The sequence below is a fragment of the Lottia gigantea genome (assembly GCF_000327385.1).
Source record: "Lottia gigantea unplaced genomic scaffold LOTGIsca_66, whole genome shotgun sequence".
Lineage (NCBI taxonomy): Eukaryota > Metazoa > Mollusca > Gastropoda > Lottiidae > Lottia > Lottia gigantea.
This window is the reverse complement of record NW_008710245.1, coordinates 1,565,282-1,637,370: the sequence shown is the minus strand read 5'-3', so window position 1 is coordinate 1,637,370 and position 72,089 is coordinate 1,565,282. Positions and strand designations below refer to the sequence as shown.

At 33.1% G+C, this 72,089-nt stretch overlaps 5 protein-coding genes across 5 annotated transcripts; 3 read left to right on the top strand and 2 right to left on the bottom strand.

The window, feature by feature from the left end:
* Positions 1-3,989: 3,989 nt before the first annotated feature.
* LOTGIDRAFT_220887 (hypothetical protein) lies at positions 3,990-7,890 on the top strand (the record flags this gene model as incomplete). Its single annotated transcript, XM_009064919.1, has 8 exons — positions 3,990-4,265; positions 4,771-4,871; positions 5,223-5,353; positions 5,897-5,998; positions 6,310-6,425; positions 6,863-6,997; positions 7,347-7,444; positions 7,683-7,890. Exons 1-8 carry the CDS (start codon positions 4,092-4,094, stop codon positions 7,888-7,890), a joined length of 1,065 nt encoding a protein of 354 aa, XP_009063167.1. The 5' UTR covers positions 3,990-4,091.
* A 10,223-nt stretch (positions 7,891-18,113) lies between these two features.
* LOTGIDRAFT_129607 (hypothetical protein) lies at positions 18,114-20,755 on the bottom strand (the record flags this gene model as incomplete). Its single annotated transcript, XM_009064918.1, has 6 exons — positions 18,114-18,286; positions 18,573-18,641; positions 19,168-19,207; positions 19,847-19,929; positions 20,244-20,335; positions 20,604-20,755. Coding segments are annotated over 6 exons (609 nt in total), but the record flags the coding sequence as incomplete, so codon positions are not given.
* A 7,052-nt stretch (positions 20,756-27,807) lies between these two features.
* Positions 27,808-46,959, top strand: LOTGIDRAFT_129611 (hypothetical protein; the record flags this gene model as incomplete). The annotated part of the gene is made up of 5 exons (XM_009064917.1): positions 27,808-27,911; positions 29,801-29,959; positions 43,624-43,646; positions 44,189-44,338; positions 46,781-46,959. Coding segments are annotated over 5 exons (615 nt in total), but the record flags the coding sequence as incomplete, so codon positions are not given.
* Positions 46,960-51,736: 4,777 nt separating this feature from the next.
* Positions 51,737-59,731, bottom strand: LOTGIDRAFT_235557 (hypothetical protein; the record flags this gene model as incomplete). Its single annotated transcript, XM_009064916.1, has 11 exons — positions 51,737-52,259; positions 52,311-52,501; positions 53,262-53,364; positions 53,734-53,873; positions 54,852-54,902; positions 55,670-55,753; positions 57,240-57,388; positions 58,215-58,353; positions 58,962-59,050; positions 59,196-59,261; positions 59,563-59,731. The coding sequence occupies 10 exons, from the start codon at positions 59,729-59,731 to the stop codon at positions 52,430-52,432; spliced, it is 1,062 nt and encodes a 353-aa protein (XP_009063164.1). The 3' UTR covers positions 51,737-52,259; positions 52,311-52,429.
* Positions 59,732-61,313: 1,582 nt separating this feature from the next.
* Positions 61,314-70,766, top strand: LOTGIDRAFT_167437 (hypothetical protein; the record flags this gene model as incomplete). Its single annotated transcript, XM_009064915.1, has 15 exons — positions 61,314-61,833; positions 62,029-62,085; positions 62,518-62,630; positions 63,209-63,236; positions 63,666-64,095; positions 64,748-64,907; positions 65,143-66,107; positions 66,933-66,984; positions 67,161-67,247; positions 67,533-67,735; positions 68,083-68,236; positions 68,729-68,833; positions 69,164-69,270; positions 69,541-69,646; positions 70,473-70,766. The coding sequence occupies 15 exons, from the start codon at positions 61,314-61,316 to the stop codon at positions 70,764-70,766; spliced, it is 3,381 nt and encodes a 1,126-aa protein (XP_009063163.1).
* Between the last annotated feature and the right edge of the window lie 1,323 nt (positions 70,767-72,089).

Genomic DNA, 72,089 nt, shown 5'->3' with positions numbered 1-72,089 from the left:
GTTTTTCGACAGAAATTATTTAACAAGGAAATAACTTTTAAAGAGCATACAGTGTTATGTTTTACCAGAAATTATCAAAGATATTCTAGTGTATAGTATATCATTACATACACTGGATATTTCTCAATCCAAATGTCATGTTTACAAATAGAATTCTAATCATTTATGAAGCCGATATATATATGACATATTTATGAAGAGAACTCGACATATTTGAAAACATATCTCTTATTACCATTACTTAATCAAATCATTTATCAAAATGGCATGTTTACAAATACAATTCTTAGAGAATGTTAGAAATATATTTGCCAAGGCACTGCAATTAATGCAAGAGATTTCCAGTAATGTCTGATCAAGAGAAGAGAGTTCTCGAGCAGGGAACCAGGGCACAAATCGATTAACCACAATTTACACTGATACACATGAAAAAAGAGATCAACTACTTCTGTGAATGATTACTATAAAGCCCTTGAACAAATGCTATGAATTTCGTGAACAAAAACTATGATTTCTTGAACAGAAATCCACAATTTAGATGTGAGGGACAGCACTTTACGATCCTCATGAACTGAAATACATGAACCTTATGAACTGAAACCTATGAACCTTATGAACAGCACCCAGTGAATTTCTTGAATGGAAATCCATGAATTTAAAATGCAAATGACAATTTTGTCATGACCGATCCATAGGTTGATAGGGGCGTCTATATATTTAGATAGATAGATGTTGGTAGATATAGATTTTACTTACCTAACCCAGGAATAAAGATATTGAAAATACAGAAAATAACAGCAACAGGAACTGGCATACAAGGTATAGCATTATATAATGGTCCATGTTTTTCACTGATTTCAATAATTTCAGCTTTTTCCTCGCTGATATGAACACTCTTTCTTTGTGGTCCTGTCAACGATTTCTTCACATCGTCTTGAGGTGTTGCCATTTTTATATATATTCCAAACACTTCTCAAGCTGTTATACTCCTAGATTTCCAATATTTATCATTTGGTGATTTGGTTTCAAAACTCCTCTTGAGCACAATCTTCAAGAATGGCGTGAAGAAGTATGTGGTATTTACTATTGGAGCATAAATTCCATTGATAATCTTGTTTGAAAATTCCAAAATTTAGTTCAAGATAAACAAGTTTAAAATGATTTGAAAGCCAAGTAAAAAATTATATTTACTCAAAATACGATTATTGACACTGGATATGTTCAACTGCTAATCAGCCACGCAGCAATGATACATCGAAATCCAATTTATTAAATAAAATCCAGTTAATATATGGTCAGAAAGCTACAGTGATATTATATTCCACAAAGCACAAAGAACGTTGTTACTAACGCACTCGTATCTTAAAATGAAGCTTTATGGTTAATCGAGAACTTATTCCACCATGTGTACGTGTTTAATGATAATCATACGAAGGAATTCTGATAAAAACACGAAGAAATTATGTCCAAGCTTTAAGACTGATAACAGCCGACAAGTCAACGAGCTATTCGCCTATTAATTCCAACGTACGTCTGAACTGTTTGATTCAGATTTATTCCACTGTGAGATACTAATGAGAACACTTCAGATAGAGTCGGTTTTATCTTGAAAAAACAGATCAGGTGAAATTTGAGATTGGAAAGGGATTAAAATCGCCAATTAGACGGAATCGACCAAAGAATAAATCACGATAACACGACAGAAGAATTCTATTTCAACTCAAAAAAACTTCTGGAAGTTTCGTTCATTTGATGGTCAGATCTAGACTATTAATGCACACCTAATGCCAAATAAACTATTTCTAAGAGTTCGGACACTTAAAATTCTCGAGTAATAATTAAAAATCTCATATACATATGCATGCAATATCACAAAATGCATAGGAAAGTACTAAAAAGATTCAAAAGTAGAAATCTCTGTCAACTTTTTGAGAGTTCACAATTTCATATCCCATTCGCGGAATTCTAAGTATTTTCACACCTTTGCACTCAAGTGGGCCAATATAAAACCGTTCGCTGTTATCTACCTATAACATATTGCTACGAGTAAAACATAGGTACTTCCACTGACTTTATATACAGCAACGTAATAACATAAACAAGCACGCGGTAGTGGAATTATAGCAGAACTCTGCTATAGAATGAATGCTAATATTTTGGAATGCTAGAATCTTATTTATGATAAAGGCCTTGAGATGATATGTTAGGATGTACGCGCCAACGATTGCATGAAATATATATCTTTATGATTGAATTTAAAGAACTATCGTTGGCAATTCTTCAAAACACTCCTGATGTGTGTCGTTTTGTCAAATGTTTAATTGTTGACAAATCAATATCTATAATAAGATTGCATTCCAAAACTCAAATGATGTCTTTAAGTAGCTATGAACACAAAATGATGTCTGTAAGCAGCTATGAACACAAAACGATATATCTGAAAGCAGCTATGAACACAAAATGATATGTCTGTAAGCAGCTATGAACACAAAATGATATATCTGAATTGTATTCTACCTCAACATAAAGTTTAAAACTCAATTCAGTTCTTTCATTTCAAAATAAATAAAGAAGACAACTTGTGTTTATGTTTGGAATTGAAGCGGCGTGTTAATAAATATCTCTGTTCTACTATAATAATGTTATATGTCATTCTAAATCTCTCGACAGTTTCCATAAAGCAGAGTGCCAGTGAAACAATTATTTTGGGAACATTTTAAAAATTCTGCCCTGGAAAAAAGATTGTTGAGCTCAATTACGTAAAACCATTGATATCACGCATACTAGTTGTTTGTTTTGCACCCCCCCCCCCCCTTTCTATGCAAATGCCACCGCCCCCTTGACATATTGGGTTGGTTATGGACCTGCGCCGTGGATTTCGCTCAGTAATATATCTAAATTTTACCCTCGACAATGTACACTGGATCCAGGACTAATCAGCAAATGATTATGTAAATGATATTATCAATTAAAAATGGTGGCATTCATCAATGAAATTATTCTACAAGTTATTTACAACTAGAGTTTATTATTGTTTATAAATATTCATTATGTATACTTATCTGGCATCTGGCTTTATTTAAACTCATTCTATGTCAGATTAAATGAGATATTAAAAGGGGCCAATTATTTGTAAAGCGACTGAATTCAGCTATCAGTATCTACTTTTAGAATAAGAATTTGAGTTGCGATTCCCCTTAATGTGATTACGATAATCATAACGACCTGAATATTTAATAACGCGCTCTTCCATTTGCACGTCTTTGATTTAATTGCAAACGAAGTTACGAGTTAAGACTAAGAACTATAGACTTTGGTCCTAATTTAAAAAGTGTTACAGGCCTACTCGTTTTTTTTTTATTATTTATTCAGTGCATTTTATTTCGTACAAAGAATCTTGACGATTTACTCATATTTAGTTGGACATGAAGGTGCTTTAATCCGCCTAATCATTTACTGAGAGAAACTCTTAAATGTTGCGTTCAAATTAGATTGTAGTACTAACTCTATCTATGACGTCATTAATGAACTTAATAATGATGAATTTGATAATAATGTAAATATTATATTTCTTGAGATTTTAGAAAATGTTTGGAAGAGTGGGTTTCCTTTTGCGAATAAAGCTCTAGTCTAAACATAATAACGGTAGAGTAAAATAAAAAGATAAAAAGCTGGGCCCCTATGTGTCTGTGTTATAACTTAGGTGGAAGTCGGAGAATGGGCTGCTTGTAGAATCTCCTCTGAGGTGGTTTATAAGAAGAATACGTCATTTAGATTTGATTATAATTTTCTAAAAATTGAAAAAATTTATATGCCACTCTTCTAAGTGAAAGAAATGAAAGTCCTTACTCTTGTCAATTCCTAATAAAGCTGTTAATTAAGTAATCCCAATGAACCACATACTATAGACGTAGTCTGTAGTCGCAAAACTAGCTTAGAGTTATCTACCTTTAGCAATATTCTCCTGTCAACAGAAAACAAAATTGTAAACAAAACAACAACAAATAAATCTTGTTTCGACATGTGAGATTAAATTTTACGGTTAAAAGCGGAAAAACTAATTTGCTGAATATTTACTTGAGGAAGCAGATATGGACAAGCCACAGATCATCGCCCATATTCAGAAATCACTGAATTATACGTTATTTGATGGGAAATGGGTACCTTGTAGTGCTAAATTTGTTGTTTTAGGAAGTCATGCTCGTGGAACCGGTGCTCTCCAAGTTTATGAAGTAGCTCATGGCGATGTTAAATTAGTTCATGATGTAAGTTTTAATTTACTTGAGCATAGCTAATATAATTTATTTTTATGTGCTATCTTCATGAACTCCAAGCAAGTGTTCTGCAGAAAAGTAGGATGTAAAACTCATTCATTTCATTTTCCTAGCAAGTAGCAAGTGTTCGTGTCTTGTTTGTAGGCTTTCAACTATGCTGGTGAAGCATTACCAAGTAGAACCGGTCTGCCATTCAATCTGAACTTTTGCCGTAAAGGAATGAACTGGAGCTATTGTCACTTTGGTATTGTTTGGATGAAATCAAGTCTTACATCATGATGGGGTTTCACAGTTGTCAACACTAAATTCACAAAGTCTCGTAAAAACAAGGGTCATAAGCTTTAAGACACATTACTCAAAGTTCAGGATATATGATGTTTTATTTTATTAACAATCAATGTTCAAATGGTTAACATGTTCATTTTAATACATTTACTTTATAAAATAATTTTGTATGTAATATTTTGCTATAGTGATAGTCCTTTTTCTTTTCTAGATAGAGAAATCGAAGGCATTTAAATGTGGAACCTTTGGAGCCTCAAGTTTACAACAAAGATATTTAGCTACAGGAGGTTTTGATGGCAAAGTACAAATATGGTAGGTGCATCCTTAACTTTTGTTTTTTTATTTTTGTGATTATCACTTTTTAAGACATATTCAATGCACAATTTTTCTGGCTAGGAACTCTGTCAGATTCTATAGAATTGCAATATTTTATTTCCTTGGATCCATTCATGCCTGTGGCTCCTGCAATGCAAGTAAAACTTGACTTTATTATGATGTCAAAGTCGAAAGCCTGTTTGATTTGAATGTCATTTGTTTGGTGACCAAACATGATGGGAATTCTGAACGTACAATGGCCCTTGCTCATTATTTTTTTGTAAGTCAAATATGTAAATTGGGTGTGTGATATACAAACGCTACATTAACATGAAATTTTAATTATAGGAATCTAGAATCTAGTGATGTACCAATATATTCTGTGACAGGTCATACAGAGATTATTAATGCTATAGATGGTGTTGGAGGAATGGGAATAGGAGAAGGGGCTCCAGAGTTAGTCACTGGCAGTAGAGATGGTAATTGTTATAAGGGTTTTTCCCTATCTATTTATAGTAGAAAAAGATATGCCTATCTGTCAAGGAGTCAAACATAATCATGAGCAGTTTGCTTGATTAATCTGTAATGACTGCAATATTACAAATCTTCTTTGTTAGTTTCCATAACTATTTATTCTGCCTCCAGATACACTGAACTGATTGTGTATATGTTTGGAATTGTTAGCTGTTGTGCTGGACGTAATTCGATCTAATTCACTGGTCACACTCTTGTTTAAAATTAATGTTGCTTCTTGCTCGAAATTTATTATTTGCTTTTGGACAAGTCATAGTCATGAAGGTCATGATCACCATATCATAATTATTACTGGTGAATTTCATTATGAGCATACTAGATAATAATCAACAGTACAGTGATCTTGTATCAGTTACAATAGATGATTCTCTGAAATATTGAATAAAAGCAGCTCCAGACTTTCATATGGCAAGAACTAATATATGTCACATAAAAAAGAAAATATGAAGATATTGAATATTAAAAAACAATTTCCTCTGTACTACCAGGTGCTGTAAAAGTTTGGGATCCCAGACAAAAATCTGATCCTGTAGCTACTATGGAACCTGGTGAAGGTGAAACTAAGAGAGATTGTTGGTCTGTAGCATTTGGTAAGTCAAATTGTTAAATTGTCTCCCTTACTTCATGAATTGAAATACTTTGTCTTACCGCGATGAGATTTTGTATAGGGCCAGGGGCAGTGACTGTAGCTCAGTTGATGCGTACTTCAAACAAATAGCAGTCGAGGGTTCAAATCTCGATCGTCATGGATCCAGAAAAAATCAATACCATGAGGTTGGGACTTGCTTAAGGAAAGAATCCTGTAAAATACAAGTTGTGATCCTTATAGAATATGTTTGTTTCTTTGAACGATTTTAGAAATCAAATGGAATTCTTGAATTAACTTTTTTTTTGATTCCAGGTCATGCATACAATGCTCATGATAGATGTGTTTGTGCTGGCTATGATAATGGTGATCTGAAATTGTTTGATTTAAGAGCAATGGCTTTAAGATGGGAAACTAATGTCAAGAATGGGGTATGTAGATATTTTTATTCAGATTACCCAAATCCTTAGCACTTTTTAACATGAAAAACTAATGTTAAGTCCATCTACAATAATTGAAATTGTGAAACACAATTAGGCTGTTCAAAACATTCTCCACTTATAAGTACTAATGATGTCATTATATTGGAACCTTTTGTACCTACAAAATGTGGTAAGGATATTAGAACTGAGACTAACTTCACTTAATATTTGATCGAAGACTAACAAAATTTTCATTCTGAAAAATTAAAGTGACACAGATAGCTCCCATTGAGCTCTGTCTGGTGTTAAAATAAATACATGCCTTTAACTCAAGTGAAGATGACCAAAAAGTGAAGCCATCAAAGTTAAGTATTCAAATAGTCAATTCTGTCATGCAATTGTGCATGAATTGCCGTCTAATGCTTGTCGTTTTGTCTGTTTTCTAGGTTTGCTGTGTAGAATTTGATAGAAAAGACATTAGTATGAATAAGCTGGTAGCAGCAACATTAGAAGCTAAATTCCATGTTTTTGATATGAGAACACAACACCCTAAATCTGGTTTTGCTGGACTAACAGAAAAGGTATTGACCATTATTATCAGATTTTACTTTTTGATTAAAAGTAGTACCTCATTCTCGGTTCAAAAACCAAACTTAATCTATGACAAATCAAAATCCATTATGGCTTCATTTGTAAATGAAGAATGGAAATTGTATTCCCTACAACTGACTCCAAAAGTCATGTTGCCTGGTCAGAAACTCAGGTATGGCCAGAGCAACTGAAAAACAATAATAATATAACTACATGGCATCTGAAATGCATGCGATCTACTAATATGAGAATTATGAATTAACAGGACTTGTGTCCTTATTGAATTTCAAAGTTGTATGCATCTTGGATTTGAAAATGGTTTTCTTGTTTTTATTTTAGGCTCACAAGTCAACAGTATGGTTAGGGCGTCATTTACCACAAAACAGAGATATTTTTATGACCTGTGGTGGAAATGGTTCACTTAATCTATGGAAATAGTAAGTAAATTGCTGAAGTAAATAGCATTAATTTTGATAGAATTTTCTTTTCTTGAGACTCTTGGGACAACTAGAAAGTGAAATTCCTAATTTGAGGTATTTTTGAAGGAATTATGCGATTTTAAGTACCTCTGAAGTCTATTTACATATATTAAAGACTCAAATCAACCCCCTAACAAAGTGAACCTTTCTTTTCTTTATCAAACAAAGCCTGATGATTTTATGATTTTTTTTTTAGTTCTTACCCAGCCAAACGTGTTGAAAAGGATGCTGAAGACCTAGAAAGGGGTGTGGCTGGAACTGTCAATCTTCTTCAAAATGTGACATTATCAACGCAACCCATTAGTAGTTTTGATTGGAGCCCTGATAAGGAAGGTTTATGTGTGTGTACATCATTTGATCAAACATTACGTGTTTTAATTGTGACCAAACTCAATCGAGTTTGATAAAAATGACAGTGACACATATCATGTCAAATTTCATGAGCATTATCTTGTATGATTTATTAAAACGCAATTTCATTGTCATTCATGGATATTATTTTGAAAAAAATTTGTTAATGTAAATTGATTCTCAAAAACTAGTTCAACTTCCATAAAAACAAAGTTTTGAGCTCCAATAGAAGATGAGAGGCAAACTCTCATCTAATGTCCTTTAATTTACTTCTAGAAAGGGCTCAGATCTCCTCTGTGATTAGTAGATTCTGACAGCAACTGAATTTTCAACAACTTCTAGCAACTGAGAGAAGCTGATATTGCTGAAATTAGTTGAACTGAGTGCTCATTTTCTACTTTCTAATTCGTCAGTGGTCAGTGCTCTTAAGATTCATTAACTTAACCAGAGTAGTCGGTCAATTTTCAGAGAGTTTCGCTCATGTCTGCTGCAACACATTCAATGATATGCATGGAATAGACAGTTGATCCGAGCCATGCCGTATTAAACAATGTAAGCTGCATGGTCCTAGCTTTTGACACTTGATTTGAATTTTAGGTCTATGGTAGTTGATTTGCTGATTTACCACCAAATCAATGGAATTAATACATGTAATTTAGTCAGAATTAACTGTATATTCAAGTTTTATCAGCATTAATAGCATTGTCATTCCAGTTTCAATTCCTTCCATTTGTATTGTTATTTATTTTGTTGCAATGAATTAAAGATATTCCTGAACTTATTTAGTTTTATTTGTCCACATTTATCATGACATATATTTAAGCTATCGTGACATCTAATAAACCTATCATGACATCTATTAAAGCTATCTTGAAATATATTAAAGCTATCATGACATATATTTAAGCTATCGTGACATTTATTAAATCTATCATGAGATATATTAAAGCCATCATAACATAAAACTTTCATTATCAAAAACGCAGTAAATTATACCTGAAAATATTTCTAAAGTATGCTATTTATATCTATGTATCTTCTTGATCAAACTGGATTTGTTTTAAAGGGTTAATTAAAAACGGAGAGTACTAATTGTTAATTATGCAGTTTGACCAAGTTTTGGTATTTGGCTTTAAAAATAGTCGATATTATTAGTTGAAATCTTTAGAATATATCGTAGACATATTTCTCTATAATTTCTCGTTTATTTTACTCAAATCGGTACAGTACTTTTCTAACAGCTTCCAAAAAAGCATAGCAAACTTTAAAGCCTTACGTAATGTTTTCTAAAAATTAACGGCTCAATTTTTTTCAGTTAAAACTTTCAGTTACGTTAAAAGTACATCATGACCAATGATAGCTACTTATATCAGAAGGAAGGCACAATCAAAGAAAACAATTTCTAATTATAGCAACTTAGTCAATACTTAGGGAATACCTAAACCTGTATGTCAACTAATCGGTCAATTGAAGTCATGGAATTAGGATATATTAATCACGATTAAATAATATGACAAACATTTCTTTAGAAAAGTCGGTTACCCAGTTTTTATTTTAACAATTCACGTCAAGTTTTGTTGAATTAGGTTTGTGGTAAGCATATAATTGGGGCATTGATATTTATATACATATGTATCATTTGGTAAATACATGTTATTTTTAAAAGCCGAATTCACACGTAGGCCTAACAACATTGTGTCTTTGGAAAGAAAAATTGAAATATGACTCTCTTTCTCGAAATTTTCTACCTGACTTATATGCACTCCAGTTCCATCAATGATAGTCGAAATTGTGATGCAACATTATGTTCTAGGTCATCAATAAACTGGACCAATCAGATGCTAAAGATTTACTAACACGGCGTGAGAAATAGTGGCCGGGTTATTGATTGCGAACTTAAAATATGTTTGTTCTTGATTGTTTCCACTTTCAACCTCAACCTGGGTCCTATCGTAACGACCATGCTAGCCTCTCCGAGCTGCATGATTGACAGGTGCGGTCAGGTTGAAAAAACTTAAGTCTTAAGAGGACATGTGAGCCATTTTGTGGGGTTGATTTGAGTCTTGAATATAAGTGAATAGTCTTCAAAAGTACTAGAAATGTACGCAAATCGCATAATTCCTTCAAAATTAACTATAGGAATTTATCCTCCTATTTCTATATGCCTTTATGAGTCTCAATAAAAATTCCCGTTTATGAGACTAAACCCAAACGGTTGGAGAACGTATCCCGTTAAAGGCTTGTTGCCAAAATCGGGGATTCTGTTGTAATAGTTATGATAGCAGATAAGTCCGCCGATTAATAAAAATTCGTATTACCCATATTTGAGAATTTTATTAAATTTTTATTTTACTGTCATTATAAGACTAAGAGGTAGTATCACTTTAAGTCATTAAGAAAGGTGCTATATAAAATGAAGGCAAGAAGTAGACCTAGTTTCAATGGGAAAGTGAAACTAGGCCAGTAGGGTGTAATATTGTGGGCTGATAAGATATTTCAACTATTTACACCGAAAAAGTCTGATAGGCCTATTACATTCAACCTAATTTTTATACGCCCACATTATAATGTGGTCGTATATTGTCGTCGCCCATAGCTGTCCGTCCATCAGTCGGTCCACAATTTGTTTGTGAACACAATATATGCTACAGTTTTTTATCTGATTTTAATGAAATTTGGTGTGATCATTTATATTCATGAGATCTTGGTCAAGTTCAAATTTGAAATTGAACAGTTTTTGAGTTATTGCCCTTGACTTAGGAAAAACGCGTCAAAATTTGTTTGTGAGCACTATAGAGACTACAGTTTTCATTCGATTTAAATATAATTTGGTGTGAATATTTATAATGATGAGATCTTGAATTAGATTTTTTGTTCGACCTGACGCAGATTGGTGACCGCCCTTGATATACTGAAAATGTATCAGGAAAGTGGCCGTATCTTGCTAGGCAAACACTTGTTATAATATGTTAAACCCGGTTACGCTGACCCGTTTACCACATCACGATTATATTCTTTATACCTTATTCAGTTAATCATTATAAACCAATAATTTGTGCACTCCCAAAGAGTCAAAGTTCATTAAAATCACGATTATTTTCTAAATTATTCAACTGAAATAGTAGGCTAACAATAATATGTGTAACTTTAAGAGGAAGTTGTTAGGTAAATCACGCGATAATTCAAGGCCATTTCATTTTTTTGAACTTGTGTATTTGGCTATACATCTGATCTAATTTCTAGGCCTTGGGAACATGAATAAATACAGAAATCACAAGGAAACATATATTCACTGTAGAAAAAAGTTAAGTGTCACATATTTTGGAGAATAGATTTGGTTAAAAGAAAAGGTCTTTGAGATTGTAATTGATAAGTGCTCAATGTTGTTTTTCAAGGAAGTAGGCCTTTAAGGAAGTATGTTAAAAGAGAAGATATTTAAAACTTGGACAGTCAGATATTGTGGGCTGATGTATGAAAGGGCATTTTCACTGATAAAAAGATGACTTTCAACCTAGTAAGAGCCAGGTAATACCATTTGCTATGTGAGTCAGTTTATGAATCATCAATTTATCTTAAGGGATTGTAAAGTAGGTTTCCAAATTTTTTGTGGGTGGGGACACTGATAGCATCAATTTGCACCGTTGCAATTTCAGTCAGATGTCTGTGCTTCCTGCAATTCCATTAAAACTTAGTGTTTGATGACATCACTAATTGTGAATGACTTTATGTGATAATGCATTTTTCATGAATAGTGACGTAATCAAACACTTAGTTTTAGTGGAATTGCAAGAGCCACAGACGTCCAATTGAAAATTGGAATGGTGCAAATTGATGCTATTAGTGTCCTCAATACACATATAAAATTATAAAAATCTCTTTACAATCCCTTTATTGTAGATGGTACTATTCAATGAAAAAATCAAACCATTGACTAATATTATTACTCAGCTTATAACATATATCTGTCTTTAGATTTGTAGTAAAACTGGGGCCTTGGATACATTAAATATTTTCTTGTACTGATCATTGTTATCTGATTCATACTGATAGTTCAAACCAATTAAAACTAAGGTGAACAGTTTTTTATTTTCCTTTATACAGATCTTACAGGTACAATTTCAATTCAAAAGTAGGATATCACTTCAAAATCTTCAAATATCATTAGTTCTAGAATGTACCACTAGAGATGCCTGACGCCAATTTTCCAACTAATCATTCCACAACAGGAACTTCTGACGGTATCTTCTCTCCCCTCTCATTCAACCCATAATCCAAAATATTTAGTTGGGCTGAGACTATCCGCCCCCCAAAAATCCAATCTTACATGTCCTGTGACCATGACCTTGCACTCCACATGATCCCAAATATGAAGCCTTTGCACTTAATTAGTGTATTTCAAATAGTAACATATCCATCATCTGATCATCTTCTGTTTTTTCTCTGGTGGAGGCTTCATACTGCTGTTACTATTATTAGATTTTTGATCTTCTGCTCTTTCAGATTTGATTTCTGTTTTCACTTCAGTTTTTATGGATTCATCTGAAATAAAAAAGATACATCATTAAATACATCAGCTTTACAGGTCCTGAGGGAATGCCATTTTCTTTTTATGGACATTATCTCTTTTCTATCAAAAACTCTATCAAGCAAAAATTTTCTAAAAAAAAAGTATGCTTTTTCTATGGCTATATAAAATATATTATATATTTTCTATAAACAAATGTTGATATATATTACAACAATGCCTTATTTTATAACAAAATTGTTCTTTCCTAAACAAATGTGTTCTTTTTATAAACAATTATGTTCTTTCTATAAACAACTATATCGTGGGTGACCGCTTGAAACCTCGTATATGCCATATTTGGTCATTTTGACTTTTTGGTACCGTTCCAAAGCTCGTAAAAGCGCAGATCTTGTGAACAAAGCCTTGTATTCTTAGCTTGATTCTAAATAACTCAAAAAGCACTAATTAAATAACACGTATATGAACAGTCAGATTTAAAACCTCGTAAAATATATTATTATACGAGGTTGAATGTTCCTTTTCTGCGTATGAAGATGAAAAACCTCGTAAACTGTATTATTATACAAGTTTTTGGTTCAATAGGCCGGTGATCTCGAATTGTTATACGAGGTTTATATTTTCCAAGAATGAAAACCATGTATAGCGGTAAAAAATATAATCAAAAAGATTTTAACAAAATACGCGTACAAATAGTTTTTTGCGTTTTTCTCGAAAAGTAATTCCGCGTCAAATATCGTTAGATGAGGTTTCAAGCGGTCACCCACGATATCTTATTTTATTACAAATGTGTTCTTTTCCTAAACAAATGTGCTCTTTTTATAAACAATTATGTTCTTTTTATAAACAACTAGTTTTCTCTTTAAACAAACTTATACACTTCTTAAAACAAACATAACCGAGAAGATTACTCAAGGAAAATATTTTTGGATTAAATTCACTGCTTTTCCACATGTAAAAAAAACCAAAACAAAAAACCAGGACATTAAAATTACTAATAAAACCAGAGTCATAGTTGCAAATAATTTACCTTGATAAAGTCCTAGTTTGATAAAGTAGGTCAGTATGTCAGTAGGCTAAATCACCCACATGATTGACTAAGCATTAAAAAATTTATACACTATAATCATTTCATTCATAATTTCATTCATTTTCTTTTCAAAAGGATCTTTGGAAATTCCCAGAAAGTCAAAGAGCCACTCCTAACTTGCAAAAATTTCCATGAATTTATTTAGGAATTGGGACTGATATTATAGAGATAGCAAAGAGGATTTCTAAACTTTTATATGTATTGGGGACAATGATAGCATTGATTTGCTCCACTCAAATTCATAAATTAAAACACATCTCTGGTTGTGTCAATTCCGCTTAAACAAAACAATATTTAATTCCATTGTTTGACGTAGCTATCGCTATCATTAGCAGTTTTTGCAATAGTGATGTCATTTATGGTTAAGGGGTCATTCTGCTTTTTTTGTCGAACAAAAATTTTTTTTGCTCTAATTTGTCAAAACTTTACACCAAAATCTAGAGAAATGTGCCATTGAACATATCTGAAAGTTTCTACTAAAATAAATCCAGCTGTTATTTTATAAACGCCAAAAATATTTAAAATCATAATGAAAGGTTATTAAAGCAAAACTAGGTCAACTGCTTCATTAACAATTAATACTCTCTATTTTTAATTACCTGTAACCCTTTTAAAATACATTCAGTTTGATCAAGAAGATATATCGATATAAATAACATACTTTAGAAATATTTTCAGGTATAATTTACGATGTTTTTTATAATGAAATCTTTTTACAAAAAAGTGGAATACCCGTTTAAGCTTTCCAGAAGACACACACATCTTAAAAAAATTTCCAGAAACTAAGGCCCTACAACTCTTCACTTTTGGAGGTATGTTTGTGAAATCGCTGCTGATTGGATATTAACAATTGATGGTCCAACCAAAATTCATTTCTCAAAATCAAATATCGGCTATTATGATTCCCGGGGGATTCAAAATATTTTCATAACAGGTTAAGAATTTTGCAGCTGTTCGGGACTTCAAGCTTGGATATTAAAGGTAAAGGGCATTTTCCTGTATATGTTGGCATGCAGTTTGATGTTTCAAACCACAAAAACAGATTGAAAAAAATAGAATGCCCCTTTAACCTAAAGAAAGTTGTTGTTGAAAGCCACAAATAAGCTTTAAAAATAAACTGGACTTTCCAAGTGAAAGGTGCAGGTGGAATTCCCTTTCTTATAACCTGTTGTCTATTGATGGTTTATCATCATTTGTAAAATCTATGTCACATATATTCATTGACTGAAGTTTGACCCAGTTTAGTTAAAAGAATACTACTTCTTAGAATGAACATAAAATTTAAGAATTTTAAACTTGGCCAATGAGAGCATATATTCATCAGTAGATATACCTGGTGTCATAAATAACATAACAGGATCCTTATATAATCTGATAAATCTAAAAAAACTCAGTAATTATCCATAAATATGCAATTAACTATTGAAAAACGCTTAAAATTAAGATTAAGCGTTTTTCAATAATTACTTAGTTTAATGAATTTTCAAATTTTCTAGATTTTACAGGGATTCTGTTGTAACTTTATGACACCAGGTCATATACTGATGAATACTTACTCATATTGACCATTCTTGAGAACTTGAATTTTATGTTCATTCTAAGATGTAGTATCACTTTAAAGTAAAGACAAAAAAATTGAAAGCCTGGAAAATTATGACACACTGACATATTAAATAAATTCAAATATTCTTCATCAAATTTAGTTTTTGTTATCAGCATCATGAGTAATATGAACTTATTGACACAGATCTGTATCATTTCATGGTGATAGCAAACAAATAGTCTTTGTGGCTGATATTTGTCGCCGATTTGAGTAAAATTTCAAAAGTGCCTGCGTTTCCACTGTTCCTCGTCAAGAGACACTTGACACATACTGGAAAACGACCAATTGCAGATTTTCTGTCTCCTTGTGCTCGCAGTCGGTCAGTGAAACTCTTGACTCTTGAGTTTGTGACAAAAATCAGTGAAAAAAAACATGTGTCCTCAGCATAACATGAATTTGGAGAGTTGACAAACACAGTGGCAGAGTGGTATGTTGTGTTCTCAGTACAGTCATAATGCCCTTCCCCACCAAAACAAAACTTTGTAGTAGAGCTAAAAACTGATACAGTTTTTGAACTTTAGTCAGTTGACAAACCCATAGGAAGAGTGGTATATGGTGTTCTCAAAAGAGTGATCATGCCCTACCCAACCTTAGTAAACTTAATAGTCGAAATGGATACAGATTATTTACTAGACTAGAGTCAGATGATAAGCCCAGTGGCATAGTGGTAAGCTGTGATCTCAAGAGTAATCATGGCAGAGTGGTGTCATGTGTTTCCAGAAAGGTCATCATGCCCTGTGCCAATCATAACAAACTAAACTGGGTTTTTTCAAAATTCAATTAAGAAATACTTATAAGCAAGCTGAAAAGCTTACATCTAATTTACAGTTTACACAATACAAGCTTACAATTATTCAGGCTAATGTTTCTTTCAATTCAAATTATTCTAACTATGAACGATTGAACATCAATAGGGCATTATGACTTAGCTTACAAATAGAGTCAATATCTCTTATCACAATTTAAAATATTTCTTATTCACTTTTTTTCGGGAAGTTGATTTGAGTTTTGAATATATAGATAAATAGTCTTCTGTAGTACTAGAAATGTACCAAAATCACATAATTCCTTTAAAACTAGGAATTTCTATTTCTATATATCCTTTCTATTTATGGCAGTCTAATTATAATAACACACATGGATTTGAAGGCGAAAATTTCAACAGTGATTTCTACTGATTAGCTAAGATAAAAAATACCCCTTTCTGAAACTAAAGTACAATTGGCCAAGCAGATGGCGTATCTGTCTCTTTAAAAAATTTGGTTGTTATCAAATGAATGAGACATTATTTGCACCAGTAGTTTAACAAATTTTTTTTTCAAATAAACCAGTTAACACATATACAAATTTAGAAATGTTATTTTTGTTCAAGTTATAAAAATAAAAACAAAACTTGGGATTTAAATGACTAAACATAAACCTTTGTGATTTTAAAATAAGTAGGGTCAGGTAATTTCTATGAGAAATATTATAACTAAGATTAATGTATATTGTATATTGTATTATGTATTATGTTGAGTTGTGAACATTATCGTCATATGAATATGAATAGACAATTTGATAAAAACTGCCCTTGCTTGGAAATGTGTGAAGGTAAAATTCATCTGAAAATACCATTAAATGACTTAATCAATTACAAATTTAATGATGTAAAAAATGATTAGTTTCAAGTTAGTGGGATTGGAGAAGGGGTTTTAAAGATGTCAATATATTCAAGACTCAACTCTCTCAAAATAGGGCATCTGTCCCTTTAAGATGATGCTGTTTTTTTAAATCTTCAGTTTCAACAAAATAGCAAAATTATCTTAACCCATTGAACACTGAGTCTCATTACTTAAAGTTTGGTTCCCTTATTTTCATTTATTTATATATATACATGAATTCCATTATTGGACGGCTAATACTTATATAAATCGAAAGGTGTTCTAATGATTGGGAAAAATACCAGTTTGTCTCAGAAGTCAATGATTAACTCGTAATTAACTAATTACAAGGGGATTCCAATGATCAGGCGGTCACTTAATAAATATTATCAGGTCTCACAATTTCCATAAGGGAGGTAACTCTATGTTGCCTTTTCACAGCCGAACATTGCCAAAACAGCCAGAATTTTTTTAAATTTCAATGGTTATGTCTCCTAAATAGGGAAAAAGAAGATGTTTTTTTTTTATTATCTAAATACATAGTGTTTTTTTAATCACATTATTTCTAACTTACAAATATGTCTTTTAAACATGGTTTGGCTAATATCTAATATGGCTAGATTATCACAATCTATTTCAGTCAGTGAGTAAACGAGGAATCTATTTTTAGCTTTTTCAATCGGATTTCAGTAAATTTGATCCCTCAGTTTTTCTACATCCTCACACAATCTTAGCGCTCAAGAGTACTTGATTTATTCATTAGAAACATTAATTAATCAAACAATAAGCATGATTTGACCCAGAAAAATAAGCAAGGGCAACTTTAGGCCTTCAACATCAACATAATGTGACATTAGATGGGAGCGGTCACTTTAACTGCTGCTTGGATTTATATCACAAAATAATGAGTCAGCTGCTAGGATTGATTGCATTAGGGAAATATATCTGAATACATTTTCTGCCAAAGAACAGAAATTTTACAACCAACAACAAACAATTAACTTCGTTCCAATTTTAATTAAAATATCAACTCTTACAGGGAATTGACAGTCTTCAGTCTCCAGAAGGGAATTTTCAGGTGAATTATTGTTTCAAATTTTCAAACTGTAAGCTCACAAAGACAATCCCAGAAATAAATGTGGTTGGACAGTTACTTTCATTTCAAAGTGTCCTTATTTTGTAATAAGTTTTGTTACTTATAATATAGTTCAATGGCATATAAATAGCCCTTTTAAAATCCCATGTGAGTCACAAGGTAGTAAGCTACTCTGTTGAACAAGTTTTGTTATCTAATTCATGTTTCAAAATTTCCCATTGCTTCACTAGGCAATGGATTACTCTGAGAAGTAACATAAGAAAAAGAAATTAAAATATTTTAATATTTCATTGTTGTTGTTTCCTGTACATTATATTATTTAGTGTTCATTCAGAATAAAAGTCATACCTTTGTTGACTGCGACAGGGTCAGATTGTGCCAGTGCTATTGTGGGTGGTGGGAATTTTTTACCCAATTCACCAAGTAATAAATCTACTCGAGATCTTTGAAATGAGGAGCTGGGCAATTCCTTTTTCTTCTTTTCCTTTTGGTCTGGTTTTTCTGAAAAAATTTATGTTTAGTAATGTGTGAAAGATGGTAGCCTCTATCTTTTTTCACTCTCCACCCAATGTGCTTTCGCAATCATAAATTGAGAATTTTTATAATTTGAAGAAACAATTCCATTTTGAACTACTAAAAAACTATAATTCGGAAATTTGACATAAAAGATAATTTTTGTAAGGACTTTTTTATACGTTAATTTTTAAAGGGAATTTCCAAATTTAGGGGAATTATTTGACAGCCCTTTTCAAGAGACAGAATTTAAATATTTTCTCACCTTTTTCTTCTTTGTCTTTAAACTGCCAAATATAACCTTTAGATGGTGTGTATTTAGAGTAGCTGGATGCTGAAAAAGGGCAAAATTTTTATAACTGATTTTCCTTAGCTAATCATCATATCAATGACTGTGTAAGGTCTAAAAGAGATACAGTCAAGTAGATATTTGCTTTACCAGCTTATAGAGTTATGTTTCAGTTATCTGTATCACTTTCAGGATTTAATTTAGACGAAAGATTCTCCTATAGTTAAACAAAACAATTTCTTATTCTTTAAATAGTTCCTTCAGTTAAGGTCTAACGACAGACCTCTTGAACATTCGCCAAATTAACCTTTTGACCTTACTCGATGAAGACTGCTTTAAGCAACCAAATTTCGACCCCCTCCAGTGCTGGCATTTTGTGTTTATCAGACTGGGTCAAAAGTTATATTTAACAAACACTCCACGGGCTGTATTGAGACCTTAACTGAAGTGGCTATATTAAAAATAAAAGCTAATATCATTGATTGATTAAGAGTTTTGATGATTTGGGAGGGTTTGATAACACCTATATGAATTTTATTGGAAAATTAATGAACAAGGAACTTTTCATTACCTTCATCAAAAGCTGACTGTAGACTTGAAACTGAATTTAACTAAAAACAAAAAAATGGTGAAACATGAAAATCAACTTTCTTTTTTGTGTGGGAGTTGTTTCGAAATATCGAAAGTACATATTAATCTAGAAATGTTTCCTTGTTTCTGTGTATGAACTTTATGAGTTTTGAATCACAAGATTACAATACATCAAGTATTATGAATACCAACATTTCTAAAATTAAAGGTTTTTAGTCAATTAGACTTGAGAAATTTTTGTTGTAAAGGAGTAAGTATGTATAATCAGTACAAATCTGGCTCTACACGTTGCTTGGACGTGATATATAGATGTGATATTGTCACTATAAGGGCCAGATTCAAAAGGTCACATTTTCCAGGGGTTGCTATGATCAATTTTTCACCATGACAAAATCCAAAGCTGAACCTCAATACATTTACCAGATAATCTACAATGTCTGCCATAATACAGTCAAGGGGTAGGCTCAACCTACAGAGTTTTACAAAGAAGGAAAAAAGCTATCTTTGTCAAGTTCATAGAAATAATGTTAGGATGATATGGTAGCAAGGCAGGCATTGTTCTTTCTTTTAGAACACCAGACAGCTTTATGAGGCTATGATTGTGTGCAAATATCCACTTACAAAAGTCAAAGCAGGCAATGTTTTTCACAGATACTTACCAATCTAGAGTTTAAGACACTGCATAAATCTGGAGCTTGATAAACCCTACCAGCAATGATGTAATAATGTGCTAAAGGTGTGACTGTAAATATAAATTAATTAAGTCCTATATCCATTATATCATGTTACTGTATAAATTAACATAATGTGGATATATAGCAGCATTCAAGATATTCAATTTCTTTTCATTTTGTAGGTAGAGTGATGACTTTTCACACAGAAATTAATTGACTTTTATAGTAAATTTCAATGACTTATTAATTTCTTTTCACACTGAAATTTATTAACTTTTCAGAATGAAATTCAATAACCTTTCACACTGAAATTCAATAACCATTCACAGTGAAATTTTAAACATGTTTTAGACAACCATTATAAATGAAAAAGAATCACTACCTTGTGTTGGTGAATGGCGGTGAAGTTTACGTATAACATATAATATAGGTTCTTGAACATGTAATAAAACATACTCCACACCAACCATATTCCTGAAATACAGTATTCTTATTGTTCTTCAAAATTTTCATTTAATAAGCCAGAAATTCCAAAATAAATAAAAGCTTTGATCATTTATTGCATTAGAAACAGTTGTAAAGGAAACATTGGTGATATACAGGTATTAAATATCAGTATTTAAAGGACTATATATATCGTTAGTAAGATCTCCTTATTTAAAATACCCAAATATTGAGACATGATACTTATGATATATGGAATTTCCCTTAAAATTGAGCATGTTGAAGTAAGGATTCTTACTGTAACTGATCTGGATTCAAACGCTGCATCTTTATCATTTCATTATTACACATTCTATCATAGAAGGGATTACTTCGCTCTGAGAAATAGTCCATAACATTATTCTGGTTTAATATTGGTATCCATGCTGTGTCATGCCACGATATACCTAAATTATCTGAAAATATATATATATATATATAAAATAATAATTATCAACCCTCCATATTCTGGCAAATGCAGAACTAGACGTAGGCTACCCACCCTGTAAAGCACAAGTGTATGGCATCTACGGTTTGCCTACGATAATGGTTTTAGTAAGTCGTGTTGACACAAAAAAAAAAAGCCAGGCAAGGTAACATACGCCCACTGGCAGCTGTCAGTTGCACAACAGGGTTGCACAATATAGCTAATAGAGTGAAACGTCAAGTCAGACACGATATTTCGGTGAAATATTATCCAATCATCGCGAAAATCGATAGGGATCATCTTCATAATGACATTGACATACAAAATAAAAATCAAAAGAATCTGTAAAGAATTGTAGCCTGTAGAGTGAGCACGAGTTGCAATAGAGAAAAACGTCAGGCCAGACACGATATTTCGGTGAAAAATTATCCGATCATCACGAAAATCGATAGATCATCATGAAAATCAATAGGGATCATCTTCATAATGACATTGACATACAAATAAAAATCAAAAGAATCTGTAAAGAATTGTAGCCTGTAGAGTGAGCACGAGTCGCACAATATAGCTAATAGAGTGAAACGTCAAGTCAGACACGATATTTCGGTGAAATATTATCCAATCATCGCGAAAATCGATAGGGATCATCTTCATAATGACATTGACATACAAAATAAAAATCAAAAGAATCTGTAAAGAATTGTAGCCTGTAGAGTGAGCACGAGTTGCAATAGAGAAAAACGTCAGGTCAGACACGATATTTCGGTGAAAAATTATCCGATCATCACGAAAATCGATAGATCATCATGAAAATCAATAGGGATCATCTTCATAATGACATTGACATACAAATAAAAATCAAAAGAATCTGTAAAGAATTGTGGCCTGTAGAGTGAGCACGAGTCGCACAATATAGCTAATAGAGAAAAACGTCAAGTCAGACACGATATTTCGGTGAAAAATTATCCGATCATCACGAAAATCAATAGGGATCATCTTCATAATGACATTGACACACAAAATAAAAATCAAAAGAATCTGTAAAAAATTGTAGCCTGTAGAGTGAGCACGAGTTGCACAATATAGATAATAGAGAAAAACGTCAAGTCAGACACGATATTTCGGTGAAAAATTATCCAATCATCACGAAAATCAATAGGGATCATCTTCATAATGACATTGACACACAAAATAAAAATCAAAAGAATCCATAAAGAACTGTAGCCTGTAGAGTGAGCACGAGCCAAATGTGAACGGACGGACCGACGGGGTGATTACAATATACGCCCATCTTACGTGTTGGCGTATAAAAAGGCTATTAGTTTTTCAAATTTCTTCAACTTTGAGCGGCTGTAATTTGGAACCGTTTACAGCATCCTAGTTTATGCTGCCATGAATGTAGTCAAAAAATCCAAAAAAGACAAAAAGAAACTTTCATAGTCTTATTGATATAAAATTTATAAGTTATATTTCAAATGTTGTAAAAATTTATTTACACGCAAAAGCAAAAATGGTCATCTCAACAATTTTTATTAAAATGCTAAAAATAAAGCTTGCCATGTGACCCATATGAGAAATAATTTCTATGGAAATTTTTTTAGTTGTTATGAAATATTTACATGTTGCTCAATGTAATTTTCCAACAGTTGGCCCAAATGGGATTACAAACTGACCCAATCAAGCAAGACTGAAAACTTGCTCCAACTACTCTAATTCAACATGAGCTTTAATTTCTAGTATGGAAAATAACTTTGTTTCAAATCATCAGATAGCACTCGAATTTGAACTTGCTTTACATTTCATAAAAAAAACAATATGAACTTGTTTCATGGGTTAAAAATTGTAAAATTGACTTGATGTCTTTGCAAATATAATATTTACAGGAAAGAATGGCAGTCATGGGTGATGTTCATCAACATTCTGAACAACATCAATATGGGCATATATGCACGTGCCTTATGATATTGTCATCTTTGAACGGCCAGATAACCTCCTAGGTTATTTTTTTTGTTTTTATATATAAAAAGACAATTATAGGAATATTCCGTTAAAGTTGATCCTAATAAACACTTGCCAACATTCTAAAAGTGCGTTCAGGGAACAAAAATTAAGAGTGATTCGAGTCTGGTTTACTGTTTTTTTGGTGGCGGACATAAACCTAGGAGGTCATCGTGCCGTTCAAAGATGACAATATCATTACGCACGTGCAGACATGACATAACCGGCTTAATGTAAGCAAGGAGCTGTCAGCTGAAACTAAAATGGCCAAAATAAGCCAGCTTAACTTTTCAAACCAGGATTTGAGCTGCTTTCGAAATAGGTGCAAGTTAGGGCAGCTAAATCTTAACCGGTCACATTCAGATGACTTTAAGAAATTAAGCTTAAAGAACAGAGCCTGATAGTTATGCTGCCTTAAGTTTAGTCGTCTGAACACACAATAAGAACCAAAGGGGCCAAAGGAAATATCTAATCATTGACTAAAACTCGTCACAGGAATGAATTGGAGCTGGGCCCTAGATTCTGTGTAGAGGTTGTGTGGGCAGAGCCGGTCCACATGGAGCGCTTCTATTGCTATGAGTATGAGCTGGAGCATTCCCTATGAAAATTTGAAAACTCTAACGATTTTGATCAAAACTTTCATCTGTTTGGTTTCTGTCATTTCATCAATCTCTGCTGAACTTAAGAAGGTTTGCTAGGCCTTAATTCTTCCTTGCTGGGGTCCAGGGGCCAATAACAATGGGGCTTCTTAAACTACTCTGTATATTAAACTATTAACAAGTAGATTAGAAGAGGATGTTTAACCTTGTCTTGTTTTTCAAGTTATTATTTCATCATAATCTTTATTTGACTAAGCCTACTTCTATTCAATAGTCCAGTGATCTTCCTGTTTATGAAGTTGTTTACATCAAATGCATAATGTTATGTCGAATGTTTATAGTGTATCCTTAACACATCATAATCTATTTTAAAGTCCGACTCCCTACATAGTTATGTTCATAGTCATTTTACTATTATGTTAACAAAAATTCACCAAGTGTCAGACTTTAAGAATAAGCTTACTAAAATTGCCAGACAACCACTGGAAAAGTTGTTTTTTGTAAACAAGATTTTTCAGACCGCAAATGTAAATCTAGATCATTTTCATATGAACTCTCTAGCAGTGAAATGTGTCTATTTTAAATGTAAAAGAACTGAACCTAATATTTCTATGGACCCAAGCCCAAAGATATTCTTAATGGCATGTAGACTGTGAGACGTGACTGTGAGACGCGAGTGTGTCACACAGAGTGGAAAATTTTATCAGATTTGTAGGAGCAGGCCAAAATAGCCAAAAGTCTATGATTGTTGGTAATAAAAAAAGTGCTGAATTGTTTGACTAGACTTTCTGGTTGAATTTCGTTATAAAAAGAAAAATATCCCATCTTCAAAATTAGAGGGATTATTACCGTTTGCCATATTATTATCTTTCTTTCACAAAAATGGTAAACCGGAACAAAAACACGGGTTACTTCCTATGACGTCACTGATCTATTTATAGGATGTCCATGCAAAATCAAAATTGGAATTACCTATCAGAATTTATATAGCAAAATGGAAAATTCATACGTATTTCATATTTTGCCGATAATCAAAGAGGATGTTTCGAGGAGTTCTCTTCCGTTGTATGCTTCTTACCTGTTTGTCCATACACGGTATGTAGGCCTAATATTTTTTGTTTTTCTTTTAAAATGACTTAGATCTAGTGTTCATTACTACAACCTTGGTTAAAGGAACTGCCCAGATTTTTTTATCAAATAGAAATATTCCGTCGTAACATTTATCTTGTTGCAATGACCACAAAGAAAAATAAAAACATTAAAACTATGCGGCAGATAAACATGTTTTCGGTAGTAAAAAGTGACAGTGCCTTTTAACTACCGACTGTTTGACTAACTACTTCACACTTTCGAAATAATGCATTATGCTCCAAATAGTATTCTAAAAGTTGAATTGTGACCAAGTGAAAGCTGGACTCTTTATAGATCCAGGTAAAATAGGTCAATAACTTTAATTTTTAATTCCTTCCCTCAATGACAAACGAAATAAAAGTAATTTAAATAGATCTTGTCTTGTAAATTTTTGTTTTACTCTTTAAACTGATAAAGCAGCCTTCAGGAAGTTATAGGCGCTTGCTTGCTATAACCTGAGGATCCAGGATTCGGTCGGAAGATACCGTTGGAATTTTTTTTTTTTTTTTTTTTTGGTAGGCCTATCCGGGTCCTCCTTGTCAGTATTGCAGGTCGGACATTGATTGATATGAAATATTTCTCTTTATTAGTTGTAAATGGTCGGAACAATCTGGGATTGCATCGGAGAATGATGCTTTTGAAGTTGGGATATAAAATATGTGGACATTTATATGAACCACCGGCTGTCGATAAAGAATGTTGTTATGATAAAGGTATGTATGTCTTACAAACCGTGACTTCAAGCCCTTGGCAGATATTTATTAATAAAATGTTTTATTAACAGAGCAATTGATTGGTCTAATAATTTAACAACCTTTGTCGCATAAAAAAATTCAGCAGATCAAAAGTGGAGAGCGGAACCGCCCACATAAAATACACGAAACGAAATAAGCCTAGCTATATCTACTTAGTACAAGATAAAAAAAGAGATTCATATCTTAATCTATTACTTCCGCCTGTCTTAAATAAACAGTTACCCCTGAAAACTAAGTGGTGAGGTCTAGGCTCTTATGCAGTTATTCCCATTATGTTAGTCTTATTTCATTCACGATTTATGACATCATCTATATCATTGGGAATATTAAAGTCGGCACATCTCATCGGCTTCGTTTTTCAAACACCGTGTAACCTGCAACACGAAGAAGACCCAACTCATGTTTTAGTATCATATAAATTTATGATGATGTAGGTATAGGCTTAAGCAGTACAATTTGCTACAATAAACTGTTGATCTCACATACTTGCAAAATGCATTGAAGCGAAAATAGTTCAAGTAGGCCTACTGTTTAATAATGAAAATGCCAGGATTTATATTCAGTATAATATAAATGTCAATAGTCACATATTATGCATATACATACAGCTATTGACCAAAATGTTTTTGGGAATTTTTATGTTTATCTACAAATGAACTTGTAGGATTTAAATGTGAAAAGTTATACAAATAGAATATGATTAATCCGTTGATAAAGGACTGTAACAATTTAATTTTCCCCCCTTTGAAACCACCGTGGTCCGTTGGGTGTGACTCAATAATGACTAACAGTATATCGGAAACACTATACAAGAGAAATTCGACTTTTAGAAGGACCATATAATGTTACACGCAGAATAAATTATAACTGATAAAAAATCTAATGAGAAATTTTCTGAATACTACTGAATATTATTTCTAACGTATTATGAGAAAGGGGGGTGCTTAGCCAATAAAAATAATTCGAGCGGTGAGGGGGTGGGGGGGTCTGCTGAACACACATACACACCTTTGAAGCCGTCACTGTCCAGAGTCCCCGGAACCCCATTTTCTTAATTCAGCAATTCACATTATTGTTTTCTTGTAGAACATCCCAAGTTTTTCTACAAAAATGTGAGTATTTGTTGTAATGGTGAGGTTAATGATAAATATGATAAGTTTGATAAAAGAAGAGTGTGTTGTAATGGCCAAGTTGTAAATGATGATGATTTCATTTGCTGTCAAAACACCAAACACCAAATTCCAAGCGGTAAATATTAGACACCCCCCTCCCTTTCTTAATAGTGCTTAATTTTTAGCTGCCCTTGTCTCTTTTCACATTTTTTGATAATTTGGCTTGTGTGCAATTGAATAAAAACGTAAGGACAGAAGTCTCAAATATCTTAACAGTAATGTAAACCCAGTGTTATTACAATATTATAGACTGTTCAAACTAAAGTGTAATTTTTAACTTGAACGCGTGGCAACTGAGCTGCCACTTATGAAAATTTTTGTAAACACTACATTAGGCGTGAATATGAACTTCTTCTAAGGGATCTATGTTCATAAGGGGTAAATGAACACTTCCTGGCGTATAATTATATTTGATATCAAAGTGTAAGATAGTTTTCTTGAAGTGCGCCTGAACCGTAGTAAATTGTACTCTAATACTATTAAGTATATAATTCTACCCCGTTGAAGTATTTAGGGAAATTTCAATTGTGGCCTTTATAATATTAAGATTTTTGTCACTTTCGCAAACCAATTCCAGACGCTGGAGAAGAAAGCAAATTATGAAGAAACGATCACATCCCACTGGTCTCTTCCTGACGTCATGTAGGCTAGATCCTAAACCTGTTTTTACTACTACCTTTTTGCCGACGGGCGTGAATCAAAATTGATACGTTCAAGGGATACGTTCAAAGTTTTCTATATCTGTATATTTTAAGGGTTCACGAGACAGGAAGTCGACTGTTGTGGTAATGTGATACTGACTAAAAATGAAATGTGCTGTTTTTGGGACGACGTCGGCATAAAGCAATTGTACTCAGACGATATAGGATGCTGCAATGGAAAACCGTTCAATAAAAGGGTGAATTGGTGTCAAGACGGACAAATTATGGATCTGTATAAGGAAAGATGTGGAAACCAGATTATTAAGCTACATGAAAAATCGTGTTGTAACGGTAAAAAGTTAATCAATGTTTCTTTATGGCGAAAAAAAGATATAAGTATTTGATTATAGGGTGATTTTTGCTGAAAAAAGAAATTCTACTTCCCTGAAACCCTAACATACCCATACAAAGTTTATACTCCCCACATAGTTGTTTACCATCATAATCACCTACCTCGACAAATCTGACTCTATTCATTTCCTCAGATGTGATAAACTGATGTGATATCACAGATTATTGGGCCAGATTATTTATCCACACAGTGATACTTAGCCAGTTTTGGGAACTAAGGCTACACGATACCAAAGATAGCTAATCCTTTCTCATTTTCTACAGGTGTGGTAAACGACTCTCCTGTGTACAAAAGAAACAACATTCTACAGAAAAACGAAAACAGAGCATGTTGTGGAGAGAGTTCATATAATATCTCAACACATACATGCTGTCCTAATGACCGTACCATTATTCCTAAAGATCCTGATTTTACTTGCTGTGGAACTGGTAAGTCCGCTGATACAGTTATTTTGAAACTTTAAGTATGGAAGATGCAACAGAGTTGGTGATTAATATCTGACCAAATATTTTAACGTTTTTCGTTGTAAAAGAAAAATCTTTCTTAATAATTATTACTCGTGCTTGTATAGCTCAATGTCAGCTATCCGTAACACTTTTCAGAATTATAGACTGACGTCTGCAACAAATTTCTGGCCTCGTGGCCGGTATTACAATGGCGTCACATCATATACAATTTTGGAATTTTTGGAGGACTCCACGTCTAAATTTGATTCTGAAAAGTGATATGGATGGTTGAAATTGGATTCTAGCAGCTAACAAAACAGGTATTTAGGTGACTTTATCCCTTAAACTAATATATTTGTATATTCAGATTATTTCAACATCACGTCAGAGATATGCTGCGATGGGAAAGTTCATACGAAACAATACGGTAAAGACAGTGTGTGTTGTGGCCATGAACAGATGAATACAGCCGAGGAAGGCTGTTGTTCTGGCGAGAGTTATGATAAAAGCAGAAGTAAATGCTGTTTTGGTAAGAGGCTTCTTTCCTTCTTTCCAACCCTACATAATCATATTTTGAGACTGATTCCTTTCAAACATGACTGTGATGCTATTCCGTGTCAAGATCAGTAGCTCAACTAGATGAGTGGACTTAAGTGGATTGGGGCCTCTCTCCAGGGAACTGCTTTTTAACATATTATGTTCTGCATCCTGAGACTCCTCTGTTAGTCAATTTAATGCCTGTTAATTGAAGATTTAAATTTATTCAATCTGTAGTACATAATATTGCCCCAGCATAAGTTGTGAACCATTTTATATAATATGTTAACTTTTTGGATAATGTTTTTTGGAATGGGGGCTCCTTTAGACGTGAGGACTCGCGGACTTGGTTCATAGTTCCGATGGTTGTTGAGCCACTGGTCATGATTTGACATCGTCAAGAGATTCAACAAAGCTTGTAATTGGATATGTTGGTATTTTAAAGGACATGCGGCTGGTAAAATTATGTCTCTAAATGCTCTGTGCTGTGATGGGCAAGAGGTTACAGAAGATTCACTATGCTGCAACTCGATCAGTTTGATCAAGAAATCAGACCCGACACATGATAGTTGCTGTTTATCAATAGATTCAATATCTAGAGGAGTGTCTTATAACAGCACTGAGAAGGTCAGTTTACACGATACGATTCATTTTGGTGTTAAAGGGACAGATGCGCCATCCGTTTGACCAATCGTGCTATAGTCTCAGAAACGGGATTTTTTAGCTAAGCAGTAATGGTGTTCAAAGTTCACCGTCGAAATTTGAGCCTTCAATTTCATGTGTGTCAAGAATTATCCACGTTTCAGAGTTAAAATGACGACTCTATATATAGAAATAGAGAAAGAAGTTCCTAGTTTGGGGTATTTTAAAAGATATATGAGAATTTCTATTACTTCTGAAGACTATTTATACAGTGAATATCAAAATCAACCCACGAAAATGGCGAATCTATCCCTTTAATAGCAACTTGATAAAGAGACCTGATCATCGAGATATTGTTTTACCAGCTGAAAGCACTGCTTGTGGCTCGGTGAGGGGTCGATGCCGACATGGGTTTTAGACACACTTCTCCTCTGTGACTGATGCAAGTGGAAAGGATTGAAATTCCGAGGAAGCACTGAACCTATTATAGCCCGTGCGTGTTACAAACTCGTTAGCTGTCGCAGCACTTTGGGCAAAATTACACCTATTGCGCTCTACATTGTGTTTACCCTGCTCGTTATACTAATTAAAATGAAATCATAGGATGTAAAATTTATTTCAATCATCGTTTGTCTAGTTATGTAAAGACGGTGTTTTGTGGACGAAGCGACCCGATGGTAAGGAGTTATGTGGTAGAATACATTACGATCCAACAAATTTTATCTGTTGTAATAACCAATTGACTCCATTTATTGACGGAACTAGGCCAGCTTGTTGTGGATTTTCTACAATTGATGAAAACAAACAGAAATGTTGTAAAGAAAATACTATTGAATTCCCAACAGATGAGGGCATGTAAGTAAATCTAAAAATAACCCGACAAATTTGGCCCTTCCAGTTCCGTTCCACCGTACGTGATATCCCATTCAATCCCATCACATAGAATTTTTCTTATCCAAAATCATCATTTTGAGAGGATGTTTTATATCACATAGGTGGATTGCATGATTCCTAGAAGATTGAAAATTTGATTTAACGAAGAGAAGGCTACATTTGAGAGCAAGAATAAGTTACTCTGTGAGCCAGAGACTATGTTCTCATCACCATCTTTTGGAAAAAGGATAGAATCTTCGTTTGGACGACACCTTATCACCCAAGCATGTGATTAGACAAAGAGTTTTCAATGAAATATTCTAAGCTAGAGCGTACTGTATATTGTTTCTTACACTACATTTCAGTTGCTGCTTTGACGAAGTCAGTAATGGATGTCTGTATAACGATGAATCATGTAGTTGCACCATGAAATGTAATGATAAACTGTACAATCCAAACTCAGAGATCTGCTGTGGTGAGAAGCTGTACAAGAAGACTGATGTCACAGAATGCTGTGGTCCTTTACCATTGTATAACAATGGTAAACACACTTGTTGTAATGGTGTGAGATATAATGGTAGCAGGAAATGTTGTGGTCGGAGAGTTCTCAAACATAGTGAGACCTGCTGTGGCGATTTCGTGGTACAGAAGAGTACACGAAGGTCCCAGAAATGCTGCCAATATATCCAATACGGTGCAAGGCTTTCATTACCGTACGATCCACTCTTTTCTGACTGCAATGAAAATGGAAATGTTGTTTCGAAGCCTAGCAAGATATATTCACCAAAATGCAGATTGAGTAGGGTGCACAAACGCAATGATTTGTATGGTTGGATACCGGCTGCATGCAACAGTAAATACGGTATGTATTAGACGAACAGTGTGTAATTGGGGAAACAAAACTACTATATTTCCTTTCTTTAAAGTGACAATTAATTGTCCGATCCGAACGACAAGACGCTTTTCTACATGTCAGTCCATCTTCAAGCTGCATCACTGACAAGGTTAAAGTAATATCTAAACCAGAGGCGTATCTAGAAAATGTCTGAATGCCGGGTATCTTTCTGTGGCCAGGCCGGAAGGACCGAAACCTTTTGAGGCCGGGAGTAAGCCAACGGCTTTCGAATGGCGCGAGATGAATTTTGAGCATTGAGAGGGTTTAATTTTCACCTTAAATAAAACCTTTCACAAGCCTGAGGGGAGAGCCATGTCCACTAAATACGCCACTGATCTCGGCGCAATGATGGGATCAATCCCAAGAAAAAGTTTAGCGAGCAAGTAGTCTGATCGACAGCAAAACATGATGTTGTCAGTTTCATATGTAAATCACATCTAAAAAAAAATATCATCTGTTTTCAGGATTTTTAGGAACCATTACCAAAATTAAATCAAAATGGGACAAAAGTGCGGGAAGAGGATATCAAACAGTAACATTAACAGACGTCCGCAAGTTAAAAGGAAGGAAATTTGGCGGGACGACATTGAAATTTCGAACCGAGTACACGAAATCAAAGCCATGTTTCAGCAGATTTAAAAATGTCAAGAATATAACGGTGGCTATTTTTACATCAGCCACTTTTGAAAGTGGTTTTTTTGATTTCGTAGACCACGAAATTTCCGGAAACGATATACAGTATTCAAACAATGAATTTTATGTGGTGAAAGTCACTCGACATGTAAGGCACTCATTTCATAATTTAAAACGCAGCCAATTCTGTCAGTATGGTTATCAGTATAGATATAAGAGTCTCATCAGGTGATGTATTTACCGTCACACCTCGTCACTTATCACATCGTCATTTTATGAGTGTTGGTTAAATTGGACAGTGTGTTTGAATCAGCTTTTTGTATATTATATATTTTCATACAACGAACCAAAATTATTGGTGATGGCGGCAAGCAGCCTACTCCCCCTTATTAAGTGGTTTCGATCCGTTTTGGATATCATTATTATCAAAATCCAGTTGGGTTGCGTTAATTCACACTAAACATTATCAGAGACTGGCGAGAATGGGCAAGTTTAATTTAATCCAAGAACTATTTATTTGAAGGGTGCCATACTTTTTTGTGTTTATTCATATTTAAGCTGCTACTAGGTTTAAAAAAACGTAGTTACCTGTATATTCATTTACAAGTCAAATTTACAAGAACATAGCAGTATTAACCTTAAATTTAGACCTATATATAGAGGCGTATCCGTCTTCTATTTTTCTAATTCACTGCCATTTGGTCACAAATATTTTAAATAACTAAGTGACTCGTGAGTGACTCGTGCCAGATGCCTATAATAATTAATGTTTCTAACTGATTTGTGCCTATGACTGCATTCTATTTCGATCATTATCATTGTCAGGTCATTGCTGCGAATGATTATAATAATGTGGCAATCATAATACATAATCATGTACATACTTACTAATAATATAATGATGCAAGTTTATATCCGTCATATCATAAAGATATCAAAACAACCCTGTTTATCCGGGTCCAATTTAAACACGAGCAGCAGTCCACTTCTTTATTAGGTAGTTTAATTAATAATCAACATAATGTTAAGTTAGTCTGTATTGTTTATATATTAAGGCTATTCTACCAAAAATCCCATTTTCATTTTCTTATCATTTTACATAGTGAAAGAATAGCAATTTTTTTTACCCCTGCTCGTCTCCTTCACCTACATACGCCATTGTATTGTATATAGTAATATTTATAGTATATATGTTTAACTTAAATGTCTGTATGTATTTATTAGTATGTGTTTTTCATTGTTTATTTATATGTTTAGTCCGGGTGGGACAGTATTACAAACAAAATGATAGGATCTAGATTAAGAATAGGCATTTATAACTTAAATTTTTAAAACCGATATGAAATATTTTCGGAATTTTAAGGAATTTTTAGCATTGATTAAACCATTGTTTGGGTACAGTTTGTTGGTTTGCAAAACTATCTCACCCTTTTTACTGCCAGTAATAAGTATTATTTTATATTAGTCCCTAACGACGGCATGGTATCAGTGGCACCCCCTCCTTCGGACGTAGACCAGTGTACATACGGTATTAATATCATAATATTGCTCAGATATATTGTATGTATATTTTTTTTCAGTTCGGAGAGTGGGGTGGGGGGGGGGCTCATAATGCTCAATTTTACTTAATGTACATTGACTATACACATATATATGCAATAAAGGTTATGAAATATTTATTTATCATAATATTTTAAAATAATGGTGGGAAGACCAGATTTGTTTTTGAAATATACAGGTTAAGGATAGGGGAAAGGTTTCCTGTCCAAGTTAAATCTATTATTCAAAAGACTTGGTTTTTTGTTTTTTTCTTCCTCTTTTGTGTTCATGCAAAGTAGACTATTAATCATCATTTCACGAATCCTTCGTTTTGTGGGCGTGAATTGGCAGATTGGTGAGATTGGTGCTGATAAATCTGAGGCTACGTAAACAAAACACAAATATTGCTTTGCCACCGCCGCCTGTTTGAAGAGATAAGAACACAACAGGTTTGATTTTCTCTCGGCTTCAATTCTTTACCGAAAATCTTACTCAATTCTGTACCGTATATTAATCGAAATATGTAATGGCACATGTTTTGTTTACGTTTGCAAACAAAGCGTCATAACGAGTGATTTGTTTTAATTGGCTGAAATTTTGTTATCATTACAGTAGAGGCAATTTTGATTGGACAAACTTTAGGTATGAATACGTAATTTTTCCAACTTGTATTACCACGGTTTTTATGAAACACACGAATGGATGCGTGGTTTTAGTGGTTATAAACATTTACCATAAACGTTTGAAAATTACAATAATATATAAGTCGGTCAAACACGACATACAAGTACTCTTTGAAGGTCAAATGATGATATGATTTACGTTTTGTTTACGATTTACAATTATTATGATGTAAAACATGTATGATCCGGGATGTTCGGTTTTTCCAATAGGTATTTTTAAAGTTGAGAACGTTTAATGTATTATCTGTATGAGTAGGCCTATAACGTATGCAGAACGTTTACTTTCATTTTGTATATATAGGTAGCCTATTGAAAGTGATTATCACGCTTTTATGTCACGACTACCCATTTATGAAAATGAATCCAGTTTATTGCACTCAACTAAAAGCACAAATCGTATGTTTTCTCATTTCTCACCAACTTATCAGACCTTTTAAAAAAAAATTGTCATTTGTGTAGGATGGTTGTGGGAGGGGGGGGGGGGGGGGGGGGGGGGGGTGGTTTTGTTCTAGAATATATATAAATAGTCTTAGGGGCACTAAATATGTACGAAAATCGCATAATTCCTTCAAAAATACCACAACCTAGGAATTGCTTTTCCTATTTCTATAGATGCCTCAGCATCTTTGGCAGTGTCTCAAGAAAACACGATTCGTCTTTTTTAACTATCAAACGCTGATAATTCTGGACACACATGGATTTGAAGGCTCAAATTTCGACAGTGATCTGTGAAAAAAAAAACGTTTCTAAGACTAAGGTATGATTGGTCAAAAGGCGCACTGTCCCTTTTTAAGAACGGATGACAGACCAATTTACACCATTCAGTGGACATTCCATTGGTGCATTTTACTTTTATTGCGTTTTTGGAGACGCTAGTCTAAAGACATTCTCATTCCGTGGCAATATCCATGGCGATTATTGGCGACAGCCCTCATCGTACGATATCTGACGCTTCCTAATACCATACTTATGGCGACATGCACTTAGCTAATTTTCCACCGCCGTAGCAGCTCAGTAAGGGCGCTTTTCCGGTAAGCGGTAAGACGAGGCTTTAACGCATCGGGCCTCACGACCGTTCTGGATAAAGTATCGCTATTCCGATGTAGACCTATCATCACGAGATTATCGTATTTATATATAGGGCCTATATTATCTTTGTTATCTGTAAGTTGATATGTATTATGTCAATATTTCTTGATTTGAAATACAAGGTTATTATAAATATTATTGTATAATCTCAAGGTATCTTTACAAATAATTCTTGTATTCAGCAATTTAGCGGGTATACAATTCCTTGTCAAAAAATGTAATGCTTAGAGTAATAATTGAGACTTTACCTCTTTAATTGAACCATTGCTAAGTTGGGCATCATTTACAGGACAAACCGCAATTTATCAGTATGTATAGGTAGATCCGTTTCGTATTATCAGTTGTATATCGGGCACTTATACGTTGTCAGTTTATCGGAATACGTAGGCCTATCGTATGTTCGAAAACATATTATGAAGACTGTCTGGACCAATTCTTTGGTTGTTTTCTATCAGTAAGACCCCTATTGTACCAATTCCCAGAAAATCATTTTCGGGGAAAGAATAAAATTCCAAAACTCGCAATTAAAGGGACAGATGCAGCATTTTTGTGACCAATCATATCTTAGTCTCAGAAACAAGAATTATTTTAGTCTCAGTCGCCGATTTTTTTCCACAACAAGATTATCGCATTGCCGGCAGGATTTATAATATCAATCAAGTTCGATAATTTCATCGTCTGCAGGATGTCATCATCAGATTCATTTCCCTTCCAATTGCACGATCCGCACATGATTATCGATAAAGTGGAAAACCCAGAGTGGAAATTTTTGTCTGGTGTGCCCACAGACGGTCAGCGAAACTCCGACAAAAATCGCCGACCAAGGCAGTTCGTGTGCCCGCACCTTAAGCCAATCAGAAATAGTGTTCACAGCTAACCCTTGAAATTTGAGCTTCCAAATCCATGTATGTCCAGAATTATCCGTATAGGAATGTTAGAATGACAACTCGTCATTTTAAGATTTTCTGTGATATATAGAAAGTCATATTATAGAAGTAGGAAAAGAAATTCTTAGTTTGAGATCTTTTTGAATTAAATATGCGATTTTTGTACAATTGTATTACTTTATTTTGATAAGACATATAGAAGTAGGAAGATTACAATAAAACACTAAGATAAATGGATATACTACTTCTGCATTTATTACATACTACGTTTCGGAACACATACAGGTAACATTATCAAGTAAAATAATGTATCACCTGTATGTGTTCCGAAACGTAGTATGTAATAAATGCAGAAGTAGTAAGACCCAAATTCAGGGAATCAGAAATTAGGATTTTGAAAGCAATGTTTCTCCCGATCGGAAACGTGTGAAGCGGTTCACCGGCAATGAAGAAATCAACAAATTAACTTGGGAGTTTTTTAAAGATTGTCGCGCCCGGAATGCCGTAGTAAATGGACCATTGTTAAAGGAATAACATTGTTTTTAGTGCTATGAGTGGTGAAAGCGCGGATTTCTAATACATAGAATGAAATAAAGGAAATGAATGAAATTGTTTCAGCCGACTCAATTCTCTCATAAGAGACCACCTCCGGTAAGAGACCGTTTTTGAATTTTCCCCTGCGTGGTCTCTTAATACAGTTTTTACTGTATATCCATATATCGTATATTACTTCTGAAGACTATTTACATATTATTCAAGACTCAAATCAACCCCCAAAACAGCGCATCTGTCCCTTTAAATAATTCTCAATTTGATTTCATTACGTTTATCTAATGATTCTTCCAGGCGGATCTAGGACGTGTTCCTTACTGAGTGTTTATTTGGTTTATTTCCGGAAAAATAATGTTAATAGGCCCAACACTAATTGGAAACCGTAACTTTACTAAGAAATCTAGCGGATGATGATATAGATGAGTATGATCCAATAAATTAAGATGGGATTTTATCATTTGTAAATTAAGAAATCTTATTTGCAGCAATTATACTTTGTCATATCTATATTTAGTTTCCAAAAAAACCCTTTTTTACAATAAACCTATATAAGAACGGTGAACCCGGCGTTTGTTAATCGAGCATTTGCCTTTAACTGAGAAGACCAGTCTAAAATATTTGATATAATAATTGTTCATCATCATTATGGCTACGCTATCTTTTATTATCGCTTGTGGTATATTCCTTAGTAAGTATGATAATACTTATATTTTCATTTTACGTTATGTATGTAATTTTTTTTTAAACATGTATACGGGGGGAATGGTTGCGCTCCGTGGTGTTTTATAATATGAATAATGTTAAAGCTGTTGTAAAGAGGTTTTCTCTAAATTTTATATATGTATCACAAACACTATCTGACGGAGCCAGGTTTACGTCCGGTTGCACCCCAAATTGCACCCCCTCTTTATTTTCAACCAATCTGAATGTCTACCTTTATTCTCCAAAATATGGGTCAGAATATACAAAATCAATTTATTTTTTCTAAAATTTTCTTGAGAGAACCCTCTAAGACGTTCTATTATATGAGAGGCTGGCGATTATAACACCACCACAGAGTAGCCAAAATTTGAATTCAGCCTCAGCAGTTGCCGCCCCATTGAGTCAGTCTGCCCCATATTTGTACCCCCCTTCTCGGAAGGCTGGCGCCGCCACTGCACATAACGTCCGATTTGTTCAATAATATCGACAAAATACGCTAAACACGGGTAGACCAGAGAATGGGTAAATAATCGGCCGAAAATCTAAACATTTTTGACACAGGAAATTCATACTGGCGAACTAAATCCTCTTCGACATGAACGAGCATACGTGTGATGTTCTAAAAACGCGCGAAAAAATTTGCTCGTGTGTCACTTTTGATGACTAAATATTACTTTAAAATGAAACGAAAATGACCTTGTGACATTGCAATAATAAAACAGACAACACAAAAATAATCAAGCAGTCCATCCCAGTCGAGGAGTTATTTCCTGTGACGTCATTGTTTATAGTTCCGAGAATGTCCTTGAAGTGACGACGATCTAGACTTACGCCGTGATAACATAATAAATACATAACTTCAGAACGGGGTGTTGGACTTTGATTTTGAAAAGTTATACGGGTACCTAAATTTGAGCTCAATCATCTTGATATCACACAGATATCTAAACGACTGTACATACCTTTAATTTTGAAATTCTGACCAACAATAAGATTAGCTTGAGTCATTGAACTTTCTAGGAAAGAATCAGATAACATTTCAAGATTCGCAAATATCTTTGAATTACCGGATTACTGACGTCAATCGTCCATAAATCAAATACCCAAAATTGTGGTTTTCACATTTCACACTGACTGTAACATCGATTTGTGTATAAGTATTGGATTGTCAAAATAATAAAAACAGACTTGTGACGTAGAATAATTAGTCATCATAACATCAGCGGAAATTGTTTCCATTATGAAACCAAAGTTTGGAAAATATGAAAAGGGAGATGGATGATCTTGACTATGTGATCTAATTGAAAGTTTTTACTTTGGGTTTTCTAAGGCCTAAGATTATCACGGCAAGTTGCCACATAAACCCCAATGTTTATAGGGCGTCAAATTACAGAAAAAAAATTCCGAGCATTATATTTGAAAGAATTAAAGGTGCAAGTTCCCAATTAGAATCGGGATTTTTTTTTTTATCTTAGCACAGCTCACCATCGAATTTAAGTCTTCAAATCCACGTGTGTCCAGAATTATCCGCGGTAGATTGTTGAAATGACGAGTCGTCTTTTCATGAGTCATTTATGTATAAAAGACATATATATATATATAGAAATTCCTAGTTTGAGGTATTTTTTTTTAAAGAATTATGCGATTTTGTACTTGTACTGAAAGACTAATTACATAATCCAGTCCCAAATCAACCCTATAGAATGGAGAATCTGTACCTATAATATTGGCCTGATCACAAGTGTCCGAATAGAATTGACACAAATTGAAAGTGTTTCAAAATGACCTGCCCTGTGATGTTTAATATCACATACATATTTTCGGGCATTTTGTTAAAGGAAACCCTTAGAATGAATATAAAATTTAAATTTTCAAACTAGGCCAATAGAGTATAGTCATCTTATTCATATACATCTATCATATTTACCTTTCCCAAGTCATAATAATAGACTATGTTTCGGAGGCCTATACCCCCCCCCCCCCCCCACCACCAACCCAAAAAAGACTTTTGCATTGTCCTTGAATAATCATATTTGTTGACACACTATATGCGTATTATTAGAATACCTCTTGATTTATTCATTCATAAAGCAAATTAATAGTATATTGACCCACAATTTACCACCAACACTGATTAATCTGTTAATATTTATTACCTGTCAGATAGTGTATTTTCATATCGTAGGAAATTCCAATTGCGTAGGCGTAATTATCTGTGTACCCTATTTTCCCATTCCCCTTTAATCCATTTAAAATATGAATTTCCATATCATGCCTTTTCCTCACAGAAATAGGAAATCCCGATTTTAACTTATAAATTCTCCGCGTTCAGCATATAGGCTGACAGTATTAACTCGGATGTTTATCAGTGAAGGTTTAAGGATTACTTACAATGAATTGGATCTAACATGTCTAAGTTTTTATCTGTATATTATGTTCTTGTTTCAATTGTTTGGCTGTGTAAGTTATATATAGTAATAATATATATAGTATCTATATCTCGGGTTCACTATTGAGAACGTTTTAAAATGCGCACGCCTAGGTCTAGTAACTTACTTATACCTGCTTTATTGATTAAACGTCGGCATTTGTCAGTTAAAAAAGGAAGAAACTTTCAGTTTCAGTGAAGGCCATGCACATTTTTGTGGCGTCACTAAGCCTGAAAATAGTCCTGGAAGTCTCATTAGCACCAATTTAATTTATATAACTACTCCTGTACTAGGTTACCGACTTCCTAGTAAAAGATATATCATTAGAAAATACAGGCGGAACAATAGCCTGAGTGATTGGTTTAATTCCGTCATGCTTGATATTCATTAGCATAGAGTTTTACAATGTTAGCCCTCTGCTTTATGTCTCAAATCAATTCCTAATGAAAAATCCCCGATTCTGTAGCCCCAGTCTGCCCCATGTTTATACATCGTTACTCCAACAGTGAAAAATGGCGAAGTATCGGGGGTATTTCCATCTTGGAGACAGTATTTTGTTAACCCGGTAGTCGCGAAAAGGAATTTTTTTGTCATTATATATATGTTTATATTTACTTGTCGTGATTACTAGTCGAAAGACCAATTCAAGATGAATTTTGATTGGCTAAGACAATATAGATTTACATACTGAGTCTATTTTTAACCCTGGGAATACCTTTTGGATTTGTTCAGTATAATATAGGCCTTAATAAGTAATAAATTGTCATAATTCATTAAATTAATGGAACATGCAGGATGGAGAATCCGATAATAAATTTAAATGTTCTCTTTTGGTTCTCAAGTAAGTTAGATTATTTCATTAAATGGGCTATCTTGTCATATTTACTACCTACACATGTTTCAGATACAAAAACTTCATCAGGACAACGCGTTTAGTGTTACCTTTAAAAATTCAGATTTTAGGCTTTTGAGCAAAATTAGCGAGACATTTACAACAAGGGTATTCAATATTAGACTTCAAGACAATCGACTTCAAGGCCTTAATCTATTTCTAAAAATTTCTTAAATGCTGTTGAATGTCAGGTAGCCTTTATCATCTAGCCCTTTTTGTCTTCGTACGGCGAGAGATGTAGACCGGTATATTTTTGGCGTCAGAGAATAAGTGTTAGGCTGAGTAGTTCTCTAAACCAGAACTAGAATATTCACACTGAGCTATCATTAGTTTAAAAATCTGACTATTCCATCCACTTATACTAATTATAAACTGAGTTAAAATTCAACCTGGTTGACACTGATTGGTGACAATTGGTCTAATCGTAATCAGTCGGCACATTCTGAAACCCAAAGTCACAGTTTGTTCGGAAATACTCGTATCTAATGAAAATAATTGGAGACATTTATTGGAGATCTTTATATACATATACACGAGTAAGACAGCGATTGAACAGTAGAGCGAAAAGTGTAGGCTATACGTGATTAGGCCTATGTACTCTACAGCAACCTCTGATGATTCAAATTCTCAATTTCCCGCTTATAGACTGGTATTCCCGAGGGTTAGAAATCTAGATAAAAACCTTTAGTCTCAACATTTCAGTAATCTGCAACCCCTTTCTCCTTTGACCACCAGCTACCTCTAGGCAATACCCCCCTCCCACCTTTCACGACCTCCAGGGCCTCGCATCGGAGATACAACTCTTATTTCTCATTTTTGTCCCACCATTTTCCACGCACGCTACTGCCTGAACCACAGCAGTGGTTTGAATAAAAAAAAGCGACTATGTCGGAGATATACGCTAAATATTTCTTCAATTATTAGTTTCAGCAATAGCTGTCAATTCAAAACGTGTTCCATGTGAAAAAGACGGTGGCATCTTTAAAACTATCGATACCAGCAAATTTCAGTGCTGCAAAGGAAATGTGGAAATTCTTCAAGATCAGAAGGAATGCTGTTACAGTAAGTACAGAATTTCAGTTTAAGAGGCAACAATAAGCTTGGTATTTTGAATATTAAGTTTATTAAGACATTATAGTTTGCCCATTGTTGAAAATTTGAATTCAATCAATTAATTGATTAATAATGATTTAATTTAATAACTGTAATCAAATTAAATGCGAATGCGAATGCGAATGCGAATCCGAATATTCAATTCAATTCAATTCAATTCGATTCGATTCGATTCGATTCGATTCGATTCGATTCGATTCGATTCGATTCGATTCGATTCAACGGCGAATGCCGCGCTTTAAATCTGCGAGCAAAGCGCCATCATTTTTTGTTTACTTTTCAAAAAATATCACGATCTCCTAAGTAATGTTACGCTCTGATAAGCTCTGATACGAATTGGTTACGCTTAGGGGACGAATTATTTCCCGATTTGATCAGGCCTTGTTACGCTTTAAATCACGCTTTGATAAGCTTTATTAAGCTTTGATGCGGTTATGACGCTTTAAATCACGCTCTGATACGATTATCAAGCTCTGTTGTGCATTGTTAAGCTCTGTTACGCATTGGAAAATTTCGAAATGGCCGATTTCATGCCGCTCTTGATCAAGTGGTGACAGACCGTGAAGACTGGGGTCCCCGCTTTGAATAAAGCTCTGTTAAGCTTTCCTACGCTTTGAGTCAAGCTTTGGTGAACTTTGTTACGCTTTGTTAAGCTTTGATACGTTCTCGGCGCTTTAATCAATTCGTGACAGAGCGCCCAAAATTTTTAAACAGTTTAAAAAATTTTGGCGCTCTTGCCGAATATCCAGCTTTGCTCAAAGCTTTCCAACGATCTATTACGACCCTGGCGCTTTAGTCGAGCTTTGTTACGCTTTGGTACCGCTTTGAACGCCGCTTTAAAGCGCCGTCAAAGCGCCGTTGGTGTGAACTGAGCATAAGGGGAGATAAATCAATTAAAACTCATTGTGAATCCAGACCACATTTCGGTATCTTTTTCAGAATCGGGACAATTCTACTTCTCAGATAAAACTTTATGTTGTGATGGAAAACTGATTGACAGAAGCCCAGATCAGTCCATTTCTTGTTGTAAGAATGAAGTTATTAATGATGCCAAGTACATCTGTTGCATGGATCAGAAGATAGAGCTACCTGCAGGTACATTTATCAATCAAATTAGTTATACCACATTCATAAAATGAAATAATGGAATTTGATCAGACAATGAAATACTTATCTAACAAAAACACAAGGGACATACTTAGTGCTTGCAATGCTTGGATAGTCTTTTCAGTCGAATGTCTATGAAAGGATAGACCCATAACTACAAAGTTCTAGATCATCCACACCCCCTCCTACAGAATTTAGATTGTTAGCATTTATCTAAGATAGCCCTTTATTGGTAGTCTTGCTAATTGTCGTCTGCTCAGCAATTTGATGGTTTCTCAGATTGGCCCAGTGTCAACAGTTTTCAAACTCCCTTCAATACGAAATAGAAATATAAATGTTGCAGTTAATCATGCAATTTATTTCGGTTTCAAGGGTTGAATCGTAGAGATGCAGCATGCTGTGCCAATAAAGTTTATAATATTACTCATAAATTTTGCTGTGGAAATGATACACACAACAAACACCCAAAATTGGGCTGCTGTGGTGGACATGACTTTGATAAAGAAACACATTGGTGTGATGGATCTAACATGACTGTACTCATACCTAAACATTTCGTTGAATGTGGAGGCAAGAGAATCTCACTTTTGAACAGTTCATGTTGTGCAGGTAATTTAGGATTTTTTATTTTCTTCAACAGTAGGCTATCTGAATAGACTTAAAATATGATTGTAGATTTGTCAGTTATTGCTTTGGAATCTTGACAATATTTAGGCCTATTGTGTTAAGGTGTTCTAATCTAGGTCATTATGTAATAATTTTTCGACTTTCAATAAGTCAACTCCTCATCATTATTCCAGTCGACCCAGCTGTAAATGATGCAGTTAATCCAGTGAAAGAAAATGCTAAGAGGTTCGGCTAGAGACCAGTTGTTACAAAGGATCTCCGCCCTTTTTTGGTATTAGAATTTCATCCTGGATGACAACCCTTTCCTTATGTTTCATCAATTTACACTTGATAAAACCACAGATTAAACCATGTGTTAATATCTTTTTCAGATGTTCCAAATAATGTTCCTTATTATAGTTCATATTATCATAAAAATGAACGTCTAACATGTTGTGGAGATAAACCAATCGACAGAATTAATGAGAAATGTTGTCCGCTTGGACATGTTATTCAAAGTCATTTAGGCTGTTGTGGAGAAGGTATTTGTTTGACTTCAATGAAAGCTTTGTTTACTGATAGTGGCCATTTGTAAAGTAGGCCTGATTAAGGAAAAAGGGCAACTCTCAAAAGCACTTATTGTGTCATCATAAATATTTGCCTTTGGGAGATTCAAAGTTTTCAAACTGATTAGGCAGCCAATGTTGTCAAGTAGCCAACAGTGCCAGAAGGTTACCTCACTCGACTCACTGTTCGTTTACATCTACAATATTAGCGGTCTAGGTCCAAGGGGAAGTTTTGCAAAAACTATTGAGTAGAACAGCTAAGATTTTGAAGTCAAGCTTCCAAAAAAAGTGAAAACTGAAAATTTTGGGCGCTCAAGAAGATCAGCTAAGTTAATAAAGAAGAGCGGCCATGAGCACTGAATATCATCTAATAGGCCTAAAGCCTAATAGAGCCAAGGAGCTTAAGTAGAAAGGTCAAGTTTATCTAGTTAGTGACCAAAAACTTAAAGTTGAGATGCAGGAATCATTTTTTACACTGAATATTTCTGACCTAATTCTGATATTTTTTTATATGATAGGTTCCTTTAATCCAATGAATGAATTGTGTTGTAATAAGCATGTAGTTCCGAAAGTGGGTCTGGCTGATGCATGTTGTGGTATCAACCCTTACAATCCTGGCATCAAAGGTTGTTGTCATCATACTGTATACAACAAGACAACAGACAAGTGTTGTTTTGGTAAGTTGTTTTGATACAACTTAAAGTTAATTGAAAGTGTAAAAAAGAATGTTACCATGAATTTAGTTGAAGCTAATGTGAAATGTAAACATGTGTTATTATAAATCAAATTAAAGATAACAAGAAAGTGTAAACAAGTGTTGTTATAAATTAAATTAAAGATAACAAGAAGTGTAAACAAGTGTTGTTATAAATTAAATTAAAGATAACAAGAAGTGTAAACAAGTGTAGTTATAAATTAAATTAAAGCTAATGTGAAGTGTAAACAAGTGTTGTTATAAATTAAATTAAAGCTAATGTGAAATGTAAACAATTGAAGTAATAAATTAAATTAAAGCTAACATGAAGTGTAAACAAGTGTAGTTATGAATTGAATTAAAGCTAACATGAAGTGTACATAAAGGGAGTTATTATAAATTGAGTTAAAGCTAACTTAAAGTGTAAATAAGGAGTTGTTATAAATTGAGTTAAAAACTAACATGAAGTGTAAAATAGGGAGTTGTTATTAATTGAGTTAAAAACTAACATGAAGTGTAAAATAGGGAGTTGTTATAAATGAGTTAAAACTAACATGAAATGTAAAAAAGGGAGTTATTATAAATTGAGTTAAAACTAACAGGAAGTGTAAATAAAGGGAGTTATTATAAATTGAGTTAAAACTAACAGGAAGTGTAAATAAAGGGAGTTATTATAAATTGAGTTAAAACTAACAGGAAGAGTTAAAGCTGACATGAAATATAAAATAGGGAGTAATTATAAATTGAGTAAAAACTAACAGAAAGTGTAAATAAAGAGAGTTACTATAAATTGAGTTAAAACTAACATGAAGAGTAAAAAAGGAGTTATTTTAAATTGAGTTAAAACTAACATGAAGTGTAAATAAAGGGAGTTGTTATAAATTGAGTTAAAAACTAACATGAAGTGTAAAAAGGGAGTTTATAAATTGAGTTAAAACTAACATGAATTGTAAATAAAGGGAGTTCTTATAAATTGAGTTAAAAACTAACATGAAGTGTAAAAAATGAGTTATTATAAATTGAGTTAAAACTAACATGAAGTGTAAAAAAGGGAGTTATAAATTAAGTTAAGGCTAATATCCTGTGATTAGTTTTCAAAATGTTTGAGAATTCTATTAAAAGCATTCTTCTATTACAGGTCATGGGGTAGCAAGTCTTCATAAAAAAGAAACTCAATGTTGTGGCCAGAATGAACTACTTCCTGGTTCGGTATGCTGTCAAAACAATTTTGCTGTAAAGAAAGATTCCCCAGAACATAATAAGTGTTGCTCATCGGGACAAACAGGAAACTCATACAACAGTGAAAAGAAGGTCAGTAACAATTTCTAAAATTAGACTTCTAAGTCTAACACTTTTATAAAGAACTTCAGGACAAATTCCCAAACATCTATACTAAACGTTTGGTGACTTCTTACAAAAGGAATAAAAATCTGAGTAAAGTTCTTGTCCATGTTAGATTAGATCCCCTTTCATTAACTCCCTGAAACAATCCCTAAGCATTTCTGAATTATTTGTATATCTTGTAAATCTGTCAAGAAGTAGGTGATTTTCTATCAAATTGATGTATTCCGATGCTGAAATTCACAGTCCCTACTTGTGACCTAGGCCAGTGCTTCTATAAGAGAGTTTCTCTTATAAAAACTTATACCTGCTTACGCTGTTTGAACCAAGAGGTTGGCTACCTGCAGTGGCGGAGCCAGGTTTACGTCCCAGGAGGGGGGGGGGGGGGGCGAGATATCTGAGGTTGCCCGAATTTCTAACTTAGTTGAAATCTGTGCCCGAATTGGCTTTTTTTGGTTGTGTAAAAAAAAGTTCTAAACTCTACTTTCGGGCTGCGATTTCAATTTTTGAAATAATGTAAAATATAATCATACGAATGACATTCGGGCAGTGATTTCGATCATTAAATAATATAAATTATGAAATATTATTATAGGAGAATACAATCGGGCTATCAATTTAAAAAAATATAGTTATAGTATAGGATATTCGGACAAAGATATGATTTCATTTTTAAATTCCAAAAAAAAAAATCGGGCCTTTCAAAAAATCTGGCTCTGCCACTGGCTACCTGCCATTAATTTAAATTTTCATTGGATGGCAGTATATTAGATTTGCTTAATTCTAAGGCACACATCAATAGACATGCAGCAAAGATTCAAAACAAAAGCAAGAGGAGCCTTCTTTATCATTGGTAGTTGTGACAAAAAGGCAAAATAGTCTGTTTTTAAAGGAAAAAAATACATGTACTTATATTGAGTGTGTGTTATATTGAAAGAATACTCTTTCTAGTTGCATGAAATGTCCAGTGGGTATGTTTGTCCACAAACTATTTACCTAGTGTTTTCAATGTTTTCAATATTTGATTTTTAATTTAAGGGATGTTTGCAAGGAGATATATATACTAAAGGAGAAGATGAACCTTGTGGTAGTACTTTAATCAAGACAAAGAATGAAATATGCTGTTGGGGAGCCAGCCACCTGCGAGGAAATGATACTGAATGCTGTGGGGTTAACACCTTTAATAAAAAGAAGGAAATATGCTGTGGGTCTCAAGCATACAATATTGATCAAAATAAAGGAAGGTATGTATAAGATTGGTTAAAGGGCAAATAGGTTTGCAGGATTATAAATACTGTAGAAAATTAAAAAAAACAGCCACAGTAGGTCAATATTTCATATATTAGTGGTATTGATCGCTGATGGTTGAATATTAACAGATGTCAGCCAGCCAGAATTGAAAAAAACAGTTCGTTTATAGTATGTCCTTATAAGACGAAAACTGGTTAATAGAGACTGGAAGCAGCCAAATTAAAATCAGAAGAACATCTCTATAGCTTGGAGAACAAAGGCAATAATTCACTATTCCGAATCTCTGTAATGACCTTCATAAAGCATTATATAAGTGTAATAAGTCCTTAAAATTACACTTCCTCTCAGGATGACCAAAAAATTTAAATTTTGAAATTTGGTTAAAATGAGTCTTTGTTCATCATTGGACTTACCTGGTGTCATAAGAATACAACAAAATCCCTCTATAATCCAATAAAATTAAGTAATAAATCATTAAACGAAGCAATTTTGAAACATGCTAAGAAGCTTGTTTCAATAATTATTTAAGCTAATGGATATATCACCTAATAAGTAATATGGAGATTCTATTCTTTATCCATGGTACCTGGTAAGTCCAACTGATGAATATATACAATTGTTGACCAAGTTTGAGACTGAATCCTTTAAATTAAGCACACACAAAAATTATTTGAAAATTTCATTTTTTAGATGTTGTAAAAACAGATGGTACAAATTTAGTGAATTGCCAGAAAGTTGTCGTTCGACTAAAAAGCCAAGCCTTTATAGAAGTCTGTTGACAAAAATATGTGGTGGCAAGGAATATGAAATTGATGAAGAGGTATGTTGCGAGGGAAAGTTGTATCCAAGACGTGAAGATGAGATGCAAAGTGAGGAGTTATGTCCCCTGCTAACTAAAGCATCAGATATAAATGTCTCATCTGTTACAACCATCAGTGTTATAAGTATTCTTGTCTCAATTTTCTCTCATATTCTCTTTTGATTTATGTTTCTGTGAATTGAAATATCATCTTCAAAATGGTACTGTTTGTTATGTTATAAAGTTTTATTTCTGTTTTTATCAACATCATATCATTCTTAAACTCAGTATTATTTTGAGGATGATTTTTAAATTTGTAGCCTAGGTGAATAGGTGTTTAGGAAAATTGATTTAGTCATGGGAAATTTTCATAGAATGTTTGGACGATTTTCATTCTATGTTTAGCATAGTTTCAATAATTCTTTCATTTGGTTCAATTTTAAAATAATGATTATTCATTAATTCATTATCATTCTGGAAATTTCCATCATTATCAATTACACCCATGAATAAATTTTCTAACATAGAGAAATGGCAATTCATTTACGATTTTAAAATAATTATTATTCAATAATGCATTATCATTCGGCAAATTTCCATCATTATCAATTACACCCATGAATAAATTTTCTAAAATAGAGAAATGGCAATTCATTTATAATTTTTAAATAATTATTATTCAATAATGCATTATCATTCTGGAAATTTCCATCATTATCAATTACACCCATAGATGAATTCCCTAAATTAGACAAATGGCACTTCATAATTTAAATTTTTTTAAATGCCTCCATTTACAGATTAATGATTTCACTCATTATTCATTTATGTGACAATTGCATACATTATGCAAATTCATGATTATAGTATTAACATAATGTTAATATAAATCTTCACATATAAACATAATATTAAAAAATAATGCATGTTTATGATTTTATAATTGATAAATTGAATATTATAATATTATCTTTAGATTTTTACTATCTTTAGACTTGGATAGAATATTATAATATTATCTTTAGATTTTTACTATCTTTAGACTTGGATAGAATGTTATAATATTATCTTTAGATTTTTACTATCTTTAGACTTGGATAGAATGTTATAATATTATCTTTAGATTTTTACTATCTTTAGACTTGGATAGAATGTTATAATATTATCTTTAGATTTTTACTATCTTTAGACTTGGATAGAATATTATATTATCTTTAGATTTTTACTATCTTTAGACTTGGATAGAATATTATATTATCTTTTGAATTCCAAATATTTCATATAAATCATACAAAAATATAATTGCTATCTGACAAAAATTAATTAATCAAAATTTCACAAATAATCTGGTTAAAATGATAAAGAAATTTTTGACAATAGAAGTTATCCAAAAATTCAACATGAAAAACTGAAATGAAAAAATATGTTTATGATCGAGATTCTGACTAAGGACATTGTGAAACCAACATGTTTTCATGGGATTTCTGAATTCATAGCACTTAGCAACTATAACAGACTGTTGCTTAAATAAGACATTCTTATAGAAAATAAGAAACTACAAATTTTGGCAAAACATTAATTATGATTTATATGAAATATTTAATGCTCATCTCCATTATGAAATTCATGTACTCTTTTTAAATGCATCAGTATTTTAACATTACTTAAACGCGAAGCTAGATTCTTAAAGGGATTGCAATGAGGATTTCTAAACTTTTTATGCATATTGAGAACACTGATAGTATTGATATGCATATGATTTTACATAGTGATGTCATCAGATTGAAAATTAGAATGGTGCCAATTGATGCTCATAAAAAGTTCCCTCTTTACATTCTCTGTAAGAATCCAGTGTTTATTACCTATTTCAGTAACGGAATACAAGAATGTAACTCATGATGAGTTTACAAGGCTGCACCCATTTGATTTTTTCTTTTCCTGTATAAATTTTTGATTTGAACATCTGTTTTTTTTTTTTTCAATTTTAACAAGTTTTCATAGGTAAAATGTAAAATTTGATAGATATTTTCTATGAAGAAGCAAAGCTTTTCACTCCTGCTTAAAGAATACATCTTGGGATCACCAAAATTTTAATTTTTTAACATGGCTATATTCATAAAGGCATTCTGTTGTATAGTTATGATACCAGGCAAGTCCATTTATGAATATATACTATTATTAGCCAAATTTGAGACTTTTATGTTTTCCTTAAAAAAATGGTTTTTTGTTCCAATATATTTAATTTTTTAGAATGTCCATTTGCTATAATGATTCCATTAAAAGGATCGAATTGGTGTAGCCTCGACCATGTATATATATATTATGTAGCATGATGTTTCAATATAGAAGCACTAATGATTTATCCCGGTTACTTTTTATGTTTTCCTGGTTACTTAATAGGTTATTCTAGTTACTTAATAGTTTATGCTGGTTATTAAATAGTTTATTCTGTTTAAAATTAATAGTTTATTCTGGTTACTAAATAGTTTATTCTGTTTAAAATTAATAGTTTATTCTGGTTACTAAATAGTTTATTCTGTTTAAAATTACTAGTTTATTCTGTTTAAAATTAATAGTTTATTCTGGTTACTAAATAGTTTATTCTGTTTAAAATTACTAGTTTATTCTGTTTAAAATTAATAGTTTATTCTGGTTACTAAATAGTTTATTCTGTTTAAAATTACTAGTTTATTCTGTTTAAAATTAATAATTTATTCTGTTTAAAATTAATAGTTTATTCTGGTTACTAAATAGTTTATTCTGTTTAAAATTACTAGTTTATTCTGTTTAAAATTAATAGTTTATTCTGGTTACTAAATAGTTTATTCTGTTTAAAATTAATAGTTTATTCTGTTTAAAATTAATAGTTTATTCTGGTTACTTCTGGTCCACAATATTCTGAGGTGCCTCTTTCTAAGAGCTTTGAGATGACCGAGTATAATGACAATTTTATACGCTGGCTTTCATGCCTCAAATGTTTTAACTTAAAGCATAATAATTTTTTATTTACCTCACTGTGCACAATGGCACTTTAAAGAACAAAGAATAAGACGATGGATGTGGTTAAATATGTCCTATAATATTATATGTAAGACAGCCTAACTTTCTTAGAACTTAACACACACAACCGTCATGTGATTGTGAATTTTTAAGTGACCTTTGCCCCATACAATCACCAGTTGCGTATGGTTGCGAATGAGAATAGCTGTCATTAGTGTCAAACGCAACTTTCATGCTACTGAGTTTTGAGTTGTGTTCGGAACTTATGGCCACTTTCATTATTCGCAACCATACACAACTGGTAATCACTGAGGTTTGAGAGCACCTTTAGCAATTAAGCTAGCCACCTTATAGAAAATTTAGCCAATTCTGATTGGATGAAAAGTGGGTTAGGTTCTAAGATGTTCTTAAAGGCAATGATTGTGATGTAAATATATTTTACCTTTTAGATTTTTTGTATATAAATAAAATATATTTAACCCAATTTGAATATAGTATTTGATACAACTTATCAGTTGATCCCTTGTAAGTTACCTTGCTGAGTCCATGAATTTTCTAATGCACAAGATCCTATGCCACTGTTGTAGTTTGATTGGGCCAGTGGGAATATAGGCCGCCCTAGAAAAATGGTTTGCACCCCCAGTTGTAACCCCACTTTAACAAATTTAAAAAATAGGATTTTTATGCATTTTTGCAACAAGACGCCTCCATAGAGTTGCCGCATTTTGAGTTCTTCCCCCATTGAGTCAATCTGCCATGTTATTTGTACCCCCAGTCTCGGGAGGCATACGCTACCACTGGGTTGTTGGGTTTTCAGCCATGTGTCCTGTACATGATTGGGTTGCATATATAACCTACATGAAATGATCACATAACATGATAAGGCCATGTGCCTTTCTGGTTGGGACTCTTTGTCAAAATAGCATTTGGAACATGAGATGTTGTGTTTTCAACAATAGAATAACAAGAATGATAACTCATAAAAAAAAACAGTTATTTAACTACAATTCAGTATCACTCAGTATTTAACCAGTTTGAAGTACACAAACTGGTTCACTGTCATTAATCAAGGATGCACTCTTTAAGAATTACATAGACTTGTTCACTGTTATCATTATTCAAGGATTTCTCTCTCTAAGTACACAAACTGGTTCACTATTGTCATTAATCGAGGATGCACCATTAAGAAGTACATAGACTAGTTCACTATTTTCATTAATCAAGGATGCACTCTTTAAGAAGTACACACACTGATTCACTGTCATTATTATTCAAGGATGCACTCTTTAAGAAGTACATAGACTGGTTCTGACTGTTATCATTAATCAAGGATGCACTCTTTAAAAAGTACATAGACTGGTTCACTGTTATCATTATCAAGAATGCACTCTTTAAGAAGTACATAGACTGGTTCACTGTTATCATTATCAAGAATGCACTCTTTAAGAAGTACATAGACTGGTTCACTGTTATCATTATCAAGAATGCACTCTTTAAGAAGTACATAGACTGGTTCACTGTTATCATTATCAAGAATGCACTCTTTAAGAAGTACACACTTCCAATTGAATCTTATCATTCTTGAACCTTTACATAGGAGTTTCTTTTTAAATAACTTCTTCATTCTTAATACCAACTGGTTCATTGAGAGTCAATCCTTGTGTTCTTTTCATCTTAACTAAAACCCTCTGATATCAAAAATTGTTTCCATAATGAGTACTGATAATCTGGTAAATTTGGTAAAGACTGAAAAATATTATTTCAAATAGGAGTAGTAACAGGGTAGTCAAAAATAAGAAATATTTGTTTAAATTATAATAAAGTTTTCATCCTACACTGAAAGCGAGGTTCATAACGCAAATTATGTCATCCATTAATAAGTTGGCAACTATTGACGTCGCTGAACACCCAAATCAACAGCGAGAAAATGGGCTCAAAACTGGTATTTCTCAGAAATGTGTGATGGTAAACTTTATCTGAAAGTATCATTAAAAAGCTTAACCAACTCCGATTTCAATGATGTCAAATATGATAAGTTTTGAGTTACTAGGACTGGAGAAGGAGGCTTTAAAGACATCAAGGTAGTGATTTTACTGCAGTGACATGCTGTTACCTTTGTTTGTTTGCATTATAAGCCTCGTTCTGGATTCAATATGGCCGACACATGAATAAGGTAAAAAAATGTAATCATTATTTGGATCAACTAAATCTGGACCAGTGAACACTCAGTGTCCCAGACGATTCCTTAAAACAGTTCCATTATGCATCACCTTACCTCACTGCTAATTTGACTTCAATTATCCAAAACTATGGAATTCTTTAAGAAAAATCTTAAAATTTAACTTAAAACTCGAAAACAACAATTCTCAAAACTTTGGCAGCGCACTATGAACCACTGTACTTGTGCACTGAAATTTTGATGTAATGTAGAGGTTATGTAATGAAATGGTTTGTGTGTCTTCCTAGCTATATTGTACATTTCTATGTCATAAAACAAAATAAATACCTTGTACAGATTTAGAAACTCTTCTGCCTTTAAATCCTGAAATCTCTGCATCATATCAAAACCGGCATTTATCAAATATATTCCACAGTTAGGAAAAAATTCCCTGCAATAACAAATTTACCACACATATATTAAACCTAGAGATATTGAATAAAAAGCCTGGACACATTTACTGTGCAATGTCTTGCAAGTAAGAGATAACTGTCTATCAATTGACAACATAACATCTTCACTTTCAGCTATTAGGAATACGTACTTCCTTGTCTGTGATAGTCACCTTTCTGATATCACAAAAATTTGTGAATGCAACTATTGGATTGGATTGTCCGCTAGCGATTACAGCCAATCATACACAGCTTCGGAATACATGAGCAGCCAAATTGTTTACAGTCTTTTTGTTGGCTGTGACAAAACGGATTCTACATGACAAGTTTTGATTGGTTCAAAATAACCTTAATAAATAATAACTTACTCCATGCGTGGAATTATTCGTTTATCGGGGTTGCGTAACATCTGTTTGGCAAAGAGACGGTAAACTTCTATATCTTGAGAACTCAGAATTTGATCGGAGTTTGGTTTTGGTGTTAATTTGATTAAATATGTCTTATCTCCCTGAAAATATAATCAAAAAAGGGTATTTTAAGAAAAGTGACATGTTTCATTAAAGCTGTCTCCATATTTGCTATGCAATTGATGTAACTCTTCTGTCAAATATTTGTATCACTTATCAGAATGAAAAATCGTGCATATTGTTTGATTAATTGATATTTCTAATAAAAAATTCAAGTATTCTTCGGTTTGAAGATTGAGTTAGGAGGTAGAAAAGCTTTGGGGATCAGATAGACTGAACCTTATTGAGAAAGCTGACTAAAATAGATCATTAGTTAAACTACACTGTAGATTTGCATTTTTCGTTTAGTGCATTGGAATGATATAATTTGTTTGGTTACATCAAGAGATGGAGGTTGTGGGTTCTCATTTCGGTTAGTATATAAGTCATGTAACCTTGAATAAACCATCTTTCTCATTATTTCAGTCAACATTAGCACTTTTTTTTTTACTTCCCTTTTTGTGTGTAATAATGAGCAAATATGACAGGTTTGGTGCCAGGAAGGGTATGCTTACTCTTCTAGACACCTGATACCACTTTTTAAAATAAATTACTTCTTCATTTATAATTGATATACTTTCTTATATGAATTGTTCATTTGCTGCTACCAATGAAGATAATTCATCAGTCTAATTAAAATTAGACCAAATTTTTGTTTTGTTTTTTATTGGTTTTTTTCTGTTGATATAGCCACTTCAGTTGGAATCTAACCACAGCCCTCTTGTCAAATTAACCTTTTGACCTAACTCAATGATGTCTGCTTTAACCAGTCAAATTTCAACCCTCTTGTAGCAGTGTTTTTCAGGTCAGGTCAAAAGGTTAACTTGATGAACCTTCAAGAGGGCAGATGTTAGACTCTAACTGAAATGGCTATATTAAAAATAAAAGCTAATAAAAAAAACTGATCAAAAGTTTGGTCGAATTCTAATTAGACTGAAGAATATATTTGAAAATCTAGGAGAAATATAACATATTCTTACTGATGATGATGATGTCTTGGAAAATTTTGGATAAACAGAATCAAACTCTAACTATAAAAGATTAAAACATAATATCTAATTAAACAAACTGGTCTGTTACACAGAGTTGGAAAAATGTCTTTTTGTAATTTTTTCTCAGTCTGTAGTGAGTTGGATTGTTGTCTGCTAAGTAATTAGGTGCTGTGGGTTTGAATCATCCTCGAGGTAAGAAAATTCTAATGTCAAGATGACAAGTGCTTCTAAAAGTCACCCGCTGTAATGTAAGGCTAGTTTCTGAGACATCTATATAGACATGATATTGATTGAGTCTTGAATAAATGTAAATACTCTTCAGAAGTACTAAAACTGTACATAATTCTTTCAAAAATACCTTAAACTAGGAATTTCATTTTCTATATACATATGTGTATATGCCTTATCTATAAATGGCAGAGTCTCAAAAAAGACGAGTTGTCATTTTAACTTTCAAACACGAATAATTCTGGACACACATTGATTTGAAGGCTCAAATTTCAATGGTGAGGTGTGAACACTATTACTGATTGGCATAGCTAAAAATTCCTGTTTCTGAAACTAAGGTACGCTTGGTTAAACTATCCCTTTAAAACAGTCTCGTTGTGCTCAAATTAAGGGGTAATAACTCACAGGCTGTTCATCAAAAAATCATCAAATTTGAACTTGTCCAAGATATCATCCAAGTTTCATCTATTAGTACACTCTTTGGGGCTCACAAGAAAAGTTAACTGACTGCTAGGCCCTGGGGGTAATGACAACACAGGGCTTTCAATCTGGGTATATAAAAATCAAAATCTATTAACCTCCATTAATGTCTTCAACTCCATAAATAATTCTATTTCAAATTTCAGTTTTAGAGAATAAGTACTCTTTTTAAAATTCAGTCTCTGAAAACATACAAATAATCATATCTATAAATATTAAAACCAGAACCAGAAAGTCTTTTCTTTTATGATATGCAATCTTCACAAGTAATAATTAGATTAGATCTTAAGTAAAATTATTGTGGTAAAGAAATGGGCGGTGGAAGTGAGCTATCTGTCAGTCAAAATGTCATGTGATTCAGAAATTCTTAATTACTCAATATACAGCCAATGCTGATTGGATGAAAAAGTGGATTAGGTTCTGATTAAGTTTCAGTGTATTACTGACATTTGACAATCAGCAGATTGTTACTCTAATCAATCTAGATTTTGATTCGAATTCCATAAAATTTGGCAGCAATTGATAAAGTACTAGTTGTGGACTAAAGGTTATCTTACCAATGATGTCTCTCATGATACTAATTAAGTAAGTTATAATTAATAACAATATTACAGGAAAATACTAATATCAACTGGCAGTCGAGCAAGTCAGTAGGATAATACTGCTGTTCAAAATTTCCAACATTTCACAATGCATAGTGTTGCCTTCCATCATTGACTGAGATAAATGCTTAAAGTGATTGTAAAGAGGTTTTCTAAATTTTTTATGTGTATCAGGGTCACTGATATCATCGATTTGTACCATTCCATCATTGACTGAGATAAATGCTTAAAATGATTGTAAAGAGGTTTTCTAAATTTTTTATGTGTATCAGGGTCACTGATATCATCGATTTGTACCATTCCATCATTGACTGAGATAAATGCTTAAAGTGATTGTAAAGAGGTTTTCTAAATTTTTTATGTGTATCAGGGTCACTGATATCATCGATTTGTACCATTCCATTATTGACTGAGATAAATGCTTAAAATGATTGTAAAGAGGTTTTCTAAATTTTTTATGTGTATCAGGGTCACTGATATCATCGATTTGTACCATTCCATCATTGACTGAGATAAATGCTTAAAATGATTGTAAAGAGGTTTTCTAAATTTTTTATGTGTATCAGGGTCACTGATATCATCGATTTGTACCATTCCATCATTGACTGAGATAAATGCTTAAAATGATTGTAAAGAGGTTTTCTAAATTTTTTATGTGTATCAGGGTCACTGATATCATCGATTTGTACCATTCCATCATTGACTGAGATAAATGCTTAAAATGATTGTAAAGAGGTTTTCTAAATTTTTCATGTGTATCAGGGTCACTGATATCATCGATTTGTACCATTCCATCATTGACTGAGATAAATGCTTAAAATGATTGTAAAGAGGTTTTCTAAATTTTTCATGTGTATTGGGGACACTGATATCATCGATTTGTACTATTCCAAATTTTCAATCCAACATTGGTTCTTGCAATTCCACTAAAACTAATTGTCTGATGATGTCACTAATTGCGAAGACCTTATGTGATAAAGAATATTTTGCAATAGTGATGACATAAAACACTTAGTTTTAGTAGAATTGCATTTAGAATCCCTTTAATATTAACTTGGCCACATACCCTGAGAAATCTGTCAGGAACCATGGCAAACCAATTTAATCTTCCGTGGCTAAATATTCCTTCCATTGCCATGGCAGAATGGGTTATGGTTTTAGCAAACAATCGGTCAAGATGTGGAGGAACGATGAAAAAAATATTTGCTGCAATATCTGAAAATAAGATCCTAACATAAGATTTGGAGAATTTGAATGCTAAACTTAAGGTTGATCTTGAAGGAATACTACCTCTTGGAATGGACATAAAATTTAAAGTCTCAAACTTGATCAATAAGAATATATATTCATCAGTTGCTGTGAGTAAAGACAATATATATATTTTACACTACATAATTATAGCATTTTGCGATTAAGGACGTCATCAATATCTTATTGTCACAGTAATACAGCGACAAGGTATTATTGTCACAGTAATACAGGGACAAGCTATTATTGTCACAGTAATACAGGCACAAGGTATTATTGTCACAGTAATACAGGCACAAGGTATTTTGGTCACAGTAATACAGGGACAAGCTATTATTGTCACAGTTATACAGGCACAAGGTATTATTGTCACAGTTATACAGGCACAAGGTATTATTGTCACAGTAATACAGGCACAAGGTATTTTGGTCACAGTAATACAGGCACAAGGTATTATTGTCACAGTAATACAGGGACAAGGTATTATTGTCACAGTAATACAGGCACAAGGTATTATGGTCACAGTAATACAGGGACAAGCTATTATTGTCACAGTAATACAGGCACAAGGTATTATGGTCACAGTAATACAGGGACAATGTATTATTGTCACAGTAATACAGGCACAAGGTATTATTGTCACAGTAATACAGGCACAAGGTATTATTGTCACAGTAATACAACAAAGATGGCTATCAAGGTATCAGATGCAGTTCCTAAATTCTATTGTACCACATCATATAGTGTACTGTTTCCCTTTACTAGTTGTTAGTAAGTATATAACATGAGCTACCTGCAGAACTTTGAGCTTTTGGTACCAAATTCAAAACATCTGGTGGTCTTAAATACAAGAAACTTCTCGGTGATTCAAATAAAAAATAATCAGTTTTGTTTTCTGCAAATTCAATATTCTTGTAGGTCTCTTGCAACTTCTGAAATAAAATTTGAAATGGGTAATTAAATCAATCTTTTCTGCTCCTACTTTGGCAAAGCCCTACAGTATGCAATGAGGGAAATTTAGCCAGGACTGTGGAATTACAATATTTCTTTGTTTTAGTTCGAACACTTAAGGGGATCTTTAACATACATAACTTCTAGTACACAAGGCCACTATTTTTTGCCCCTACAATAAAACAACTAGATAATTAGAAAAATCTGTCCTCAAAATGATAACACTGATAGATAAAATAAAAATTCTAAGGGTAACACAACCCATGTCCTCCCAGTCCCACTATGTAACTATGTCAAAATTCACACTGTCAAATCTTGTTTTAAATCCTACCCAGGGGCATGATTAACCAGACCCTCAATTTGCTCTTTTATAGGAGCAGAGTAAAGCGCTCCCAGATTTATAAATCCACTGAAAAATGTAATTATGATTTTTCATTTTTTGTTTTTTAGTTTGGTTGGCTGAATGATGTATAATTTAAAATTCATTTCTATTTGAGTATTAATGGGTGAAGTCAACATCTGGACAATTCTCGGAAGGACCGGCACAGGAATCAAGATTAGAATTGGGAGGAAAAGAAAGAAAACATACCTGTAATGTGGATAAATAGACTTGCTTGTTTTCTACCAAAATTAATTTGTTGTACAACTTGGCTAATTCTGCAGACATCACACCAATACCTTCAATAAAAAGAAAATGATTGTTGTGCCGATTAGAGATAAGTTGTGCAGATTTGAAATAAAGTTGTGCAGGGTAGAAGACTGAAGTGTGGTGAATTTTCAAATGGCTTTGGATGTAAAACTCCATTTCATCTGATGAACTTACCAGGATTTACTTCTAGCATGGTATCAACATTGTCACTTTCTTTTTTGATGGTACTTGCTATCTGAGCTGAAATAAGAAATAACAGTACTTATTTAATTTAGTAATCTATTACCCAATAAGTAGGTAGTTAGGGCTGACATTGAAACACTGCACCACAGTGTATCATCACATCTGAATGACTAGGCACTTCTTCCATGTCAGCACCTCTACCTTTATCAATGACAAGGTGAACACAAATTGAAAAATTTGAAGGTATTATCTGGACCCATGCCTGGATTGAACTCTGGAATTTCAGGCTAGTACTAGCACATTTCAGCACCAAACCTGCAAAGAGGATCCTGTTAATAAAAGTAATGTTATAACTTACCAGCTACATCTGGATCATGCACATAATGATATCCCTTAAATCGCTTCAAATTTTTCATAAAATAAATATTTTCAGTACTAGATCTAGAGGCATACGGAGAGCAGTAAAGTGAAAAACAGCACTTCCCTTCTCTAATCAGTTTTCTTGTCAAGCCACTTTTTGCCAACATCTTTCAATCTTTTTCCTACTGAAAAACATAAGAATTAAAATGGTAGACTAATTCAAAACTATCTACACATGCCACAAGTGGCATTGGCATTTAACAATTTAAGCATGGGATGGGTAAAATGTGGCTTATTAATGATACCTTTAAAGTGGCAAATCAAGTATCAGACACACTGTCAACCTCTAAATTTCAGACACGAGGGCAAAGGTAAGATCAAAGTTAATATATCTGAAGCACAAGTTTTGATCTCACTAGCATAAAGGCACAATAGACTTTAATTTAAATTTAAAGTTTGTTCGCAACCATTTTGGGTGTGACTATGTCTTCACAGAAACCATATTTTACCCCCCAAAAAAACCCCAAACAATGGGCCTATTTTTAATAGAACAATCTACAAAACTGTGAGTCAAACATATAAAATTTGAATGTCTTATTCACGTTAATTGATTCTATCAAATGAGAGTTTTACGCAATCAAATGTTGTATTTTGCGTTTTTATCGATGTTCGAGTTTTGTGGTGTTTAGTCATTCCCAAAAATAATTTACAATGGAAGCTGCCATTTTGACAGTCATGTGACAAAGTATTATGTGTTAATAGTTCTAAATAGCAAAATAATTATATGATATATTAGTTTGAGATTAAAAACGCACATCATTATTTGCATACAACAAATTCATAATTTAAAAAAGAAAAGAAAAGTAGGCTAAATCTAAATTTAGCTCATCCAAGTAAGTAGATCAACTTCCGGTATGAAATCAATGGCGCGGTATACCGTGTGTTGAATGTTTTCTAAACCAGCTCTTAATAACATCAAAACAACCTTCTCATACTAACAAATTTGAGGTTTGTGCTGCGAATGTATTTTATTTATCTGAGTCATTTTTGTACTACCCACTACTAGGCCTAGTGCAGGTTTTATCAATCTTAACTCAACTGGGACTGGTTTACAAAAATGTTTTGATTTTTTATGGACAAATTACTACAACTAGCCTAACTAGGAAAGGGTTATGATTTTACTTAAGGTTAGATGCATTCATTTGTCAATCCATATCTATGTGATCTTACTGTGTTTAAATTGTTTGAGAGAGATATGAACCCTAACAAATTTGATACAATTACAAGCTGAGTGTAGTTTTGCACTTTTACCACTTCACTAGGTAGGTCATAAGTAGGCTGCTTTCAAGGCTTCGTTAAACAGGTGTTGGAAAATTGCGATACGAGCTTGACAGTTTCATGATGTAAAATTAAATATTGATCACACCCATATGACCTTGCGATGTCGCAAAGAGCAAATCATTGCGTGAAAAGCAGAGTCAGTCATTGAACAAAGAGATATCTTGGCCAGTAGAGGGCGCTGTAGTAGAAATCATGTCGTGCTATAAATAGACGAGTCATGTGACCTGTAGTGAAACATGATGTTACAAGTATGAAATTATTAAATTCAAATCTGGGCAGAAATGGATGTGGATGTCCACAGATGTGATGTGTTTTATCGTATGTACGGAATTAACCCTAGCAACATGCTTATATTACGTCACACTTTTATATTTCAGGTGATGACCTGTTTAATCGTTCATATCTGAAATGGATCACAGTTATGCTGGTCCAGAAAGTTCAGATGTGAAAAATTCGGTAGACGGTCCACCAGATACAGATCATAATTATTTTGGTGCAAAAGTTAAATTAGAAAAAGACGCAGATGAGATGTCGGAAGACAGTGAAATTTTCAGCGATAACCTGACAGCCAAACAGAAAGTTGTGGATCAGAATCAAAACTCTGCTGTCCAAAGCGACCAAGAAATGGAAACTGATGAAACCAAGACACTTGAGTCAAGTGACGTCAAAGATGGTGATGAAGCTAAAGATGATTCTGGGGATGAAACAGGGTTAATTATGGATGTTGATGATAATAGTTGTGATAAAACTAATAGTGGTGCTGTAGCTGAGGATGAAGGGGGTGGAAAATCATCTCAGGCAGAAAGCTCTCAGATTGACAGCTCACAAGCTGAAAGTTCTCAGATTGACAGTTCCCAGAATACCAACAATAATAACTCTAGTGTCCATGGTGATGAAGAAGATGGTCTAGAATCTCTTATGAGTAACAGTAATTATTGGTTTGGTTTTTTTTTTTGTTCAAGAGATCTTAATTACAATTGTTTGAAGGTTTCTGAAAATTGTCTTTACCAGACATGCTTTAATGTGAAAAAAATTATTCAGATCGAGCGGCTGGAATCATTTTTTTTTTTTGATACTTAGCGATACTACAGGAATTTCATGACTTTCTTTATTTATCTTGCAGTTTCTGAATACACAAAAGATCTTGATATGAACTTGTTACTCCGCCCCTTTAAAGAAGGTATGTTTTCTTTAATATTTTTATTGATGCTTGGGTGCTGAAGTTTAGCGTGCTTGTGAGTTGACGCTTGCTCCAAAATGTAATTCAAGTCGCAATATTCAGTTACATTATGTTATTTTATTTATGAGAGAGAACAAAATGATAGCATTGAAAAAAAAGTTTAAAGTTTGACATGGAGCCATTTGGATTGATGTGCCAAGTTGATTTTAACTATCTGATTTACTCCTGGAAATGCTGCATTTGTTCCTTTAAGAATTCTGATTTGATCAAACTGTATTCTAATGTTTTGCTACAGAACCGGTACTACAATAAATGTAATACTAGGGTGAAATATTTCATGCTTGCTTTCTATTAAAAATCTAAATGTAAACAAAACTGTCAGTGGGCATTTTTGTGTTTTATTTGGTAATATCAATCTTTTTTATGGAATAGGTTGGAAAAGAGAAGTTGTGCAAAGAAATGTATTTGAGAAATATTCAGCTAGTGGTAGAAAGAAGAGTAAACCAGTTGATATTTATTATTTTACACCAGAGGGAAGAAAATTGGTGAGTTTTAACTTTAGTTGCTATTGTAAACAATTTTATGCAGATGCAAAATGTTGTGGTGTTAAAGGAAGAGATGTGCCATTCTTTTAACCAATCATATCTTAGTCTCAGAAACAGGATTTTTTTTTAGTTAAGCCAATCAGTAATAGTGTTCACAGCTCACCAAGTGTGTCCAGAATTATCTGTGTTTGAAAGTTTAAAAGACGAGTTGTCTTTTCTTGAGACACTGCCATAATTGAATTTGAATTACTGGTTTGAATGAGGTTACTTTGCTTTCCTTCAAATTGGTCTACAGGTTTGAAAGTATGTTTAAAGGTATTCTATCTCTTAAAACGAACATGAAATTTAAATTCTCAAAATACGAGAATATTCAGTGGACCTACTTGGTGTCATACTATACAACAGAATCCCTCTTTAATCAGATAAATTAAAAACTGAATCAAAAACTCTTAAAAATATATTTATCTATATTTCAATTAGTTGAGGGATCTTGTGTTCAAAAGGTTTCAAAACCTTTGTCATATTTTCTACAGGAAATTGTATCTATTTGGTGATATCTAAAAAAATTATCATTTCAGAGGTCAATGATACAGATAAATGATTATTGTAAGTCTTAATCTCTTATAGTTTTAAATTTAACATGGCAGTCTATGGCCAGAGATGGAAAAATATATAATAAAAAGGGATTGCCCGTTTATCATTTAGCAAGTTTTCTCAGTCCACGGCAAATATCATGAGTTTAACGATTGCAAATGTCATAAACCCTTGTATGAAATCCTTTTCCATAGACTGCCATATCAAATTAACATTGCTTACCGCGTATGGAATTAGCACTAGCACGTTATAGTTCTAAACTGGCTTATTACCAAGAAACATATTGAAAAGTTCTATGATGCAGACATTCATTTGAATATTTGCTTGACATTCGCAAGCAGTGGTAAATGATATACAGAATTTATGTTTTTTTTGTCATGACCCACAACCTTCATGACCTTACAACCTTACATTTCCAAATGAATGAAAATTTTTTTGTAGTAAATAAATCTTCATCAGTCAAGTTGCCAGCTACATGTTTCTGTTTCATGAGAAAACCTATTTATAGAGAACCATTCGAGATAGTGAGATCAGCTGGAAAGTCACGAAGAAGTTATGACAGTCCAGCTAGTGTCAGTCCAATAAAGAGAGGACGTCCTGGCAAAGGAAATAAAATGAGTCCAAAACCAACACTTAAACCTAATAAGACTAAATCATCTATACCAGAACCAGAAGTGGTTATTGAAAGAGATGAGGATGAGTTTAGTATGACGCCATATTTGAATATGGCTATTGAAGCAGCAGCTAGTAGAAAGCGTTCTCTCGATGACGTTACTACCCCAGCTCCACCTGTTAAAAAGAAGGCGACAGCTAGAAAGAGTACCACTCCACGACCACCAAGTCTTCAACCAAAAACAGCTGTTACATTACCGTAAGTACTGTCAATAACCTTAGGGTAGGGTTGTTGATTCATTTGGGCTCAATATGCGAACATAAAATTCCATTCATTTCATTTCAATTTTGTGGGTCATCGTGAAGCCTACCTAATTTTGTATCACAAAATACTCTGGAAAATATCATTTCTAGAATTATCTTCTCAAAATATCTTTGATATTGAGATTTGAGTTGACTTATTCTGATATCTTTATTATTTATTTCACTGAGGCCATCTTATGAAATAAATATCCAAAAGGAATGGATTAGCCATTCTTTTTGACCAATCATTCCTTTAGTCTCAGAAATGGTAAATTTTTAGCTAAGCCAATCAGTAATAGTGTTCACAGCTCACTGTTGGGTCTTCAAATCCATGTGTGTCCAGAATTATTCGCATTTGAATGTTACAATGATGACTCGTCAATTTAAGATATATAGAAAAGACCTTTATAGAAATAGTTCATAATAATCCTAGTTTGAGATATTTCTCGTAATTCTGAAGACTATTTACATATTTCCACGTCTCAAATCAACCCCCAAAATGGCGCATCTGCCCTTTTAAGAGAGCCAGTGTTAGTTGTCTGAAGCCCAGTTATCAACAGAAATTAGGGCGAGTACCTAAACTTTTTTTTTCATATGTTATATTCCAGTGCCCATCTAGAAAGATCTGAAGGTCAACTATGTACTATTAACTGTCCTGGACTAGAGGGTCAGCCCCCAGAGTTGACCTGTAGTCAATGTATGTGTTTATTTCATCCTAAATGTGTCAATGCTGAAAGTGATGTGACATCAGCTAATTTTAAATGTCATGTAAGTTTCTAGAAGGTATTTTTTCTTCTGTCAGGTCCTATTACTTTACTGTGATAAAAGTTCTGTGAGATGTTTGATCATCGATTATCAAATTTTATGATCGATAATGATGATTAAAATCTTAGCCATGATATTCGGTTATTTCAATTATTTTACCAAGCCCAACATGCAGCTTAGAAAATAAATATTTTCTGATAAAAAAAAGGTAATGAATGTTTTTTTTTATTTCCTTCAGAGATGCAGATTGCTTCCCAATGGTACCTGCAACAGTATACCAGTTGCTTCCAATAAAACAACATCATATACCATGGTATTTCCGAAACCGCCCACTCCTAAACTTAGTCAAACTATGAATTCCACATTACGCACCTATTTAGATAGTAAATCACCCCAAATGACTCAAAGTACCGGTAATTCTATTTTACCGTTAGAAATTCCCCCCCTTCCACCATTAAAAATGGCCACTTCTTCCATGATACCTAGAAGTACATTACCATTGTTAAAACCTTCTCCTGGCATATCTTTGGTGCCTCCTAAGTTAATAGCAGCTCCAGGAACTATTCCTATGAGAACAATAGCGCCGCACGGTGTTATTTCTCCTCCAAAGCCTCAACTAGGCCTCACCCCACAAACTCCAGTCATTGTGCAGAAACCATCAAAGGAGACGCCAGTGAATGCTCAGTTATTAACGTTACCCACAGCAGTGACCAAACGCTTGAATCTCAACCAACCTTTAGCTTTAAAGATCAACAATGTACATATAGTAGTGCCTCCCAACTGTGTGATAAATTCAAAGGAAGGACTTAAAGTTGTGTTGCCCCCAAATACATTTGGTCTACCTACAGACCCTCAAACGAAATTGAACGTGACTGTTTCGAACAATAGTGGAGGTGTGGAAGGGTTTAAGCCAGTTTCAGACACTTCTTCAAGTGATAGTGCAAGTGTTAGCGTTAATGGTAGTGCAAATAGTGTGAATGGTAGTGCAAATAGTGTTAATACTGTGACAAGTGTTTCTGGTGATAATAAAAATAGTGTTAATGATATATCTAGTGAAGTCAGTGTTAATAAAATGAAACTAAGTAATAAAAGGAAGTGTGTGGAAGGGATTAATCCTGCTAGTTGTTATATTAAGAGTTTATATGGTGGTTATGATTGTATGTTATTAATATTTAGATATCTTTCTACTCGCGATTTATTACGGTAAGAGATTTTACTTTCAGTTTACTTTCTCAACTTATAAAATCTTGTGTTGAACTGATCTAAATGATTTTATTGTTGTTCAGTATTTTACTATAAATCTTCAGTACTGGTATTCTGTATTTTGCTGTAAATAGTCAGTATCATTCAGTATTTTGCTGTAAATGGTCAGTATCATTCAGTCTTTCACTGTAAATGTTCAGTATCATTCAGTATTTTGCTGTAAATGTTCAGTATCGTTCAGTATTTTAATGTAAATGTTCAGTATCATTCATTATTTTGCTGTAAATGGTCAGTATCTTTCAGTATTTTGCTGTAAATGGTCAGTATCATTCAGTCTTTCACTGTAAATGTTCAGTATCATTCAGTAATTTGCTGTAAATGTTCAGTATCGTTCAGTATTTTAATGTAAATGTTCAGTATCATTCATTATTTTGCTGTAAATGGTCAGTATCTTTCAGTATTTTGCTGTAAATGGTCAGTATCATTCAGTCTTTCACTGTAAATGTTCAGTATCATTCAGTATTTTGCTGTAAATGTTCAGTATCGTTCAGTATTTTAATGTAAATGTTCAGTATCATTCATTATTTTGCTGTAAATGGTCAGTATTTTGCTGTAAATGGTCAGTATCATTCAGTCTTTCACTGTAAATGTTCAGTATCATTCAGTATTTTGCTGTGAATGTCAGTATTTTGCTGTAAATGGTCAGTATCATTCAGTCTTTCACTGTAAATGTTCAGTATCATTCAGTATTTTGCTGTGAATGGTCAGTATATTTCTTATGATTTCATAGGCCAAGTGATTCATATTTTTATCATCATTTTTCAGTGTTGGTCAAGTTTGTAAAACCTGGCACAATATATCACAGCATTTATCTTTGGTAAGAATTTATTATTTGTAAGAATTCCATTATTTTGACACTGATGTCAACTTGTGCTCTCAAGACTCAACAGCATGTTCAAAGTAAAAACTATGACAGTGAGTCAGTAATGATCAAAGTCATGAAATTTTATAAAGAGAAAAATTATCTAGGTTGATGCTTCTGTATCATTTCAGTGGCGAGTTATACGACTAAAAGATATCAAGATCCCAGACTGGAAAATAGCTTGTAAATTTATACGTAAAGTTGGTGTACAAAGACTGGTAAATAAACCTATGTTACTTTTATATATGGTATTGCCATCTCCCTTGTCTGTTTGTTGGTCTATAATTAGCTTGGAAGAGGATAGAGGCCATAGTTTTGTCAGATTTTTATGCAAATTGGTGTGTAGCTTTATATCCAAAAGATCTTGGACCGTTTTGAATCTGGTTTAACCCTTGATATACTGAAAATAAGTTAAAAGTGGCTTGTGGTCACTGTTTAAAATTTAAAGTCAAAAAAAGTCATCATATGACATTTTACATACTATGAAAATATTTATATTTCAGAGTTTAAAAGGTTTACATCATTATGATGACAGAAACAGAACCTGGCATCAATTGATGGCTAATTTATATAATCTTGTTGCTCTACAAGAAATAACTTTTGGTCTGGTGCCAGCCACAGTTTTACATTCTGTTTGTGAGAAGTTACAGAGTTTACAAGTTTTCTCAGCTGAATTCATCTCTGATAGTAATACAGAACAAATGTGGTAAGAATACAGATTAGAAAGTGTTGAAAGGAGCTGTATGGTTCACTTTACATGTCCCTTTTCAAATTAAAAAATCTGGCATCTGGTTCTTTTGCAATCCACAAATACTAATCAAAGTTGAAACTACTGGTACTTCACTTTCAGGCTATCCACTTCTGAAATGCAGACGTTACAGACACACTTGAAAAATTGTATTGAAATGTAGGAGTACTGTATGTCAGAACTTAACTTCTGAAAAATGACACAATTAGCTGAAATTGAGCTGTAAAGCAAATAAGTACATCCTTTCAAGCCTTCTGGATCATTTCAGCTTGCTGATTGCATGATGATCTAATTCTGTATTTCAGGAACACGCCAACAAAGATAGATATTGGTAAGCTGAGTAAATTAGAATATTTACAGGAATTACGATTACGTGGTTTAGGTGGACTTGTTTTACCAAATACTTCCATTAGTGGTTCTTTATCAAATTTAACACAGTTAAAACAACTTAAAATATTGGTATGTACTTGTTTCGATATTTTTTTTTGATTAAAGATGAAGCTTATGTCACTCTTTGCAAATTTTCATTTATTGAATAGTGAAATGAAATGAATGGAGTTTTAGGTCCTACTTTTCTGCACCATGTAGGTAAATGAAGACAGGCAACGCCATGCAGGGTGCAATGAGGGAAATTATGCCAGGACAGCAGCATTAGCCTCCTCTTTTTCGATTTCCAACTGTCTAAGAATCTTTAACGTACACAGCCTGTAGCACAAGGGGCCTCGGTTTATTGTCCCATCCCAATGAATGGCATGGCATTTCTGGTTGTCATGAGCCAAAACACAAGTCGTAAAATTCCATGTCTGTCTATGCTAATTAATATGAAAATGATGAATATCTTCAAAAATTGCACCATTGCCCACTGCTTCATATTGGACAACCAATAGGATGTTTATAGTTTTAAAACAGATCTTTATTTTCAACTTTGGGTGTCTGTGGTTTATTTTTCAGTCTCTAACCTCTTTAAGGTCATTTGAAGATAGCGATTTTACCTTTCTTAGTGAGTTAAAGAACCTTACTACATTAGAAATAGGTGATTGTTCACCATGGAAAAAGGTAAAAGTTTTTCTCTTTTGTTTGATTTTACTGGGGAACCAGATGGTCCAGTGAGCATATTATGAGCTTCTGTAAGAATGTCGTTTGGGTTTTGATTGTGCACAAAATGAAGCTTAAGAGACATAAAAAAAAATTCTTATACTTTTCATCCCCATTGTAATCTAACAAGTTTTCTTCCGCAGTCCTGTTCTAATATCGTTACATTTAGCATAGAAAATTACGAAGTGAGCAAGTGATGCTTTATTTTCTCGAAGAATGTCTTTTATATATAATGGGTAATACAGCTCTGCCAGTGATATTGTATATATATAATCTTGTTATATTTTCTAGGCATATGAATCATTAGGTCAATTGGTCAGTTTAAAAAGATTAAGATTAGAATGTGGTGGAGATTTTGATAATACAACATTAGCTGATTCATTATCTAAATTACAGAGGTAAGAATTCAATGACTTTTACACATCTTGTAATACACTTGCATCAAAAACACATAAAACATGCCAGCTTCTGTTGTGCTTATACATGGCACCAAATCAGAGGATTTTTCTTTTTGGGGTATTGCATCATATACATCCAACCAGGATCAATTTTTGATCAATATTAATGTGCTCAGGAACAAGATTTTGAGTAGTGAAGCCATTGAAACCAACTATGTATAATATGGTATTTTCAATTAAGCCTATTTCTATATTTCATTATTATTATAGTTTAGAAGAACTAGAACTAGTCATGTTTATAGTACCTAATAACCTTGCTGAAAGAATGCATCATCTTCAAAAATTATACCGATTTGTTATCTGGCCTTATATTGAGGTATGTGTCTTATATTTTCTTCAGTGTTTTCTTACAATGCACAATTATAGTAAGCCTGACATAAGAAAGACATCGTTTATTGACCAAATGTAAGGAATGCCAGTCAATGGTAGGGCTGGACGATATTGGTTCAAGTTGATATCACAATATTAAGTATTAATTTATCACGATATGGGTATCTATCGCGATATGTTTTAAGTTTGTTTTTTACTGGTTTTTGAAAGAAAATTATGATCTAGAAATTTTAAATGTAACATAAAACAATAATTATATCTAAAAACATCCCAGTCTTGAATATCATGAAAAAAACATATCTTTCTTAAGTTACTTGTTAAAATTGTGTAGGTGATCTTATCTGGACAAAAATTTTACGATATATCATGATAATTACCATATATCATGATATTTCAGTATTTTTTTAATCAGGCGATTTTATCGTGATACCAGTATATCGCCCAGCCCTAGTCAATGGTGTTTTTATTCTTGGTTTGATTAGCATCAATTAGTCAAAGTTCAAATAAGCAACCTTGATCTTGTATCAGAAAAATCTGTCTGATTTACACTTTCGCCATCAAATACTGAGACTTTTAGCTATTACCAACTTCTCTGTACCTTGAATCATAGCTTGCTTTCTTGTATTCAAAATGCAGCGATTTTATTGCATTGTACACTAGCAAATAAGCCAATCAGAGACCTCAACAAAAAGTCTGTAAACACTAAGCCATGTTCACAGTCTTTCTATCAGAGGACTCTGATTAGCTGTGTTCTCTGGTGTACAATCCAATCAAATTGTGAGTGGATGGTTATTTTAAACTGTATATTTCAGGGAAGAGATGAAGACTCTAGTTTAGCACAACTTAATACCAACACTTTAAACAGTATATCTAAATTATGTAAACTGTTGTATTTAGAATGGGGTATAGTCCTTACTAATGATTCAAGTTCACCATCCAAAATAGTGGACAGTTTAAAATTTCAACCAGGACGATTCGACAGCAATAGCGTCTCCATTCAGGAATTGACTGAAACACTTTGTTCTATTATGCCTGATACTGAAAAGATTCGCGTCTTTAGAACCCAGCCTCTGAATCATACAAAATGTAAGAATAAAGATTCCTGAAAGGATTAAAAGACATCCTGCAATTATGTAGTGGCCAGAGTGAATTAGGCAGCTAGAAACAAAATGTTACGTTACTCCACAATTATGAGTAAGAGTTATTCTTGTAAATATCAATGGTAATCAAAAGAAGTATTAATCTTGATGACTTTGACTCAACTCAGTTATTTGGCAGCAATTTAGAAACATTTTGAGCAAGATGTTATTTAGAATTATTAATCAAAGTTTTTTGTGCAGATTTTCTGCCCACCCAAATTTCATGCCTTAGACTAAAACAGTTGATGTTTGAAAGTGTTAGAAGTGAATTACCAGCAGAATTCCAAAGAGTGACCGATCAAGAAAGGTCAAAAAGATTTTTTTTGTTTATCCAGACTGTACATACATGGACAGTTATGATTGGTTAAGATTATATGCAACAAGAAAATATGATAAGTCATTAGAAATACCAATTAATCAAATTAGTTTGCTTAATGTGACACTAGAAGATAAGGAAACCCATCTTTAAGAACATAATGATATGATCAAGAATATATGATAATTCATTAGAAACACCAATTATCGAATAGTTTGCTTGATTTGACACTAAAAATCATTGAAACCCATCTTTAATGAAGTTAAACAAGAATTACTCTATTATCAAGAATGGAAAAACCATCATTGATGAGACAATGTTCTTTAACATTAACAAAGCTTTGTTATTTTTAAGCTGCCACATAGTAAAGAAATACAAGAATATTTAACGAATCTCATGAAGCATAATGAACTATATATAGTCCCTTCACCTATAACAAAATACATATATAAAATATTATAGTTGTTATGATTAATATGCTTGAGAATATGGAACAACTGAATTTAATTCAGGGAAAATGGCCAAGAAATTTAAAGTTGATAGCAAATTATAGATAATTTATAGATTAATACATGAAATGTACAAATATTTTTACTTTTTTTCATTATTTTGTATATTGTTTGAATATATTTCATTATTTTTTTACATATTCATTTCAATTAGTTGACTTCATAAATTGTCCATATATCATTTTGTTTTTCTGAAGAAATTAATAGGTGATACAGTATAAATAAAAATAATATTTGAAATTATTGTATAAATTATTTTTAATCTGGATTCAAACAGGAGATTTTTGCTAACATCTGAGATGTCTGATCTTGGCTATAGATAACTACCAGAGCAAAAATAATCATCAACACAATATATTTTGATAAAGATAAAAATTGTTAATGTTGTCTTCACAAAATTCAGTGATACCATTTGTTAATGTCATATATTAACAAAATTAATTTCAACAACATTTCTCTGGGCGT